Source organism: Camarhynchus parvulus, chromosome 2 (genome assembly GCF_901933205.1).
Source record: "Camarhynchus parvulus chromosome 2, STF_HiC, whole genome shotgun sequence".
Lineage (NCBI taxonomy): Eukaryota > Metazoa > Chordata > Aves > Passeriformes > Thraupidae > Camarhynchus > Camarhynchus parvulus.
Genome location: NC_044572.1, coordinates 31669329 through 31741417, shown reverse-complemented (window position 1 = coordinate 31741417; position 72089 = coordinate 31669329). Strand labels below are relative to the sequence as shown.

Sequence of the window (72089 nt, the reverse complement as noted above, 5' to 3'; positions counted from 1 at the left end):
TTCTTGTGACTGCTGGGGACCTTGGGTACTTTATTTTTCATTAGCTCTTGTGATGGAAATAGCTTTGACAATGCTACCAGGCTCTGTCACCCTGTGCCCTTGGTGACAGACCTGCCAGCCTCCACAGGCACATACCAGCTGTTTGCCCCTGGTTCTGTGGGAATGGGGTCTCCATGCAGCCCAACACATCCCAGGGTGCTCCTGGGTATACTGGTGGTATTTTGTCTAATTTAGAGAAGGAAAACCTGAGATTTGTGGATGTCTTGAGCTTTGGACAACTTCTGCAGAAACATATGATTTGTTATTCTGGCAGTTGTTGGATCGTGTGCCATCTGTAGCAGGGAAGGTTTGCTGATACTTTTGAATAGTACCTTGTAGGGGTTTTCAACAACTAAGTGTATTTTATGTGCGAAAATAAATGAGTTCAATAGATATAAAACTTCCTACCAGAAATAAGACTGACTTTTTCAGCAGCTGTGAATTATTTCCACCTTTTACTAGGCTTTTGCTATTTAGCCTTTGTAACAGGTATATTTAAAAGACAGTATTTCTCACACTTGTAGCGTTTCAGCAGTCCATTGTGGTCTATTCATGTTGAAATATTTTCCCTGAGCAAGCTTGCAATGTTCATCACATCTCTGCCTTCATGACTTTTTTAGGGGTTTAGTGGTGTAAAGATCCTCTGCTGGAGTGCCTGTGTTTTACAGATGTTTTAAATAAATTAACATTTTGACATTTCTGTTTAGACAAATATGTATTTTATTTCTTGGTGTGTAATAATTTGTTGACAAGAGTGAAAATCCTAGGCTCTGATGCTGATTGTAAATCAGTTTCAGAATGTATTTTAATTGAAAGTTGAAGATGGAAATGTCTGTGGCTTCCAGGACTGCACAATAAATGACAGTGAATGAACCCATCATGACAGAGATGTTTGCTGCAAGCTTGTCTTTTATGTCAGTGAACTTTTCTTGGAAATAAATTTGGCTTACAATTTCAGGTGCAGAAATAGATTCTAATAATTCCGCTAATCAAGATTCACCCTGAGGTTTCCCTTTCTAAACTTCTGGAGTATGTCCACCTTGTCAGTTGTCTGTTATTAATGTAAGCCCTTCTGGTAAAACAGGGACTCATCAGTGACCAAACTGAGATTCTTCCTACTCAGGCTGTGGGGAGCAAGTCACAAACTAAAAATCCTTGGAGCTCTACAGTAAGTTACTTAAATCAGTACCAGTACCATAGAATTTGGGAATGCAAAAAAATTAATTCTCCTACTGGGAAAGAATTTTTTTGTTGTTGTTCAAAATCAGTAAATAATGACTCCTCTGGTGCAGATGCAGAAGCAATACATGAAGAAGAAGAAATCAGGCATACAGTAATCACAGCAGTGGCTAACTCAGCTGTAGATTAGCACAAGAACTAATACAGTGGCTCCTGGAAGCAATTTATTCATAGCAGGAAGACTCTCAGCTCCTCGTATGTTTTTCCATTAAAATGCACAATCCTTCATTTTTAGCACTGCTCTGTACTAAGTAAATTCTGCCCCAGCAACGGGAGTGGGTTCTGGATGTTCACTGTAGGAGGTAGGAGTGAGGGAATATCCAAAGGGGTTTGGATATGGACAGCATGACTCTAGCAACTGTAGTTTGGATCATGCTATTACAGGCCTGAGAGGGTCAGTTTTTCAGAAGTGAATTCTACTCTTGCTCCAGCAACAGTAAGTTGGTTTTGCATCAGCCTACATCAGCTGTATAAGGTCAGAACAAGAATAAAATTAGGCCCATGTTCACCCTTTACTGTAGCTTATTTCAGAGAGTGATGCTTTGGTGAAGGTACTGCTTGCTGTTTTAATGGAAATGGAACTTTTGCAGCTACATTACTTCTGGAGAAATGAGCTTCCTTTGGGTCACTTGCCTTGCCACAAGTAAACTTTGAAAAAAAAGATATCATCATTATATGCCCTGTATGAGCAACCTTGGTTTTCTATGACAGTAGAAAAGGGCAGTCTGCTCTCAGTTCTGAACCTCATCTCTGAGATGTACTGGTGGATATTCAGGGCTGGAAAACAGCTCTTTGAGATGAGGAATTGGCCTCTGACCAGGCAATCATTGATCTCATGTTCCCGAGAGTTAATGAGAGTGTGGCTTTAGCAAAGAGCAGAGAGGCTTGTTTCAGGTTGGAGTGGTGTGTGTGAGCTGTGTATATGGTCTGGGGGATGTGGGGGATGAGTGTCTGGATGCTGGTGAGGAATGCATATGCTTTTCTCCCAGAGTGTTTGTGTGACTGGCAGAATGGTTTTATAGGTGATACTTGGATATGTGAAAATGTGTTCTGAAACTTGGCAAAATGCCTTCTACCTTGATTTTAAGGCTTGACTTATTCATGCCATCCTTACACACACCAGATCCTAAAGCAGCCCACATGGGAACTTTCTTACTGTCCTGGCACGTGCAGAGCCTTATCCAGAGTGTTTCCTGTGAAGTGTGTGGCCCAGTGGAATGGTTGGAGGTGGTGTTATGAGTCTCCTAGGCTGGGACTGGACTTCTTGAATGCTGAAGCTGTGACCGTGGTCACCTCAGGAAGGCTCCTGCCTGCCCTTGGCTGTGCTCCCCCCTCTCCTGGCGGGCCACAAATGGGCTTTTACCAGAGGAGAAATGTTCTTGGTTAGCACATTTTCACTCTCTTAGCAAGTATCACAGGAGAAGCTCTGTGACAGTACTGACCGAGAGGAGAACGAGTTGCCTTGGTTTTGTTTTAGGAGTTAGCCAAGTGTCTGCTAAAATCCATAATGGTACTGTGGGATCTAAAGGTCAGGTTCCTTTGTAGTTTAGCATTGTGTTGTGTTTGAGGTTGTGTTCTTCACCTCTGAGCCATCATTGCTCTGGGAAGAGCAGGAGGGGTGGTGGGTTTCCCCATGGGTAAGAGTGTCCTGAGCTCCTGCTTGCAAAGATGAGGCACACATGTATTTTTATGTCTCTGAAGTACTTTCCTGTGGAGCTGAACACCCTGTGTATTGCATCCCCTCCCAGTCCCAGATCCTGAGTCTGTATTCAGGTATTAAAACAGTCTATACAGACTTTTCCTGGAGTTTAGCTAAATAAGGTACAATTTACACATAGATATTTTGTGCTACAGACTCATGTTTGCGTAGGAATATAAACATAAGTTGTATGGTTGCAAATTTGAGTTTTCCTGTTAAGTTGGTGTGTGTGACTCGTATTTTGTGTCTTGTTTTGAATCAGAAGCAGGTACCCAAGGATGTGGCAAACATTTTTAATACCCCCAGTGACAGTGAAGATTTTCCAGGATTCCAAGATGATGCTTCCGAACAGAGCTTCTTGTCAGAGAACAACTGTGCTAGTTTTGATTCCCTGGAGTCTGGAAAAGAGGTAGGAACAGGTTGCCATAGTCCAGTTATTCTCTTGGGATGCAGTAATACTCTGAGCTTATGTCAAAACTGTGTGAATTATAACTCTAACCTTAACCTGTAATTTACAGTGCCCATATTAAACTTAAATGTAAACAAACTTAGTATTTAGGGTTTAGTGGTTGCTATTGAAAACTCCTTCATAATATAAAAAAGAAAATGTGTTTCATTGGAAGATGAGTTTAAATGAATTAGGTAAGTGTAGCAAACAGGAAAAAGGGAATTACCATCCTGGAAAGATGTGGCTGGTTATTAGATGGGCATTTGTGAGTATGTAGACTTCAAAGTATTTCTTCCAAAATATCTCCATGCTGTCTCTGCATTAAAATTATGTCTTGATAGTGGTAATCCAGAGAAAGCATCAGCTCCCGCTGCAGTAGTGCAGAGTCTTTGCTCTCTTGATGGAGTGGCTTGGATTAGCACAATCATTTGATATTTTTTCTTCTCTGGTAGCTGGAGATACCAGCTGAATTCACAGCTTTGTGAATTTGTCTTGTGTGACAAAAAATTTAGTTTTTAGTCTTTTGGAAACATATACTTACATGCTTGATAGTCATGGGCTAATGTGTTATATGGTACCTTTGTCATTTGTGCTCTTGCAAAGGTCCCTCTGTTTCATTAATGAGATAAATGAAATTTTTTTCTTTTATTTTCCTAGTTCATCAGGTCAGTGCCTGGTTAAGAGGTGCTGATGACAAGGAAGATGATTAGTGTTAGCCAAAGAAAGAGACAGAATAAGGCTTGTTACAAGTATGTACTGTTTCTCAGCCTTTATAGGCAACTTGACCCCAGGAGAGTGTGGAGACCTTTTGGGGGTAGAGCCACGGTCTGTGTTGTGGATAAAGATAGTCTAAAATGTAATTAAAGGGCTCTAAGTTGGTTTGTAATCTTGTTGCTAGAGAGCGGTACTGTCGGCTTCAGCAAACCGGGTGGTAGCTTGCTCTTGAATTTGTGTTTTTGTGCGGACTATCAAGAAGGTTCAGTGGGGACAGGTATTGGTGGTGGAGGGGAAACCTTGTGTGGGAGCTTCTGCTTTAGACTACTTTTTCCTCCCTTGATTTCCCAACTTGTGAAATAGAGTTTATGATAATGATCTCTTCTGCAAAGCAGTTTAAAATCCTCTGATGAAAAATGCTGTGGAAGAGATGGATAGTTAGTTTAACATGCATTGCTGAGAATCCCAGTGAGACTTGTTCCAGATTTATAGCTTGCATTGCAACCTTCCTTATCATTCCTGTGTTTCCCTTGGGATGAGAATTATTTTAAATCTTGATCAGTATTGAATTTAATTTCTTTACCACTAAATGGTACAATAAAAATACCCTGAGTTCCATCCAACTGCAGCATAATCTGCAGTCCTTGCACATCAGAGCCCTGCATCAGGTAGCTGCCCTGCTGGGGTGGTAAATGGGCTATTAGTGCATCAGGTGTTCCCTTGGATGCTGAGGTGCAAATGAGTTCGCAAGTAGTGACCTCTGTGTGCCTGCTTTTCCTCAGGGCTTTCTGCAGTCCTGCTCTGATCATCTCTGCGCTTCTGTGAGGTCCCACAATTGCTCCCACAATAGGTATCCCTGGCGTGTATTTTACCCGGTGTAGACTGTTCTTCATAGATGAACAGCATAGTTGTAGGTTTGTTATTTTTAGTTACTTTAGCTAACAAATAGCGTATTTCCCCCATCAACCTTCATTGTGGAATTTCATAAAACCACAGAATACATAAAATCTTCAGTTTCCTCCAAGAAGTGCAATTTAACTTTAAAGTAACTTCCCTATTGTGTTCATTCCTTTCTCAAGCAGCTGCACTGCAGCTATCAACAAAAGAATAAAGTAATTTTCCTCAGAGAAAACTCATTACAATTACCCATAATAATTTGTAGATGTTTAAGTGTAAAGAAACAGCATTTGCAGTGGCTCCCCCCTCCCATTCCCCTCTAAGTTTTTCCACTCATCTATTGTATCTTTTTTTCACCAGATATTATCTTAAAATAAAGAAATGTGTAATTAAAGTCAGGGAGGGGAGGGAATTGAAAGGAAGAATAAAGATATTTAGCAAATGCATTGTATTAAAGGTAATTTTTGTTTCTTGTGTGGGAGGAAGAAGTAACGGAGGAAAATTGGGGAAATAAACTTACATGTTGCTGACTTTCAAGAGGCAGGTGTGATGTGAACATGGATTATATTCCTACCAGGAACAAGTCTCTCAAGAGATTAGCAGGAACAGGTTGATTAAATGGTTTTCTACTAGTTCTTGTTGGAAGTATGGAAATACACTTCTATTTAGTAAAAGCCTTGTGTTTAATTGGGATGTAACGTACATACCATGAAGAATGTTTTAATGAGGTCTTTTTACTTCCTGGTCTATAGGCTGAAATTGAGGAGCTGTCTACCCTAGAACATAAGGGAATGATAAACTGCACCAAAAAATCAGTGAGCTGAGAAGTTGAAAGGTGGAAGGATATTGGTCAGGCTGTTTAAAGCTCTGATCATTTGTGTTGGTATCAGTCAGTTCAGTGATGGTGTAATAACATGAGGAGCAGACCCCATCTCTCATTTGTATTTTCTTCTATTCAAGGCCTGTTGAAGAAAATACATAAAACAGAAGAATATACATAAAACAACATGATAATTTACATACAAGAAAACTAATGGTTTATTTTTAATGAAGTAATGAAGAAGGGAAGAAGTGAAGGCAAAAGTTTCCCCCACAAGAAGTAGCTCAGTTAAAGCCCTGTCCTCAAAATGAGGAAAAAGAATCTTGCAATGTTAAAACAACTCAATATTGAAACGGAATGTTGTCTTCTTGTTGTTTGTTTCTTTTGACAGGCTTTGCCTGCAAAGTGCTTTCACAGTGTGCTATTTAGTTGGCACTGCTTTGACCCTCAAAGCCTGTTTATTGTGGCAGTGTGAATACTCTGTATCTGACTGCCTCCCACAGCTCCTGAGTGGTGTTTTTGCAGGGGCTCCAGTTTCAGTCCAGATACCTCACCGAAGAGCTGCGGAGGATTTTCACTGAGGACACTGACTCTGAAACAGAAGTGTTTGAGGGCTTCGCTTCAAGCGAGGTACATGTGAGCAAGAAAGAAGTTCTGGTAAAGGCAGTCACACCTACATGTGAATGTATATGTTGACTTCTTTTTTTTCTGTCTCTTCTGTGTAAACTTCATGTTCTTGTAGGAGTTTTTCTGATACACTATGATGCTCTTTTTTCATGCTGAATTAAAACATGTTTTCCTAAAAGAGAGAGAGAATGCTTTATTTAATGTAGCATCACATATTAGAAATGAGAACTACTTCCACTGCTTGTAGATGGTACTGGGCAAGATTGTTCCTCTGGAGGCAGTCATGTCTGTATCCCAGACAGCACTAATATGTAGATGTTTTGTTGATCTCTGCACAGGCATATGTTGCGTACTGTGAGCTTGTAAAAAGATGTTAATTTAGGTGAATTTATGGTGGTGCCTTTGGCTGGAAAGACTGCTGTCTAGAACTAGTGATTTAAAAATTAACTCTCTAATGTCAGAGCCAATAATGTAACATGGGATTTTTCTTACTTCCAGATGGTGGAGTCAGACTTGAGTGATGAAGAACACCATAATTTGTTGGGTAATGAGAAAGACGAGAAGGAAGAGATGAAGAAGAAGGTTTCCCCCAAGAGAAGAAGCTTTGGCCTTCGTGTTGCTTTACAGTTTCCCACCAGGAAGTCATCTGAGAAAAAAATGCCTGAACAGGCTTTGTCTGATTTAGCTCTAAAGGACAGTGAATCCCTCACACCTCTTTCCAAAGAAATAAGCCTCAAGCGTTCGGACAAAGTAGAGGGCTCTGCTTCAGAGTCTGAAGAAGACATTAAAGAAACACAGGAGGAAAGTTCCAGTGCACTGCTTAAGAGAGCCATAAATATTAAAGAAAATAAAGCCATGGTAAGACTTAAGAGCAATGTTTTTTTCTCTGACATTTACATCCAGTTACTTAGCTTTAGCATACTTGAATTTTAGGGTCCCTGCTGATGCTGTGCTGGAACTTTGGGAAAATGTTACAGTGAATTTTTCTACCTGGGAAAATCCTGGAGGACCCTCAGCACTCAGACATTTACCCCTAAAATAACCTCAAGTAGGGACTAGCCTGGGCAAGTTTAAAACCAGAGTAGAACTAAGAATTTTTAATGTGGATATGAACAAAGTTATAAATGACCAAGTTTTGCAGCCTTCAGAACATGTCAGAAAACCAGCTGGTCCTTTCAGGTGGTTTATGGTGTCGTTTGCACAATAGTGTTTCTACTTTTTGTTTGTGTGTGACAGATCTGCTGCAGTTCCTGATTGGAAAGCCAGCTAAAAGCTGCTGAGGATGAGAAATGTAATTTCTCAGCTGTGTGGGATGTGATTTTTACAGTATTGCTTTACTATATAACTGCTGAACATGTGTGTATGTGTTTGTAGGTCTGGAAAAGTGCAACTGATCATTTACGAATGCTTTTTCCTCTATTATCCAACATGCCACCAGCTCTCTTTAATTATCATCCTGCTATGTAATCCAAACTGATGTTCAGTCTTTAGTAGCTCCTTCAGATTTACTGTGTTTCAGGGAAAGTTGCAGCTTCCAAGCAGTCTTGGGGTTCAAGCAATACCTCTTGGCGTGGGCCTGCAGCTCCCGTGTAAAAACTTGCTTCAGCTTTGTACCTGCACTTCTAATCTGTCATGTGTTCCCACTGCTGTTGTGTTGGTCTTGCTGCTCCTTGGTCCTTCTCACCTTCCACTCTTCCTTGCAGTTCAACCACTGTGAAATTCACTGGCATCCTAGGAGCAGTACTGTAATCGCATTAAATAGCTCTTAATAAATGCCACACTGAAGTATTTACTGAGAAATACTGTATTCAGCTTTTAATGTCTTGATGGCTGTGGCAATCTCAGACAGCTAGCAGCTTGGCTCATCCCCACTACCTGTGGCTTTTCAGAAGTTAGCCTCATTCTGGGATTCCAGAACAGGTCAGTGCCTTTTTTGTACCTATCAGCCACTGCTTATGTGGAAATGTACTTCCAAGACATCTTGTGCACGGTGCAAGAAATCATCATCCTGCTAAAGTACTTCTGATGCTGTACATGATCAGAACATGCATGCGTTGGGGAAACTGCCAGTGGGGTTTAGTTGCTCTCTAACTTTGCAATGAGTGTGTACTAACTTTAGTTGCTCTCTAACTTTGCAAGTGTCTGCACTGCTTAAGGGGCTGCAGAGCTCTCTGGCAGAGAGCACAGATGTGTCTGCAGTCAGTAAAAGCTCACTGGGAACATCTTACTGTCTTTGGCACCCTGTCTTTTTTTCTCCCTCTTATCATATGAACTTAATTTCTTGTTATCAGTCATTGCTGTGTTGTAATGCACTCCTTTGGTGCTGTTTTGACAAGACACTATGTAAATCTGGCTAGTTCTAATTCCCAGTAAGAATTAGTGGGAGCTATAAAATTAGTATTGTTTGCTTATGGCAGAGTAAATAAACCCCTTTTATGAGCTCCAGTTTATTTAAGTGCTTCCATAAAGGTTCCTTGCACATGTTTAGCTGTAATTTGAAGTGCATGTGAGGAATGGATGGTAGGTGGTGTTGCTTGTTTTGTAAGTTGCAGTGAGTTTTCAATGTGATATTACTTGATTTCAGCTTGCCCAGCTGCTGGCAGAACTGAATTCCATACCGGACCTGTTCCCAGTGAAAACACCCTCCTCGACTCCTGCAGTAAGTTCCCAGTACTGGTTGGTGGTGACAGTAATTTTTGTTAGACTTAGATGTTGGACTTAATGTGTCTCATTAGAAACTTTCAGCAAGTTTGTTCTGGTTTTCTTTGGGTTTGGTCACTTCATTTGTATAAATTTACTATGGTTCGTGAAGTGACAGAGATTACGTGAGGAAATAAATTTTTTAAGATAATTTATGAAGAAAGAGAAAGACCAAGATAAGATGCTACTTCATCCTTTTTGCTCCAGAAATACTATTTGACATCTTAGACAAATGTCTGAGTACGTGGGAATAAGGGAGAGTAGTTGCTTTGCTTTGGATTTAGATTCTGTTAATTTCCCTCTTGTAGGCTTTTCTTCTAAAATCCACCCTTCCCAATAGAACTGTGCTCATGAAGTTGAACCATTCAACACAAACAGAAATTATACAGTAGTTATTTCAATTGATTTTTCTCAGCTTTAAGCAGCTGAGAAACTGAGCTTAGCAGCTTTCTCTGTAGAGTAGCATTTTTCCATGTATATTATAAACTGAAAAGATTTGAAGAAACCTTGAAGGGCCATGTCTTTGCTAGATGTCCATGCAGGACTTCTGTTGCATGAATTCAATCACACAATAATTGGGAGGTGTGACAGTGTGAAGAGGGTATCTTGTGCCTCCCAACAATCTCCAAAATTAGGAATCTTGAACTAAAGGAAGCAGCTTCTTAATACCCTTTCAGTTAAAAAAGTTTAAAAGAAAATTAATGAGAATTCAGCTTGTTCCTCAAACTGTGTATTCCTCAATGTTCCTCGATTGTATATTCAGATTGTGGGAAAATCAGAATATTTAGCTACCAAAGAGCAGTGAGAACTGGCTTCCACCCTAACATGCCATGTGTTAAATCTTGGTATAGTTCTGTCATAATAATTGGAACGGAATTTGACATTAAGCTGTGATTTAAAAGTAGCAAAAAGGTATAGTGTGTAGGGAGTATATTTGGTGGTGGGGTTTGGCTTAACAAGTAAGGAAGAGGAGAACAGTAGATCAATTCATGGTAGTACAAGTGTGGTACAGATATTTTCAGGTTGTTTCTAGTGTTTAACACTACAAACATAGCTGAAAAGACAGTTACTGGAATTTTCGTCTCTTTGTAGAAACAGAAGAAAACCCCAAGGAGGACATTCTCTGAAGGCCAGATAACACGCCGAATGAACCCAACCAGAACTGCTCGTCCACCAGAAAAATTTGCCTTGGAAAAATTTACTGTGTCAGCTGTCAAATTTGCAGAACACATCTGTAGCTACAGACAGCAAAACCTCTTGAAGAGACTCAGTGTGGTATTTGCCAGATTTTGATATTTCCAGTAGTCAGGAACTAGGAAACATTTAAATTGTTGGCCAGCACTTAGATCAGACATCGCATCCTATGCAAAGTTATTGAAAGTCTTTGGTTGGGATTAGCTACAGAAGAAGTTATTTCCAGGCCTTTCTGTCTCATCTTTTACCTGTTAAGTGGGCTCTATATGTGACCAGGGTTACTCAGGCATAACAAGGCAGTTAACTTCTGGTCTGTTATTAATTCTTCATCTGAAAATTACTAGAGCCCGTAATGTACAAAACCTTGGAGTGGCAAGGCAGCGGGGTGGTGGAGGTGGCAAAGCAAATCTACTCTGTTACCAGACTCAGAAAAAAAAGGGCAAAAATCCTCCTCTGGAAATAGCAGAAGGAAGATGGGAGTTATATGGCTGAACTGAGAACGAATTAAGGGAATCTGCACCAGCAAACTGTTAATATACAGACTAGTAATTGAAAAAGTTGCAGATTTTACTCTTTCCTATTCTTAAAAATACATTTTTTTCCTCCTCTAGCCTATGGTGGTCCTTTGTCTTGCTTATATTTTCTTTATAGCCCTTATGAGGAACACCCTTTAACTTTGAATCCTTACAGGCTGGATCCCAGGTCTCCTTGTAGGAACAAGTGCTGGGCATAGTTAAAGCATTATAGAGGGAACTCGGTTATTAGAAGAAGAGGAGTAGCACCAAATAAGAACCTGGGCTGGTAAATGACTGTTTTGGACAGAATAGAACTGATCTAGAGTGAAGGACAAATGAGGTTTTCAGAGACAGGTATGGGGAAGGCTAAAAATCTGATGAGATTTGTTCATGGATAGGGGTCAAAGAGAATGATTATTTGGGAGATAAAAAACATCACTTAATGGTGAGTGGAGTACTTTCTTCCAAATAACAGGTTAATAAGAAAGGGCTGGGATTGGCAGGACTAACCTAAAACTTCAGTAGAGTTTTTTTTTTGCAGGACATTAGAGATTGTCATTGGAGAAAGCAACTAGAGGACATAGAAGGAGATTGAAGGATGAAAGCCTGGGAAGGCAGATGATCACAGTTCTTGATTTTGAGAGTGAAGAAATAGAGTATGAAGAGTTACAGTGGAGGAGGAGAGGGAATGCAAAGAAAAGTCAGCAGTAAAACATGTGAAGGATTTGTGCAAATAGAAGTAGTAATAAAGGAAATGAATTAAATAAAATGAATGAAAAGTGTAGTAGAGCAAAGATTATGGAGGGAGAGGGAGGGAAAGAGGCAGGGATGATTTGGAAACTATTCCCTGTTCTTCCAGTGGTGCATCAGCCTGTAGTTTGCCAGCTATGGACTGCATACTCATTGTAAATGAAGGAATTTGTCACCAAGTGTGGTGACAGAGGCTTCATGACATCAGACAAAAGGTATTGAGATGAGTTTGTTTAGCAGGGGGATTGTGGAGTTCGCAAAAGAAGGAGATCATCCAAGTATTCGTCTCATCGCCCGGTAGAAGACATAACTGAGGAGGACTTGGACAACATTGCAATCACTGTTAGAGACAAAATCTATGACAAAGTTCTTGTAAGTGGTTGCCATATTCTTCAGTGTGTCTCTGTGCTTGAAAGTCTCTCACTATTTCACTGGGGTTTGCTAAAAGGTGCCCTTTCCTGAGACTCTGGGGAGTTCAGCTCATCATCATGTCACACAAGTACAGCTTTGAAAGCTTTGCCAGACTTTTCTGGGCTTGGCTGTGGTGGTTGATACTCCCCACTGGCTTTTTGCCTCTGAAAAGTGGTTTTGTGCCACAGAGCTATTAAGTCAAATTTGCTATAGCTATTGCTTGCCACTGGTAAGAGTTGGCATCCTTTTTGTGTTTCTCACTAATAAAAATGTTGTGTTAAATAATAGTGATCCCTGCTGTTCTTTGTACCTCTGGAGGTGATATTTCTGTACAGATTGTGTAGTGTCCAGTATTCTTAATGGAACTCCTCCTTCCTTGCTTTCACTGGATTTGGCTATTGATTATCATAAAGATCATCTTACCATGTATGTCAGGCTTCATGGTATTGGCAGGGATGAGTCACAAGATAATTTTCTCAATAGTTTTGGGTTTTTCCTAGAGAGAAGAAAGGATCAGAACTATGATTATGAGGTTCATGTAATTTGAGACTTCCAATGCAACTGAAACTTGGCACTGTCTCTGTAAAATTCCTAGCATCGTTATATGATTTATCATAGTAACAGAACTTGCTGTTCATTGTTTAATTTTACTTTGGTTTGAAGTTTGTGCTTATTATTATTAGAAGCTCATCAATGGGCATTTAAGATGTCCTTCATATGAATGTTTTTCTCTTCCATTCCACCTTTAGGGTAGTACTTGCCACCAGTGTCGACAGAAGACAACCGATACAAAGACAATCTGTCGCAAGCAGGGCTGCGGAGGCGTCAGGGGGCAGTTCTGTGGACCCTGTCTTCGAAATCGATACGGGGAAGATGTGAAGTCAGCTCTGCTTGATCCAGTAAGTATCATTCTTGAATCTGCAATGAAAGTGTAATGAATACAGTCTTGTTACTAATCTGTGATGCTAAGAATATGCTTATGGTAACGGGGTTCAAACCTTTTTGCCAAGAGCAGATCTGTAGTACTAACTAATGGCCTTGATGTGCTAGCCCAATGTGGCAGTGACTGCTCTATTAGCACGTGTGCTTTTATATGCAGCTGCTGGGCAGCTTGGGGGTGCCTGACTTCATGTACCAGCTGGTTAATTCAGTCCCAGGAATTGTCATGTACCAGCAGGCAGAGATAGGCAAAGGAACTTGTCACAGTGGATACCCATCTCTTTCTAGGGAGTTGACTACAGTCAGCCTAGCATGGAATGAATGTTAGGCATTACAGATTACTTCATTCTATTTGAAAATTAATACTAAGCACATCAGAAAACTTGAGGCTTCAGAGTAAGAAGTATTCAAGCACTTAATAATTTCTCTAATCCTGCAGAATATGGAAAATGTTAGTAAGGTTGGCTGGCTGATAGAGGCTTGTAAAACCTTGTCCTGAACAATCACATGGTGGGGAAGCCATACTCACATTTCTCTGAGCAACAGGAAGGCCAGTATAACATTTTTCATAACTTGCTTTTCCCCCTCTCCCACACTCACCCCCTGCAGGCCTGGATCTGTCCTCCTTGTCGTGGGGTGTGCAACTGCAGCTACTGCCGCCGGCGGGACGGGCGCTGTGCCACCGGCATGCTCATCCACCTGGCCAAGTTCTATGGCTACAACAATGTCAAGGAGTACCTGGAAAGGTGGGAGCTCTGCCCTCTGGTCATTCTTTTTTAAACTGTTACAGCCCTTTAAATAACATTTGGCTTCTTGTGCCCTGGGGCAAATTCTGTGCCTGTGCAAAAGAAGTTTCTTGGATTTCAGATTTTTTCCTTGGCTGAAATCAGCTTATTTGAAGTGATGTATATTGTCTGTGTAAGCAACTAATTTGATAAAAAAATGGAAAGACTTCTGCCTATTTTGAAATCCCTGTTGGTTGGCTGAAGTGTATAGAAGTGCTGTTTTGGAAATTATCATCTTCAGCAATGGAAATTTTATGGATAAGCTGAGTTTCCTAAAAAGCACTAACACTGTTTTCTCTTATCTTCTAGTTTACAAAAACAACTGGCGGATGACAATTGAGAGCACTGAACTCAAGCCATGCCTGAAACTGCTTAATATGTTAACAGTTTGACTTCAGAAGTTTATGACTATGTTTTACATAAAATAGAATTGTAGTATATAGCATATTCATTTCTTTATTGGAAACTTGTTGATTGATATGGTCTTATGCAAAAGGTCTCTCAGGAAAATGTTTTGGTAGAGAAATCTACATGCACAGACCTATATGTTAAGTGAAAAGGCACTCTTGAACCTTGAGTGGTTAATTTTTAATAGAGCTACACAACCACAGGATGGAGAGCTTGGTCAAAATGAGCAATATTTTTAATTATATAATTGTGCAAGTTTGCAGAAAGGGTGTTTAACAACTACCTTCAAAGCACCCCGTCTTCAAAGAAACAAAACACCCTTGTCTACCAGCTTGACCATAAAGATCCATTTTTCCAGCTCTGCTTTCTGAACCTGTTTCACCACCTGTAGTTTATAGAACTTGTCCTTGCAGAGAAGGAAAAGATACTTTCATCTGAATGCCATTATATTCCAGCGCCAAAGGTGATGCAATCAACCAGTGTGAGGATGGTTTTTGAAAGTTTTATTCCAAAGTGCAATTATTCACCGGAACATGAAAGTAGAAGAGTGTTTAAAAAGAATTTAAAAATATCCCAGTAAAAAAATCCAACAAAACTTCTCACCAGCAGTTTTTGTGTAAGGCACCTGCTGCCTGAAGCATCTACACGCCTGTTGTAACTGGTCTATATGAGAGTTCAGAGTTAATTTTTTTTACTTACAGTTCATACTTAGATATTTTTTCATTTGTACAACCAGGCTTTCAAACAACTTCATTTAAATGCAAGATATTTGTATTGCATGTTAAAGTATGTTAAAATCTTGTAATATACACATTTCTTTTTATGTAGAGAGAATAAAGACTGATCTAAAGAAGACTGTTTTGTGATTCAAACTACACTCTGATGCTGATGTTTCCCATTTACTTTCCCGTAGCAAGTGTAATGGTGCTTTGAGATCAATAATCAATATGTGGAGAAACACATGAGCACAACATTGATGGGTGAGGAAATAACAACATAGACCACGTAAGCGTTACATTAAGGATTGTGTTTTTGTGAGACAAAAACACAATCCTTAATGTGACACTTATGCTCTAGATTTGCTCTAGCTGACTGTGAAAAATCTCTCTTTTTAGTAACAGGGAGACTGAGAAAGCAGCATGTTTTATTGAAAGCTTAGTATGAAACTGACAGGAGTGACGCTATTTCTGCCAGAACCCATTTACCTGACTTGATTTTCAGCTTGAAAGTCAAAACACAAGTTGTCCTCCTGCTTTTGCTTTTATAAGCTGGACATTCATAAACATTCTTGTTTTCCCTTTGATCCACTGGAATAGCCTTTAAAAAAATGTCTGGCATTGCTGAAGTCAGCTCCTGAACCATGTTTCTGCTCCTGGCCTGTCCTGTGTGGTGCCTGCAGTAATAGTAGCACCTGCTTTACATGCTGTTCTGTAGTGCAAGACCAGAATCATTTGTGCTTAAACAGTTGCTAAATAGTTAAGGCTACATTTGAACACACAGATGTAGCGTGGACTTGACATTTGGTTGATTTAGATTGAGGTTTTGTTGGCCTGCTGTGCTTTGTTTGAATTCAGAGATGAGTCCATAGCATCTGTCTGGACTGTACTTGTGGATTCATTAACAAGCCCTTTTACTAAAAACAGAGACTGTAGTGATAGGAAATTTTATATATGTAAACACCAACACAAGCCCAAACTGCACACACAAGGTTCCTTGATGCTTTCCTCATCTCCAGAGGAGGAATGAACTGTATTGCCCTTGGACTGACAGATGGCTAAAAAAAACCTCTAAAAAGTTGATGCCCCCATTTCAAAAAGCAGCATTCAAATGACATCCTTTGTATTGCTCCATTCCCCCACCCTAACTTTCCTCTTGGGGTTTACCTGCTGTAGTAGCAACTCCTTTCCAAAAGAGTGGCTTTCTTTTTATTATATTCAGGTCTGGTGAAGAGTAAGGATGGTGTTTCTCTGATTGCCACTGGGAGTCACTCACCTTTCTCTAATGAGCTGTAGCTTTGTTGACAGCTTTTCTCAGTTAAAACTAAAATCTCATGTTGACAGCAGGCCAGAATTGTTGTTCCTGAACTAAATGCTTCAGTCTCAGGAAGATACAGATTAAAGAGAACAAAATACAATGTTTATCTTGTGAAGGTTGTTAAAAGATGAGTTGCAGCTCAAAAAGTGAACATGGTTTCCATTCAGGGACAGCCTACAACCCTACTACAGCTACTGCAATAACTGATTGCTTAAAAGTCCAGATGAAAAGAATATCTCTTAATTCTTACACTTTGCCCACCTAATTATACCTCATGCTAATCACAGAATCACTGAGTATTCTGAGTTGGAACGGACCCACAATACAGGTGTTCTCAAGTACTTCCCTTTATTCTTGGTATGTCTCCCCAAAAGCTTTATAAGCATTATGACCCAGCAAATAAAACATTCATAATTCTTTCTACTGTTTATTTAGAATTGGCAACTTTCAGTCAAGGTAGAAGAAAAAAACAGGATAAAGACAATTTTTGTGAGGTTTTATGTTTGTTTGGGGGTTTGGGGGTTTTGTTGGTAGGTTGGTTGATGTTTTTTTGTGGGGGTTAGGTTGTGGTTTTCTTTTTTTTAATTGCAGTTGTGTAGATTACTTGATCCAGGTTGCCAACATGTTCTAACTACTAACCCTATTCTGCACCTCTGAGAGCTGCAAAAAATGTCTAGAAGTTCATTTTTGTGAAATTTATAGTTTCTGGAATAGTCTTTAAGCTTCTGAACCTCAGTTGGATTAGAGCTGCTGCTTTACTACAATGCAGACCTTGTTCAGACATACATAACAGTTATTTAAATGCAGGAAGTGTATTTAATGATTAGAACACCAAGCTGGTATGAAATTTAAAGCCACAGTGACAAGTGCCAGCAATCTAGCATCGTGCCTAAGCTTCTTGGTGCTGGTCATAGGGTCACAATGCTTTAGTGCAACTCTTTATGCAACTTCACTGCCTAATAGAGTCCCTGAACTAGGAGATCAAGCAATTTAAGTTCATTTCTTACCTTGCACAGAAGGCATACAGATATAGTCTCCTTCTCTTGCTGGGTGGTCTCACTCCTCCTTGGTCTTTTTGGTTATATCTGCAATTGGGCACACCTTATCCAAAGGCCAGTTGTTCCTGCTCTGCATTACAGCTTTATAAAAAAAAAAAAAAAGTGCTTTCAGTAATTCTATATCCAGACAGTAAGTTTGATGTTAGAACTGTCAACCTCTTGAGCCATCATGCTCAAGCCTGAGACTGTGTGGGGTCTGCCCTTCTCCAGAGAATTATGGCAGCCCAGCCAGTGTCCTGTGAGGAGCTCCTGGCCACATTTCTGCTAGCCAAGTGAAGCATTTAGCTCAGTGCCATTGGTGACCATGCAGAATTTGAGTTACACTGTTACCAAGCACTCCTGTGGTGTTCAGAATAAATGCAAACATACATTCGCAAATTCACAGAATATTCTGAGGGAAGGGACCAACAAGAGTCATCAAGTCCAACTCCTAAATGAATGATCCGTGTGGAGTTTGAACCCACAAACCTTGGTGTTACTAGCACCATGCTCTAACAGACTGAGCTAATGTTCTGTGATTGTGACAAGAAATGAGATGTACTGCTTTATTCACTACACTGGTGAAAGTTTTCCATCCCCTACTGAGGCAACAACTACACAAAGAAGATTGGGAGGCTTGATTTATTTTTCTCCTTAGCCTCATAATTCTTTTATAGAAGAAAACAGATTGGTACCATGATATATGCACGGAATTAGTTAAATAACAATGGTAGAAAAACTTGCACTCTTAAACCTCTTTTTAACTATACAATCAAGCTCTTATTTCCTTAGCTGCTTTGTCCTCACACTTCTGAGTAGCCTGAAGACAAGTTTGGATTGTTCCCCTTGCTTTCAGGAAAGGATTATTTTAATGTTAAGGTGATTTTAATCTTTTTATTTAAGCTGTGATTAGCTCTCCAAGCAGCATCACAAACACAGCTAACACCAGTAGATGAAATGTCTGATATTGAAACCATTTGCTTAGTGCCCTACACCCATCACTGCTGACCTGTCAGAAAGCAGAGGATGGGACAAGCCAGAAAACCTCACCACGGCTGGCAGCACTAAGTCCTGTGTCCAGATGTCAAGTTCTTGGCACCTCATGAGAAAATCAGCAATGCTAAAAGAGAAGCATCAGTAGCTCCTGCCTTAACTATGTGTGAACTGCCTTTTTAGACAAAAAAAACTACAGATTTCAAGTGTAGAGTCCTTTTGTCTAAAGTACATTGCTGAAGTCACCAGAAATGTAAGCTTATGTAAGTCTAAGGTGATTGTTTCAGTGGAATTTGTTGTTTCCCTCATGTAAGTATGTCTGAAATCTGTTGTAGAAGGTGATCAGTATGGGATGGGTTGCTGGCAGCAGAGAATGTGAGTATGCTCAGTCCTGTTAAATTTGCTGTCTTGGGGAGAAACCTGAACATTACCATGAGAAGCTGCCAGGATTTGCTAAGAGCTGATGCCTTCTTAAATGCAAATTGCTAGCATCTTCATTGGTATTTAAAATTCATATTTAAACTTCCAATAAGCCAGAGCAAAGTGCAAAAATCAGGAACATAAGGGATTCTGACAGAGGTTCTGAATAATGGCATAATGCAGCATACATTGCCATGAGGTATCAGAAGAATTTCCAGAAACAATGCCTGTTTCATCCATGTCTAACCACTGCTGGTGGCAGGCTAGCAGAAAGGAATCCCACAGGATGCTGAGCACGTCTGGTACCTGGGACAAAGGGAGGTAACAGAGCCTTTGCTTTAGCAAAGTGTTTGGTGTTTCTACAAAACCCACTTCAAGAGAAAACTGACTTTCATTAGGATGAAATTTGGAAGAAATAAGAATGGAACAAGGCTGCTGGGCTTAAATCACTGGAATAGCTGCATAGTAGCTAAACCCTGTCACTGTGGGGTACTTACCAGTGGACAGAGCTGTGTGTGGATGGATATGCTGGTTTAGTCCATGTGTCTGGCACAACATCACAGAAAAGTGTATATTGTGTATATTGTGGCATGTCCATGTAAGCAGAAAACATCAGCTCCCCCTTTGGAGAAAAATAAAAGGCAAACATAAAGAATAACTATTCTTTCATTTCCAAAAGAGCCACAAAAATCCCTGAAATAAGTAATTTGCCTTCACACCGAGGTCCAGCTGTTTAGAAGACCTATGCATCTCTGAAAGGGAAAGGTTCATCACCTTATTCTTTGAGGCAAACAAGAGCATAGGGTCTCCAGGCAATAGTCTTCCTGCATGATTTCTGCTATGTTAAGTTTCTCAGAAAACATTTCCAGAATATCACCCAGGACATTCTTAACCTCTTCAGGACAATACAACAGATGCAATAGAAGTCCCAGCAAATCAACTCTTTCTGACTCTTCTACTTTCAAGTGTCTGATTTCTTCAGAAGAGCACAAATATCTCATTTTCTTAGATAAAAAACAGAGATGCTCCCTCCATCACCTTTGCTGTCTTCTTGGCAACAGTATTGAAAGGAATGACTGCAAACCAATTAACACTTAGCAGCTTCTATTTAGCTTTACATTTTCAGGTAACGTTGACCCTTGAAGCCTACTAATGCGTTGTCCTGGACTTGGGATGACTGCTGTTACTAGGATACACCCTGGAATTGTCTTGATTTTCAGTCAAGTGTGCCTTGATTTTTCAGTCAGTAGTTTGTATTTCTCTAGTACCTAATAGCTTCCATCACCCCCTCCACCACCCACAGTCCTTGCTGTCTCTGGCATTAGGCAAAACACAGCACAGGCACAGACATGCCTCACCCCCAGAAGGAGCCTCTCTCGCCGCAGGCTTGCTCTGGAACTGAGACAGAACATAAATGAAGAACAATTCATAACAGTGCTAATAAGCAGGAATTGAAATCACAGCATTAATGCAGCTCAGCCTCTGTTTCAGCCCTAGCTTTGGCAGACTTAATGATGAATGCCATATGTTATGGTCCAGACTCCCTGAAGTGGAGGGGGACTGAGCATAAAAAGCACAAGCTCCCACCAGGAGATGAAGCAGTGTTTGGCTACTTGCATGCAGAGCTGTCACATTTCCTCCTGCAAAACCTCCATGATCTGATAGTGATAAGAGGAAAAAAAAAGATTTTAAAAAAAGAGTGCTCAGAGGAAAGGGAGGAAATAAAGAAAGGGATGGAGAAATGCAGAACCAGAGTGGCAGTCATAGGGGACCTTAATTAACTCTGGTAAGGATAAGGAACTGAAGGCTCAGTCTCATCATGTGCCAGGCTTGGGGGCATCTGGACATAGCTTCTCAGACCTACACTCAGAAAGGAGGATGCAGAAGATGGCAAAATCTGAAAACAGAACTAGCTAAGATTTGTGATTACATTTTACTTCCCTGCTCCTTTATTAATTTAATCTCTTAAACACCAGTGATGTTCCATGCTTAAAACCCATCCTTTTAAATTTTTCTGGAAGGAGTTTGGCTATACTAATGTATCTGTGTGTCTGACATATCTTGACTATGAACAGAACTGCAATGTCCCATCCAACTCCATATGAAGTGACAAAGCTTATCCTGGTATTAGGGTTGGTCCTTTTAACCCAGCATCTGATAGTTTATCAGTATGAATGTTATTGTTCTGCTAGACTCCAGGTTCTGTGGTGAGGTGCTGAGGCTAAGAGATGGTGAGACACCCTCCTTGGCCAGGACTCACCTCTTCAGACTACCCAAAAACTAAAACTGCCTGAAAACCTCCTCTTCCTTTACTGCTTGCAAGGGAAGTCTTGGAACAGACACAAGGCTCCTGCTCAGAACAAGTTTCCAGGAAGGGAAGCAGTGAGAGAACATGTGCTTAGGCTGCTCTTCCTGGCATGGAAATCCTGCACACCACTGCTAGGCTGGGCTGTGAATGCAGCAGAAAAAGTCAGGAGTGCAGGCTAGGAGGGACTTCCTATGCTTGGCACAAGTGGGAAGGCATAGGAAAGCTACCCTAAGGAGTTTTATCATGCAGGAGATGGGAACAAAAGACAGAGGTCAAGACTAGACTCACCAATTCAACCAACCATGCCTTTTTTCTAGTAAGTTATTTTTGCTGTACTTGTTTATAAAAAGTATACAAAATAAAACAAACAAAAAAAAGTGGCATAGATCCATACCTTGTTTCGCACCCCAAATAAATTCAATGTGAAAAAGAAATTGGTCCAAATGTCTTCCTAGTGCATTACCTCTTGGCCAGGCTGATGCATTGTCACAACTATTAACACTCATTTGACCTTTTCTAATTTGATGCGTTCTCCCCCCTCCCCCCGCCAATCTTCCAGCCCCCAAAATTAAGTCTATTGCTGAAATAACACAGCAAGATGTGTATTCCACCTGTCATTAAAAGAACTGACAACACATTGGATGAAGAACTTCACCTCTTTCACTGTAGACTGTCCTGGTCCCTCTCCCATGGAGATATGGCTTGCTTTTCCAAAGGAGTTTTGAAGAGATTATCTGATGTTGACAAGAATCCCATCTCAGCATTGGGGTGCAGTCCATACAGTACAGGGCTTTCAGATGGAAGTATTTCATCTATGTATTCATGGTATCAATCATAATCCAGATTTGGAGAGGCCCAGAAACATGGTGCCAAGTTCCCCTCCAAGCTGTAGGAAAAGAATCAATAACTTTAGTGGTAATGCTGACACCAGGAAACATTCTTCTGTAGCTACAAAGTTTCAGGAATTTATTTGAAGTTTTTTAGACATGACAGCTGCATGTTCTGATACAAGGCAACAGGGTTACTAAAGGATTCCCCCCATAGTTACTATTTGCATAATTTCTGGACACTTCCATTTTCTGTGGGGTTGCTTCTTACTTCATGAGGATGCTTTGCATGTATTTTAAGGTCTGTCACTACTCAGGTGAGTGTATTTTAAGTACTGCAAGTCTGCATCACCTCAGCAGCCAAGCAAGGATTCTTATGCCATTTTGTTACTTCACTGCATCTCTCCAAGTGCAGGAGTGTTGCATGGGGTTTTGTACTGCTGCTTTGGCCTCAGTGAGATAGACAGTGGTGATAATTTTAACAGGATTAAAAATTAAGGTCTTAATCAGCTCAGTATTGAGCCAAGTACTGTTAACTGCACTGTTCCTATAGAGCAGGAAGACCCTAACTCTGTCAGGATATTTAAGATAAGACTTGGGACTTTGGAGCAGATCAAGATTTATGTAGACAGGACTTGGGTGAGATATACGCCCGGTGGGCTAAATAAAATAAAAAGTAATAAATAAAATAAGAATAAAAGCTGTAGCTGTCAAATTTATTTTTCTAGACCTCCCCATCTCCTGTGCTGTAAGAACTTCACTGAATTCAAAGAATTTCTCTGAACTTATTGTCATAAAGCTGCCTGCAATTTAAAAGAGGCTTGAAGTTGTTTTTGCTGAAAAATATTTCTAGCTCTAAATGGTACTTTTCACAAAAGCTATTTCTTCCTAATGCAGGGTCCACTTCACAAAATCACAATAACATTTAACAGCTTCTGGCATTTAGAACAGTCTACAACAAGCTACTGCTCAAAATAACACCAGTAAGCACTTATTTCTGAAGTCATTTTGGTTCTGCAACCAGCCATTTACCTGTGCCTGAACTTGCACCACTAACCTCACCCACAATAAGCTGTATCTTAAGATGCCACTTTGAAGTAGTGCTGAGGTTTTGAAAAAAGCCCTGTTATTTACCTCGAGTGGAAGATCAATTCTGTCAGACAATCTGTACTTACCAGTCTCTCTCTGCTGGCACTTAAATCAGGTTTTACTGCATCTGTGGGAGTCATGTGCACAGAGGGAGGCTGTGGGTTACTGGGGTATGAAGCAGGAGCTTGCCGCCCTTCTGTCTTTATGGCTGTTCCTGGGTGAGGTCTATCAAAGCTGACACACAGTGGGTTATTCTAATGGACCCTGTGGAATGAATTTGTAGCTAAAAGAGCTCATCATAAAGCAAGAAGTTAAAAAGAGAAGGTAATCTCCCCAGTGAATACAAAGCCCCACTGCTGATGAAGGACCATCCATTCATTTGGCTGCTAGTCACTGAATGATTTTCTGGTTTTGCTGGTAATTCTGGACTTTACTTTTTCCAATTACAGCAAGAAACTAAGAAAGAATTCTCACTGATTAAAATGCCAGTGGATCCACACTAAGAGTTGGGTGCCTAAACTTTCCAAAGGGCATACAAATAGCAGTGATTCTGTTCAGGTTTCACCACCTATACTTATTTTGCAATTATTTGAATGAAAGTTCAGGCTTGTGAAGGTTAATGGACTACCTAAAGTAGTAAAGCAGTAATTCTTTACTTATCCATAGGCTAGAGGCAGAGCTGGAGCCAGCAGGATGAGCTTCCCACCATGCCCCCACGACCTCAGCTGTCATGTGGAGAAATCAACCTCTTTGGAGGTCAGGAGCACAGTGGTGTTTAGCCTTTCCATCTCCATGGCAACTTACTCTTGGGCATCTTCTTCTGAGCAGTTACTTCCAATTGCCTTCATCTGAGTGTGGCTCTTTGACATATGAAATTCTGTTTCTTCGGGACCAGGGAGACACCAGCCCGCTCCTCTCGCTCACTGCCGAAAGGCAGGCTTCAACCCACTGCCAGGGGTGAAAGGGGCACTTTTCCCAGCTTATCCTGGCTCCACAAATGGCCTGTTCACACCTAACATGATAATTTTTTTTTTTTCCCTCATAAATGAGCTTTTTACCTTTGGACAATGAAAAACAACAAGTCTAGAAAGGGCGCTTGAAAAATCTCTTGGCTGTTTTTAGCAAATTGTATACAAACAGTTCTCCAAAGTGGCCTCCTCAGCAGCTGAGGAGAAGCAGACAGCATTTTAAATATTTATATACATATTAAAAAGTACATACTATATAATACATATAATATATATCTATATTGTATATGTATGTACATATATATACACACCCCTGTATAAACATCCACATTTGTTATTTGTGTATATGAAAACAGATTAAAGCAGTTTCCAGGCAAAACTTCTTAGAACTAAACTTAAAGCAACATTTTCTTTTTGTAGCCTCAAAAATTTTAGCATTTGCTGCTGATTAGAAGCAACTTTGGCAATGTGGCCCTTTGGAGTCATGGATGTTCCACATACACTGCTGTCCAGGATGAAAACTCAATAATGAAATTTGAATAATTCAGTATATGTCAGCTGGTGATAACCTGACAAAGCTACAGAAACAGATGTGTGAGAGGGTAGTGGAAAATTAGAAACAGTCTTACAAGCTATTTTTCCTATTTTAGAAAGAGTGAGATGCAAGGAAATGTATAACATTTCCATTATTTTCAGAGGAAGAAAATGTGCAAAGAGTAAGTTTGAGTTCTGAGGATAGTGCCATTCTGGACTTCTGAAACTGGTGAGTTTATCAGTTACATTGGTTAAAGTGCGGTTCCATAAGAGATACTTTCCCATGCCTACCCAAAACTTTCTAAATGGAAGCACCTTAAAATAATTTTCCTAGGAAAATGGAGACCTAAGTGTTTCCAATGTCATTAAGCTCGCTGTACAAGCAGTGTTACAAAGTACTGAATTCAATTAATTGTACTTGGAAAGGTAGACAAGCAGTAGGACAACTCACAAACCCTTTCAGCCAAAATCTGCTCAGGATAAATCATTGACAAAATTGATTCCCCCACAGCCAGACAAGACCTTGCTGCAGGATGGATGAGACAATGTGTGGTCTTCTCTTTCCCTTAGGTTAAACATACTGTGTTCCGGAGTTTTTTAGGTTACATATGAAGGTTCTCACTGGGACTGGGCTGAGGAATTCTTGCAGACAGATCCAGCAGAGCCTGCGGTCCCAGGCACCCGTGATGTGGCCACCTTACATGATCTCACCAAGGGTTCCTGTGGAACCCACCTGAGGAGCGGAATGCCTCACTGAATAAAACAAGTCAGCTGCTTAAAGGAAAAATCAAAGCTGTTCTGAATAAACACTATTAAGAGACATAAAAGAAATCCAACTAATTCCTTTCAGAAAGCTTCATGGTTATACATTTGCATTGCTGGGTTTAGTTTTTTCAGCAAATAATATTAAAACCAGATTTATTTCAATCCAATGAGAGGTATCTGAGCAAAAAATAGCAAATTTGTGACTAAAATTCAGTAGTGGTATAAAATGCATTATCCAAGCTTTATGTTTCCTACCTTAGCCCTTATAAAAAACTTTAGAGAAAACCACATTTTCAAAACGCTACATTATATGAGAGAACATAACTTCATCAACAAATGCATATATTTTCCCATACAGATCTTTAAAAACATAATCCTCATGAGTGACAGGAAGGTAACCTACTGTGCCTTTCTTGGAGGAGAAATAAAAAACCTGTATCTGATTGCAGTCTTTTATATCTCCTCACCAGGGAATGTTTAGTTACTGAAATTCTACATTATTTGAAATTTGGAAGTATTCAAAAACTTTGGTAAAAATTGAAGTAATATTAATCCCATTACTGCGCCATCATATAAGCATTAAGTTTATTGTAGAATTCTAGTCATAATGCCACAGAGAAAGCATGTGGTTAAGGGTGGTAAAACATTTTATTCAAGCAACCACTGTCTTTCTCTTTTATTTGGCTTCACACCATTTGAAGCTTCTTTTTGCTCCCCTTTGGTTTGCAAAATATGCCAGTTTGTGATGAAACCTTTGCAGACAGGAACCTTTATGCCCTTGGGGGCAGTATTTGCCTCCCAACAGTTCGAGTAAAAACTTAATTACAGGCTTTAAATATTACATGATGTGACAGAACAGAACAAGTGAAATAGCTGCAGCTATTCCAGCCTGCTTGCTACATAAACTTGTATGCAGCAATTTGATTATGTGAAATGCTAATCCATCTTTATTTTAAACTGGTTCAAAGAACAAATGAAAAAAAAATTTAAAAAAAGCCACTGGAATATAATATGCAGTTCTGCATGCTTGTGATGAGAAGGCTGAACAGAGAATCCCTGTGAAAAATGCCAGCAACTTGGATTTAGAATGGAACGTTCTTGTAGTCAGAATAAACCTGCTTTTCTCTTTGTCAGCAACAAAAACTCATTTAACGTTTTTCTAATTTCATATATATTTATCTCAAGAAATTGCTTTTTCCTTTGTCTTTTGGAAGAGTATATCAATATTCTAATGCAGTACAAGCTCATTCAGCTGCACACTTGTGGGACATTGATTATACGGGGATAATCAAAGTTGGTGATATAAAAGGGTCATTTTTGCGAGTGTGAGAAAGCTGCGGAGTTTGCATTAGAAATATTTTGGGCTGTCAGGTTCACATAATTGCCATTGTACCCCAAAAAAACCCCAGAGCCATTGCTGGGTGGGTGGATAATGGGGAGGACAGAATCTACTTCCCCCCACAACAACATCCAGTGACAAGTCCTTGAACACGTGTGTGGGGATCAGAAGGTGGAGGGCATGAGTGGGACAATGAGGCAGGACCAGGCATTCTGTACTTCACATGAAGAGACCTTAACTATTGCAAATTGGTGTGTTGGAGTTTGTCTTAGAAGCAGGAAAAACTGAGATACAAGATTAAATATTCTTGGGAAAACACTATAAACTGGTGGCAGTTATAACAGAGTAGTGGCAATTTCCACTGGCTGATGAGTTAGCTCAAGTTGCCCAGTTTATGCTTTCTGGTCAATGCTTAATTGCCTTCAGGAAGTTCTTCCCAAAGGACAATAAATTATATACATATGATTTATATATATATTTATATATATATATATATAGATATATATATGCACAAGGTCACAGACATGCATATATACATAGGAACTGGCATTTTAAAAAACCTGCTGTCTCTGCTGTCTTATTTCTCTCTCCAATATCTACGTTAAAAAAAATCCTTGTGAAACCACAGGGTAACGAATCACTAAGCAGTACAATGAGAAAGGCCAATAAGCAGTATTACCAAGAGGAGAGAAATAATTCTTGCTCTTACAGACCTTTCTGGTATTCCCTGCCATCAGAATACTCCCTCTCATTAATTAGCAAAATGAATTATCCAGCTTATGAATTGTGGTTTGAAAAGAACAGCTTAAAGCAGCAAGATTTATTAGCAAAGAAAACTAAGGGTTGGAATAAGCTGATTTCATAGACTTGTTTTCTAAATGGGAAGCATTATTAAATCATCATAATAAAATTAAGCAATTATTTCACTATGACACCAAGTACCACAAAAAGGAAAAACAGCTTGATGTCCTACTAACTAAATAAAGACTAGTAGGGGTATGAAGACAAAAACAAAATTAATTTCTCTGAGTAAATACAAGCTGGGAGATAGGGAGAAAACCATATCATCAAGGGGTGACATTTCTGTCTCTTTTATTTCTTTATAAATATCTCTGAAATTTATTTAGATTACTCAAATGGGAGGATCTATTCAATAATATCCTATATCATTCAGTAACAAATAATTACTGTCTTTTATTTAGACATTTCACATTTTCACATACCGAACTTACACAAATGACCTCAACTCGGTATTTAAACTATACAAGTCTGAAATATGTGGTAGCTCAGAAAAAAAAAATCACTCTCGTATCCTTAACTTTGACTCAAGGGGAACATTACAGAGAAAGTCACAACAAGGTGGCATCCTTAATACATAATAATGACACATTCAGGAAATGCACCATTATTTATACATGTGACGTGCTGTAAATTGCTTCCATCATCAGAACTAATTGTAGTGATTATTAATGCAGTGTTATGAACTGTCAGAATTGCTGTTTGTAATTACATTTGTGCAAATGCTTCATTACCTGCCTAATGAATTTGGCATATATGCACATGTAAACCCCTGTTTTTGTTAACATAATGAAGGACATTTTTTTCCCCTTAGCTACTGATGTGGAACTGGTTTTACCTACATTACAAAGTTCAACCATCCACTGCCAGAAAAAAACCCACAACCCCCTTTGATATGGTTTATTTTCATACTCACCAGCAGTATCACATAATGCCAGCTACTTAAATAACAGATTCAGGGAAGGAAGTATCCTCCTTATTCAGTATAAACATATGACTGAGTGGAAATTACCTTGATGTGTGGTTACCTGACCACTTCCTACCTTCTTGTGGGCCTCTGAGCCCACAAGACGCTGAGGATGGCGACGCAGACTGAGATCTCAGGTGCTGATCTGGAACCTTCCATTCCAGCCCCGAGGGCCAAACTTCAGTCTCCCAGGAACAGAAGTGTGAAAATTGCACAGAGGAAAATGGATGCTTTTAAACTCCCCTTCTCTGGCATGCAGGTCAGGGGACCCCTGTCAAAAAAAAAGGAGCAACTTCTGCACTAGCAACAGGGAGTGTTGCTGAGAGCTGTGCCAGCCTCGGCTGCCAAAAGGGAGCACTCACAAGGCTGGAGCTGGAAGCAGAGTGAGAAACAGGTTTCTAAAGAATCAGAGGCTATTACACAGTATTTTTTTCAGTAATTCCCAGATGCAAAATTGTTGATAGTGACATTTTAGTTCCCAAATGTCCCTTAGGAAAGGAGAACTGTTTTGTTTGCTACTGAAACCAAGAAAAACAGAGTCTTTACCTAGAAGTCTATAAATATTACTCAGATAACCGCTATAGCTTCTTAGCTAAGTCATCCACAGACTTTATCCCAAGCAGAAAATTTACTAGTTTAACATTTATTAGAAAGCCTTCAAACTCCTTGAAATTTTACACCATTTACCAAAGAGTCATGTTTGAAATTGAAGTTTAATATTTTTGGTTTTGCCTCCATTATTTATCGTGTTAATAGAGAATTTCAGCAAGATGATATTCAGCACAGGGATTCATCTGGTTTTTAAATTATTCGTCATTTTCCTGTAAAACCTGCAGAAATTAATCCTTATGTCTCTGACATTTTTCTATATTTTATCTTTTAGCTTAAGAAGTAATAAACATAACAAAATTAATTTTGTTACCCTTGAAAATAACGATGTGTGGAGGGAACATCAGAGGGATCAACTCTTGTCTTTCAAAAGGAAATAGATCATCCTGAGCTGAACAACATGTAGTAGAATCTGGGCAAAGGTGAAAGATTTTATGTCTGACAAAAAAACTTCCTTAAATCAGAATACTGAGTTCGACCATGAAAAAATACAACACAAGTTTCTACCCTGAATAAAACCGCAAACCCATGACATCTATTCCATCTGGATTAGGCATACTTTGATTTTCTTATTGTAATTTAAAAAAAACCCAACCCCTTAACCAGAAATATATTAAAGACAGTGTCTGCACAGGAATTTGTGGTAAGCCACAAACACCTATGGCTGAGAATAGTGGGTGAGAAAAGAGAGTTCTCTAAAGTGTAAAGCTTAGAAATTGGTTATTTCAAATATATACATATGTATTCTTTCACTAAACACAGACTGAAGCAGGACAACAATGTATATGAACCACCTTTATTAAAAACTTAGTCTAAATTTTTCAGCTTCCCATTAAAAGTATTATAACAGTAAGTTATAAAAAATGGAAAAAATAACAAAATGCTGTATTAATAGTGAGCTGCTCAGCCACAAAACTGCAGTTATTCTTCTTTTCTCACAAATATCTTTCCAAATCATTCCACACCATCAAAATCAATCCATTTGTAGCTCTGACACAACTTTTTTTTTTTAATTTCTTTTCTCCTTTTTTTTCTTTTATTTTCCCCCTGGCATTGGCTAGTATTTCTTTCTGAAGGAGCTCTTACCCTTTTCACATCCCAGCTCTGCCCTCACGTGTGCTGTGCTCCACCAGCTCCATGAGAATACCCTGCTGGAAGGCGAAATGTGCAGTTACAGCTGCCTTCATCATGGCCTGCTTTGCTGATGAGAACAAGCTGACTGCTCCAGCACTGCCACTGCTGCAGGGAAGCTGACTCACAGTGGGCTTGAAGATCTTTCTGCAAGTTCCTGGGGTAGCACACAGGGATAACCAGGGATCTGGAGGGAAGGAGACTGCACACTACCTGTGACGTGCCTGTTCTACACATTCTCATGTCTTCTTTCTCCTCCTTCTTCTTTCCACCCACCAAGAAGAACTTTACACAGGGAAAGAGCAAAAGACAAAACAAACAGCACATAATCCTTACTTTTTAATTCCTTTCTTTATGCCTGACTGCAGGAACCCATACAGAGGATACTGAGCCATTGCCTGAACACCCAGGTATGTAAATCCACTCTGTGGGAGAATGGTCATGACCATGCATTTAGGCAAACTTAGAGCAGAGCAAAATGTGTGAGTACCATTGAATGAAAGAGCTCTGGCTTTAGAGCATGTATAGTTTTTTTTCCGTAAGTGCACCACTGGCTAAAGCTGGTGCAATAAATGCTCTTTCTGTCTTTGTATGCATACCTGTGCATGTCTATATTGAACAGTACAAATGTTTGTGTTATTGCCACATCTTTCCTCCTGCCCAACACTGATGGGAAACACAGAGGTGGTGCAGGGCACAGAGGGCTGGCACCCTGCAGCTGTTGGGTTAGTTTGGAATCACAACAGCCCCAAGTCTTGGCCTCCCACAGAATGGTCATCAATGCTACCACTTGTCCCCACAGGGGAAGGAGTAATTAAAGCAAATAAAAGGTAAAAAATAGCTTACTTTTACCTGGTCAAAACTATAAAGAGCGGCATGAAAATTAGCCAGCATCCTTATAGGGGGTAATTTTAATTGAATTTCTAGTATTCCTTGGGGAATTATGCACTCTTCTGTGGTTGGAGCTGGCTTAGCACTGATAAAGATGCAGAAATCAGGATGACATATTGTATTGCTCAAGGAGTTTGTCCAAGGTTTTGAACCACTCAGCTACTTAGATGAATATTCCATTGAAGAACAGCCAATATGATTATTTTACAAAACTAAATAAATTTGTTTTCCTTAAGGCATTGTCATCGTGACTTTTTAATGGGGTAACAGTTAAGTCATTGTCATTTCTTGGTATGTATTGAGGTTTCACCATTAGCTTTTAAGATTTGATTCTGAAGCTAATGAAAATATTATAAACTCAGGTTTAAGTGATCTGTGGGTGTTATCACATACAAAGAAAAGCATAGCTCAGAAGACATCTGGACTCTCATTAATTCTCTGTAGAACTGGGACCTAGGACAAAACATTTTCAAGACATACCAGGAGCAAGACAGTAGTGCTAGACAGAAAAATGGTTCCAGCTATCCTGCTCCTTAGGAAATACGTCTTAGACTGCTTCAGAGTGTAGCTGTCTTTAAAGTTCTAAATACATGAAAACAGTGGAAAGACACTGATAGATCAGAGAAGAGCGTGATAATGGAAAAGTATCTGCCTCCAAAGCACCTCCTGGTGAAAAACAGGAATATTGAGAAAGATTTAAAATGTGGCTGGGCTAAAGATGTTTTAAACACACCATCAGCCCACACTCCACATTTCTTTGTTACAGTACTAACATTTCAACCCAAATTGCAGCTCATCCACGAGCTTTTCTTTGGCCCTTCACTGATGTGCCAGAACCTCCTGATTGTGCTGGCAATCTCCATGCAGCGCAGGAGGAATTACAGCCAAAGAACACAACACGTCACTCACACCCTGGCTGCTGCATCACTTTATCATGAGGTCTGCTGGGGAGATATTCCCAAACTGTCCCTCACCACATGGAAAAAGGAATAGAGGAATGGAAAGAGAGGGAGACTTTCATATCACATGACGTGATTGCATTCTGGCAGCACCTGAATTGTCATATAGGCTGCATCCATTGAATGCAAAGTGGAAGTGATTAAAGCCTTAATATAATAAAAAAATAAACATTCAATGTATCAGATATCTGAATTTGAGATATTAACTATGACTGGCATAAGAGTGCAACCTGACACCAAAAAAACTGAAGTCAGTCTGTCTTCTGCCAGTTTGCCAACCACTGTGCCAACTGCTTTTGCAAGATCTGAAGCCAAAATAATTTTAAAAGTATTTCCCAGGTCAGTCAGAATAGCAGATGTAGGTTGGTTTGTTTTTTTCTTTTTAATATTTAATTATATACTCTCTAGCCTCCAATAAAATCCATAGTAAAGTATCTCATCTTTTTGCTCCAAATTTTTTTTGAAATATAAGCTTACAGGGTTTCTGGGCCCAAATGCAGAAGACTAAATCTTGAGAAACACTGAGTGCATCCAAATCCCAATAGCTCTAGCTAGCTTAGAGTCATTTGGCCCAACATCTTCATGAAGTTTCCTTTCAGACTTCCCACAATCCTTCACTATCAAAAACCTTTACAGCAAAAATGCTGCCTCTCTCCTCCCTCAAAAACCAGGCATAACAGGCTGGAAAATGGAGCAGGTCTGTAACACCAGAAGCTTCTCAGAAGTTCCCCATCCATCCCTGAAGCTTCAGGCACATCACTGCCTCTGCCATCTCCCATTTTTTCATTCTGCCCCCAGAGCAGCTGAGAACCCTGACATTCCCTGAAAACCAGCTTGACTCTTCCCTTCACAACATTTCTATGCAGGGTTGTTCTCAGGCTGGCATGATCAGCTCGCTCACATGAAATATGGTTCAGCACACTTCCAGTTTCATTGCTGACGAAGGGGGCAGTTTGTGCATGCCCCCACAGTGCCTAGCACACCAGGGCCGCTCATTAATCCCATGGTGGTTTTGTTTCATCTGGCAGAAAACACTGACTCTAACCCATCTCTTCATTTGTTGCAGGCAACCTGGTTGGCAGACAAAGCAGGCTGCTGAGGTTAAACCAGGAGAGGAGAGAACCATCCCATTCCCATAACCACCTTAATGTCAAGGCCTGGAACATGCACTGTCGTTTGGCTTCAGGGCTGACAGGCTGTCACTTACAAACATTGGCTATTGAGCAGAAAACACTGGGGAGGGAGCATCTTTTTTCAGTGGCATTTATGGTTGCTGCGCTCCCGTTCACTCTGTTACTGTGCTGGGAAACCACGGCTTGCCAGGGCATCCCACGGATCTCTTTGTCCACTGCAGGGCAGGTTCTTGGTCCATACAAAGCTGGCCAAAGCCGTGGCTGCTATCTCAGGAAAGCAGCACTCCAGGACTAATTATACAGCTTCCTCAGGGACAGCCAGACCCATTTCATTAAAGTCTCCATTATGGCCTGCTGAATGGAATAGGAGCTCTTAATTAGGCGGGGGAAGGGTGTGCCTGAGGGCAGTCCTACCCACCCACCAGGGCCTTCTGTGTTATCTCTCCTGCTCCTCCTGGGAGAGTGCACTGTTCAGCAAAAAGTGACATAGACCCTATTAATACGATGTTTATCCTGTTACAACCAAAAGCAAAAGCAAACGGAACAAGATTATTAGCTTAGAACTATTATTGTTTAGAACTTTTGATATAATCCACCACATATTTTGTGTTCTGGGAACATCCCCCCCAGCTGAGGAAGTATTCCCCATGAGAAAGGCAGTTTGACACTCACTTGGAAAAGAACCCAATGGCCATGTGGGGCAGCTTTCTTGAGTGCCTCCTTTGCAACCATCTCCTGCTTTTGTCCTAGAGACATGTTATGAAATCTTCCAGAGTCTATAGTGCACCCAAGCTTTTTGCCTGCAATAGAAATAATTGGGGAAGGGTGAGTGATGGAGGGGGAGGAGATGGGAAAATTAGCAGAGCAGAAAGGAAAAAGAATGATAATGCCCCCATTAATTTCACTATCACTTGTGCAATGCATATTACTTCCTCTGAAGCACTTCACTAAACCCTTACAATTTCAACAAGCAAAATTGCGAGCTCTCAACAGTGGCCTTATTGCTGGTATTCGAAAAAGCCTGCAGAAATCTGTTCCCTTGGTTTTAAGATAATGAACCTTTTGACATTTTGATAGATGCTCAGCATTGTTACTGAGCTTTAGAAACTCTTATGGGGGGTACAGAGCAATTCCCTCATGAAAAAGGGAGCAACATGTGGTAGATATCACATCAGTTTTTTAACTGATTGGTTCAGTGGGTAAATGCACAAGCCTCTCACCTTGTGGGGCCTGAGCTTAAATTGAGCACAGTGAGGTCACAGCTGTATTAACCTGGTATTCTCACTATTGTCTGTGGGGAATAGTAATCCTACATATAAAGCTACAGAGCCCTATACAATTGAATATAGTTTGTATAATGACCATTATTTAGTCACAGGGGGCACAAGATTACATGAGCATGGAGAAAATTGCCCTCTGGCCCTCATCTAGTCAAAAGGTAGAAAACAGTACAAAGGAAACCTGCATTATGGCAAGCAGAGGAATGCTCTAAAAATTTCTTTATACTGTAGTGCTTATGGCCTTACACTTTTCATCCACCCCATTGCCATGAATATGGTGGGGGTGGGAGAAACTTCGGAACTTGAATCTTCTGCTGAAAACAAACGGTGTCCAATTTCCCCACAGTAATGCATATCCCATCCCAATGACAGATGAATCCAGAAGGTTTTGTTCTGTTCAGTAAAGAAAATATAACTACACATACACTTCTAGAAGCACATACACACAAGCATATAATCATACATCAGTTTATACACGTTTCTAGCCCTGCATGCCCCATTTCACTTTTGAGCTCAATTGTTGTTTCTTTAATGGGAGACAGTTAAGTGGTCCTTGAACCACAAGCAAATAAGAGGCTTATGTAGGGTCTCATGATTTTCAAGTGGGTCTAGTCCTGAAGACAGGATGAAAAACACAGGAGTGGTTGGACTGCTCTCTTCTTAGCGTTTTGCTAAATCCATCGTTGTGCTTTTCATGTACCTTGAAACGAGATTTTTTTCCACACAATTTCTATACATGACCAAACATCTGCTAAACACAAAAGATGTGCCTTGATAAGTACTTCAGGTCTGCATCATTCTCAGACTTGAGTGTATCTGAGACTGATGGTCATTTCATCAGAGAAATCATCAGGAGAGAGAACTGAAGGCAAGAAGGGAAGCAGGTGGGGAAGCAAGAGAGAAAATGATTTTTCCCATTTCCCTGCAGGATAGTGACCATATGACAGAAGAGAGAAACTTCTGAATAAAAAGGACCTCATTACATGCAAGCAATACTGTCACGTAAAGCTGGGGCAGTTGGCCAAATAAATATCTAGGACTAAGCTTGCATTCTCACAAGTCATGTAAAAATGGTGACTATGGGATGTGGAGCAACAGGTCTATAGGACCATCACTTGGGACTGAAAGACAAAAACAGTACAACTGGAAAACCAATGTGTCAGTATTCACAGCTGAAGACATACAGAATCTTTCTTGGCATCACAGAACTTTCAAAAGGGATATCTGAAAAATTGTCATCCTGTGGGGTTACCTACCAGCTCTAATACCATAATGAGAACTAACACTGAAAAATACATTTATAGTTGTTAAGAGGATAGCTTACTGTATGTCTATTTATCAATGACTATTCTCCTCAGGCATCTATATTCAGTCTAAAAGAAATCACAATCACAGCTCTTCAAATATGCTGTGACTCATGTTTTACCACACTACATTTTCATAAACTTTTCATCAGGAGAACGGGCTGTGAAGGACCACAGTAATGGATCTCAAATTCTGGTTGACTACCCAGTTCTAGAAGTTATTTACTTTCTTCTTAAGATCTGAATTTGTCATGCAAGGCATTACTCTCCCACACACTTTCCCTGAAAAATGAACCCTCAGATTTCCTACCTCAGAGCATACAACATTCTGTCCTGGACAGTATTACTAGTTTCTGAAAAGAGTTTTTGAGGTATGTAAAAACCCCTGGTGCAACCAAGGGAATCAGGACTTGTCTAAAAATACTAAATCACATAAATAATACACAATTACATAAACAAAATACTAAATACATACACACAAGTACGCATACATAAAATTAATATTATTGGTAAGAATTTACTTTGATTAGTATTGCCATTGTCTGCTTACTGTTAAACATCTAGATATGACAAACTGGAAACCCTCTATGGGACGTTTACTAAAGTAAGGAGTGGCAGGGAGTTAAAATTCTAATTTTAGGGAAGTGGACAAATTATGGTAGAACAGAATTTCCTCACAAGATACAGTATATGATGTTTAAGGAAAAAGGCACTCAAATAGCGAAGAAAACTCCACTTTGAAAACATCACTATTTCTACTAAAAAAATTATGATAGAATGCATGACTTTATCTGAAAGTGTCTAGGTGAGGCACGTGTCCAGAAATAATAACAAAAAAGATATAGAACTGAAAAGCAATTTTCCCAAACTACTCTAATGATACTCCATGGCTGTGTAGTTTAAATGTCAACAGGATTCTTTTGTGTTCAACTCTGAACTGAAAAAGGAAATCCAATTCAAGGAGTCCTGTCTCTTTACTACTTAGAAGAATCATGATGGCACACAAAATTGAAAAAGGTCATCAGAGCTGCTTCAGAGACACCTCTGACTCCCAGTACACCTGAGCCCTTTTTCTAGGGCATACAGTTACTAAAATAAAAAGGAAAAACAATGTCCTGAATGTGATTTGTATATGTATTATTTACTTCTTACTTATATAGCAGATCAATTTAAACTCTAATTATCCAAATGCGAGCAGCTAAGTCATGCTGTTTATCCTGAAACTAGCTTTATGAAGATATTGCAGCATTTTAAATGAAAATAATTACATCATAGCATCTCTGGAACTTCTGCAATTTTTGTTGATACTGAAGTCGCAGTCACTCTGTATAAGAAACTACACAACCACAGGGTTTGGGCACAGGCATGAGCTTCCAGAGGAGAAACAGTAAATCCAGTAAATGTCATCATCACCAATATGAAAATTTCTCCTCACCTGAAAAGCCATTTGGGCCAGGAAAATGAGCTCATAATTTTCAAAAATCCTTGGCTTGTGAAAAGAAAGGTCCAATATGTGACAGCTTCTTTTAGGTTAGAGATACAACACTGAATATCTCCTGATTTTTCAACCTGTTTTATTGCTTTGTGCAAGATGCATTGAAGGCCTGAGAGTTAGTACAATTATTTTTATTTATTTGAATTTTGCTTTTTTTGCTTTACTACCCATAAGATAATTGGTTTCCTACTGTAGGCTCCCATAAAGAGCTGACCCAAGCAGTGTAAAATGCAAGAGGCTGAAAAGAGGCTTTTAAAGGAAATTTTCAGCAAACCAGGGGTGAGGGCTGCAAACAGCAATACTCTTCTGCTTCCTTATTTATCTCAGCATGGAGACTTTCTCACTTGAACTAGCTGGTAATTTTAGAGTGGGTGATCTCCCTTACTCACTGCATTCGATTATTTGGTAGGTTTACAACGGGGAATTGTTTACACAGAATTCGTCCAAAGTCTTCCTTCCTGGCCCTGTGGGATGGCTTAACAGAGGAAGGTAAACTTTTGCAAGCACAGTCAGAAAGCACTGTCAGAATGGAGGCAGCCAACAAAGAGACCCATGGGGACTCACTGTGGTACAGAGCAGCAGGGGATCACATCGCGTTCTCTTCCCTCTGACACGCAGCCCTGCCGATGTAAACATCTGGTACAAGCAATAACTAATGTATCAGGCATCACTGCTGGAGGCAGAATTCTGTTTCTTGCACTTTGAAAAAAAGAGTTGAGAGACACTTTTACCTTCAGTGGAAGCTGGTAGATGGGGTTGACACTGCCCAGGCTGACACTCCCGGAGTAAGGAGCGGATGCTCTTCCAGCTGTCAGTCTGTAATGCTCTCTTGTTGTGTCATCCTGACATGACATCTTGTCATTATTTTCTTTGGCTTCAGCTACCTGAATGGTGACAGCTGTCCTGTTTATTTTTAATGTGTCATAATTATCCTGCACAATTACCAAAATATTCCTATATATACAGAAAAGAATATGGATATACTCTAGAAAACTGACTTTTTTCAGGCAGTAGCAAATATTTGAAGTAAGTAAGGTTCTTATCTTAGACAATCATTAGGCAATAACTGTCCTCTGCAGAAATATGCCTGTTTACCTGGGAAAACATGGCAATCATATATTAATACATTTGTCCAAATTTCATGTTGGTATTTATTAATTTTATGAGAACTCATTAAAACACCTAAAAAAATAAAAGTCAAACATGTGACAACTACATATTATATGTATGAAAATATGAATACGGGGAGGACAGCCCTTTCTGGAAAGGCAGCAATTTGACTGTTCCTATTCTAGCTCATAGAAATGTTACACTTAAAATAATAATAATAGAATAATAAGAATAGACATTTTACAGGTGACTTTAAGTTGTTAGAAACAGTTCAATTGTTACTGCCTTGTGTTGTATTTCTGCTGCAGTTGACTTTGCTGATTTGATTTTCTTTACAAGTTCACTGTGGTCTAGGAGACTGCCCTGGGCAGCTGACAGCCTGTCATCCTCCAGCTGCCTGAGCTCAGTCATGAAACTGTTCTGGCTTCTTGGTCAGGACTGACTAACAGAGGGAAAAAAACCACTGTGTTTAAACAACCACAGCAAGAAATAATGTTTTATGGCACTTGTGAGTTATATTTTCTGTTTCATTACATCAGTTGATTTGATTTAATTTCTGAAAGGCCAGTTTACTTTCTGTCCCAGTATACTAGATCTGAGGTTCTGTGCACCCAAAGTGAGCAGGTTTAGGCTGTCGTGCACTAGAACTTTATCTCTCTCCTAGTGCCCCTCCTCCTGACACTACACAGAAGGACTGTTGTCTTGACACTACACAAAAGGACTGTGGTCATGTCAGGGATGGCAACTTGTAATGTATGTGGCAGCTGAGAAAACCAGAGAATAGCACAAGGGTGAAGAACCTCTCTTTGGCAGCGAACAGAGTGGGAAAATGTTGTCATGGTCTGCTCTGCTGGACCGACCTTCTGACAGTGCAAGAGCTTGACTGGTCTTGTGGGGAGCCCTCAGTCAGATTCACACCAAAACCCTGGGTGATACAGGCCTTGTAAGCATGCAGTCCCAGTTGGAACAAAGTGCAGATGCAGAGGTAAATGTACAGCTGTTTTCAGATCTCATTCCCAGGTATATGGCTTTTGTTCATCAAGGGGTAATTAAACTCCCTGACCCAGTTTGCCCTTGCATGAAGCAGGAGTACATCAAACAGGTGGAGCAAATCTTTGAGGGTGAAGTTAGTTAATTAAGTGAGATAACTGGAAAGACACACTAGAGAAATAGGAGGTATTCTTGTTATTCATTTCACACCCCCAAGTATTTTCTATTCATGTTTTATCTCATAGATTACATCCTGTCCAAAGTCCTTCCTATAACCACTTATAAAAGCATTTCTCCTCATACTATATATTGGTGTGACTGCAGCAGCCACTGAACTGCATCCCTGCAGGAATAAATTGTGATTTATTAACCAAATGCCCTAACAGTGCCATTATATCCTTGTACAGACTGGCATGGAATTTTATTTACACTTATTGGCTCAAGATCACTGAAGCACAAAGCACTGCAGAGGGCTTTAAACCTGCTCTGTAAATCAAATCCAATGCACAGAACAAACCAAGTGGTAGAGAGAAGTGTGGGAATAATATCACAATAAATTTAATTTCTAGCAGAGCTTTAGGTCGAGACAAGCCCTTTAGGAGTGCAGATTTGAATGAATCAGTGAAAGAACCTTCTACACTTTCCAGACTCTTAAAATCTTCCTAATATGGCTTCTAACAATTACAGTACAGTGGATTCAAACAGGCATATTAATTCTTGACTTAAAATTCCAGAGCAGGCAACAGACAAATCAAAATATAGTCCTTACCTTATATTTTTTGTGAGTCTTGCATTAAAAACCTCAGGCAACAGCTGGTCTTCCAGCCTGTCCCTGGTGACAGTGAAATTAATGAAGGTGTTCTGAGCCTGCAGTTGTGGCTTGTAAGTGAGGGTTAGCCACTTCAGTGTGAAGGATGAGATGAAAATTCTTTTTGAATTCACATTTTTTGTCTTCAATCTTGGTGCGTCTGGAAAAGAATAAAATGCACAAGAATGGGAATCTCACTAAATTGAAACCTCATAGGTATGTCAGATTGCAAACAATGTGTACTGTATGATCTTAGCAGCATAGCAAATGCACACAAACCAAACTTTAGGTGCCTGCAACTTAAGAAACAAAATGAGGATGATTGAACACACCAAAAGTATAAGACAAATACATGGAGTATTTCTGAATTCTTGTAGTTTCATTTGTATATATAGCAGACACAGGGAGATTATTCAATGCTGTACTGAAGAGTCTGTGGCTTAGGCATAAATGTCTAGCATCATAGCTTACCAGAAACTTAGGAAAGTTTTCAAACAAATGTCAATGAGATAGTTTTTCTTAAATATAAAGCCTAAAAAACTAAGCAGGAACATGTACTTATAACAAATGGATAGAGGAGAGGGAATGGCTGGCAACTGAAACAACAAAATTAATGATTTTAAGGTAATTTACTAAATGTTTAATTCTGAATTAATTATTTGTTGGATGAAAGAATGAGTTATCTGAGGTTCACCTTTTATTTACTGAAATCCTTTACTGAAGAGCTGCCATTTCCTGATCCCTTATCTTCAGTGAGGGGTGAAGCCTGTCCCTGCCACTCTGTGCCATTTTGAGGTCCAGCAGGGTGGCAACATGAAGTTCACTTATTTCTGTGGACAACAAAAAAATTGAAAATAACTTGCAGACTACAGTGTGTGCCATGAGCCTGGTCTGGTGTGACCCAGTGACACAATTCTTTGTCATTGACTTGCCCAGAGAACAGTGTGTCATTTTTCAGGATTCACTTGCCACATGAGCCTAAAATCAGTATTTTCTGTACAGCAATGGTTTTAAATGTTCTCTGCCAAGAAAGGAGATTCAAATACTAGTAATAAAACTGTTTAAAAAAGGGCTAATAGAACATTTAGAACATGAACTCTTTATAAAATTCAAATTGGCATTTGTTAACTCAATTTTCAAAGTGATTGCATTAACATAGATACTAAACACTTAAATGAGATTTATGAAAGTCACATCAGGACATGAATAAAACAAGTACTTTCTGTAGAAATTTTAACATTGCTTTGTTTCTAGGCTATCACAGGGCATTTCCAGAGCCAGGAACACAGTTTCAGCTCTTAAGACCCTTCCTTGCCAGCTTCTGACATGCCCTTAGCTATATGACATAGGCTAAACATAATGGTGTGCTGAGACCCTTCTGCATTTCACCAGGGAGAAGGAAGAAAAGAGAGCTGCTTATGATAGACTTTAAGTGAATTCCTTAAGGAAACCTACTATGTCTAGTGCTGGGGAACCCATGATTCTACAAAACTCAACATCAGATCTATATATTGTATAATACTGCCGTGCAAACTACTGGAGATGGGTTTTCCAGGCTTATGCTTGTATAACACTGCAATAATTTAGCCACATGACCATATGTCCTTCAGATTATACAGCCTCTCTCAGGTGGACATGAATTCACTGTCCAGTTCTGCAACATGGTCTCTCCACAGCCTTCAGAGGGAAAAAAAACTGTGGAGCTTGACATGGAGAACACAATTTTTCTTTGCTTTCAAGACACACACACACACTGATGAAACAAGAGATCTGACAAAAGACATGTTCTTCAGTTTGCTTTATCAGGAGAAAAACCTTTGCTAAGGGAGTCATGCTATATTTCAGAACATCTAGAGGAAATATAACAAGTTTTAGAGTTCTGGATTAAAATATTTCCTTTAGGAGTTCTCAATTCACAGAAGCAATAAATAACCAATTTCTGTGATTATCACCTATGAAAGGCAAAACCTACATAATGACTTGGTGGGTTTTATTACTGCAGCTGTTGTAGGTTTTCTGTTAATTACAGATTTGGGAAAAAGAAATGTTTTGTTATTGCTCTCCACTGTTCAAGAGTATAAGCAACAATGATAAACAGAGAGGTGGGAAACCCAGTAGGATGACTTAATTTTTTTTCAGTAAAATATATCTGTTTAGAGTTTAATTCTGGATTATGAAGAAATGCAGCAAAATAGGCATGAATAATGAAAGTCCATGATAGAAGGAATATAAAAAAATAGTCACTAAAGGAATTTCTAAAGACAACTTCTACTTTTGGCAATGTTTTCTTCATAATGTTCTATTCCCTCACCTGAGGCAGATAGAACAGATGGAACTAAAGCACCACTCTACCCAGAAATAGACACAGCATCTTTCATGTGAGTCCCAGCTCCCTGGTATTTAAGAACAAACAAAGTAAATTAAAAAGAGATTGTTCCCCACTAGTTTATTTTCCTGTTGAAATTCTCATCGATTTTGAAGTAAAGTAGATTAAGGGATTCAAAAAGGACTTTAAAAGCTTTAAAAAACCTGTATATGCCTTGAGTATAAACTATATTTAGCCAAAGCAAATATAAAAACAAATAAATTCCAGGAGGTAACATGAGCACTCACAGCTATGAGAAGTCTGGGACATGTGTAACATCTTGTCTGACCTGCCAAACTTGATTGATTGACACAAAGACCTGCTATTCCCTTGTGTATGTTCTGGCTTAGGTAACAATGCCTAGGTCTTTCAAAGACAGGAACTCATCAAGGTGAGAAATTTTGAATACAGGAACATGACTTCATATAATGAAATGGCTTGAGAGTTTACGCAACATCTTTTCTTATGGGACACTTTCATGCAACACAAAATTAAAGCATTTTTTTGCCCTTTCAGGGCAGATGTTCTCCAAAACAGACCATAACACTACATGGTAGAATGGTGGGATAGCTTCCTGTAGCGAGATGTTTTAGATCAGCTCAGCAAGAATGAAATAACTGATAAATTTTTGGACCGGAAAGTAGGGGGAAACAATATTTTTCAGTGGGAAGAAAGAGGGATAAACACATTTTCCAGAGGAGCTTTCATTCAGTTCCTGCTGTTTAAAATTAAAAGCTTCTGGAACTGATTTGCAAACCCCAACAAGTAATGTAGAGAAGGAAGCTGAATAAATCAGGTGAAAACAAGTGTAGAACAGAGCTGTTACCAGGCAATCTCAGTAGGCAAACTGTGCAAGTTGGTCAAACTAGTTCAGTGGGAAAAGCACTGCCTTGAAGTGCACAGCTGACAAGATGTTCAAGGCAAGGAAAGCTTCTCCCTGTGGAGAAACAGCGAATTTTCTTGCTGTTTCATGAATAATAGTCATGCGTCATAAGAATGGAAACTTGTTCATACAAGCTATATTTGCACATAAATCGAACTTCAAGAAATCTTAAAAAAACCTCTTAATAACCTAATCTTGCAGCTGAAGAGACATGACTACCTCTTTGTGACTGTGCAAAGGAGTTCAGCAAGGGTAACACCTCGTTCAAATGCAAATAGGAGCCTTATGAACAATGAATTTATTCCTCTATCTTCTCTCCTATGAGCCAAAATAACATTGATCTCTTATAGGTAATGCTCCTAGCCAGTGATTCCCAAAAGAGAGGTGCTGGGAAAGCAGGATAGGACACACACAGGTAAAAATTCAGATATTAAGGGCCATTCATACCAAACCTTTTCAAGCCACAGTTTCTTTTATAGCAGGTGAAGGCCGAAACCCAACACCACATAGAGTTGGTACCTGTTTACTTTTATGCCTTGGTTTTTCTGCTCCAAAAAAATCTAAGTATTGCATCTTGAATATTTTTTGCCTACATTGCTAATTCTTTGCACCCAAATTTTACTTATTTTTTGACTTGTGGCTGTCATGCTTACATAAAGCTTTGTACTACAACTGATATTTTCTTAAATTGCTTTATTATTTTTTTCCTTTTTTCCTCCTTCTCAAAGCAAATATCATGAAATATTTTAACAAAAATCTGAGCATTTAAAAGCAATTTTGAACATACAGCCACAGTCTAAAGCACATTAGAAACAACTGAGCAGCTTTACAGTTCCAAAATTAAAAATAAAAATGTATCCAAGTATGAACACCCAAAATTTGTTAGGCTTCTAAATATGTACTAAGGCACTTAAGCATGAAGTCTGCTTTTCAGAGATAACAAGTACTTTAGTTCACCCTATTGTGATCTGGTTTTGAGGAAAATATAAATTTATTCATTTGAAGTTCTCCAAGGCTGAGAATTTCTTTTGCAGGCTTCATTCAGAAACCAAGAGCTGGTGTTGCAGAATATCCAGGAATGCAACATAAGAACCATCTTGCAAAGAAGGAAGGGGAGAGGTACTCTTCTGATGTGGTTCACAGATCAGCAAGTTCTCTAATAAACAGGCTAGTAAATTTGCTTCGCAAGGAACACAAGTTGATAAATCTCCCTTGCTATGCTTTCTGTCGATTGATATGATAAGATATATTTTACTTAAAATTAGGATTGTCTGAAGCTCAGTGGATTTAATTATTTGTAATTATCCAGTTGTTGTCAGTATGTGGCCATTTTATGACAGTGGTATCTACTGTGTGGGTCAGGTTCAACTGTACATCTTTTCAAACACAGAATTAATGTACTATTGATGAAACCATTACTAGAACCAAATTAAAGTCTGGGCTGATGTATTGGTCCATGGGGTGCTGTCAGACATGAAAGGAGTAATTAGTATTCATTACTTCATACTCTGCAACATTCCAATTATTAATGAACTTCAACTGCTGGACTGCACCATATCTATCACAAATACCTTTCTAGTCTTTCTTTATTAGGAATAAAAAATTCAAAGTACCTGACAGAACTACTAAAATGAAAAATAACAGAAATTAATCAAGAATGAGGCAAAATCTGCTTATTTGGAAATAAATGGGGTATGTATTGTGTGGGTACATATTTATTGTGGTGTGTATATATATATATATATATATATATACACACACACACAGGCACATATGCCCCTCAAAGGTGACTTGTGCATCTTCAATCAGGCACAGAATGCTGCGTAAATATTCAGCAGAATAACCTATTTCTGAATAATTTCATATGTTTACTTTTGTGTCCACATACACAGCTTCATTGTGCTATGTGGAAGCCTTTGTTAAACACATGCAAAGCTATGTTGCTGTGACCCTTGTCCTTTTCAATCCAACTTCTTTCTGTTGTTTCACATCCCTTCACACCCTCCCATTCCTTAGATGTCTGTTACCTTGTGAAGATTCTGATCTCTCTTTTAGACCAGTATAATGCTAATTTTCAGTAAAGTTTCTTCACTATGGATTCTGGAAAGCAAGCTGTATGCTCTTACTCTGAAGTACTTCAAATACAGCTACAGAAAAATGCAACAAAGGGGGATCATTCCAAGGTCTCACAGTGTAGGGCAAGAGTGCATCTTCCAGGAGATCCATGTATACAAGGAGATTTGAGCTGTTTTTTACTGCTTGGATTTAATGTACAGGCACCAATGCCTGAAATATAGGATGGGAAGGAGGGAGAAAAATCTTGGGTAATCTGTGAAAAATAAGATAACTTTATTTATAATTTTTTTTTCATATTTTCACTTTCAACAAGGTGAAGCTGTGCAAGCGCTGTAACCACTCTTTGACTAACGTGTGAGATCCATCCAGAAATGCCCCAGGAGTATGTCTGGCTTTATATCAGAATAAAGATTACGTTCTCCAACATGAAAAATCTAGCTTGTTGATGTGTTGCTTGCAAACAAAAATAGAAGAGAGGAACACTTTCAGGCTTAAATTCATATTTGAGCAGAAACATGGCATTTCAGTTCATCAGATGAAATATTCAATGAGGTTTAATAAGTTTACTCTTGAGCAACCATAAATCAACATTGTTCTTTAGGCTGACATCTGCATTAAGGGCTCAACAATTTAATCCGAAATTTTTGTGAGAAGTTATGGAAGACATCACAGACTGAAATTCTCTTGCACCTAGTACAAACTCCTTTATTTTCCTTATTATCACCCTGAAAATGTGTATCTAAAAGGCACCTAAATAAGATCTTAAGAAATATTTTTAATGGTATTTTTTAAGTTTAGAGAGAAAACTGAACAGGCATTAACACCTCTGTGACATCTGCCATGATGAATTCATGACCAGGATCAGCTGCACTGGTTTGATGCATGGGAGGCTGGCAGCAATAACAACAGAAACAGTCCCCACCTCTGGCTTATGTATTTCTGCCCTGTGTCCTACCATATCAGTTTTTCCTCATTTGTGTTACTTTCCAAGGTTCTTGTTTTTTTTTTTTTTTTTTGGTTGTTGTTGTGTGGTGGTTTTTTTTTTTAAACTGCTTCATGAGGTGGCCAAAAAACCAATTATGGCATAGTGAAGGCACAGTTTTCTTAAGCTGATATTGCATCTGGAAAACCCTTTATTGTTAAATCCAAATCCCCCTTAATTTCCAATGTCTTCTCCCTTGCTGTAGATGCCTAACATGGAAAGGAAATACTTTCCTTCCTTTTAAGCTGAATTATGATGTATGCTACTCCTTGTTTTACTAATTTTTTGTTGAAGTAATAAAGAATTCCACTCAAGTTTGAGAAACACACATCTATACAGTATTTTGAGTTCAATTTGGAAACTGAGGACATAATTTTGCTACCTAATCAGATGCAGATACTAACATTTTAATATCCACTCATCTCCAGATTTTAGCCATTGCTATTTAAAAATAAATCATTTGTTACATGAGGAGTTGAAGCACTAAGCAAAATGTGGCAATTAAAGTAATATAGATCTAGTTGTCATGAAAAAATTCTGATTACTCAAGCATACATACCTTCCCTTTTAACTGTATATCTTCCAAGCAGAGGATCAAGTATGGGATCAATAGAGTCACACATGCTTTCAATTTGTACAGTCTTATCAAAAGCCAGAGCTCTTTCAATGGTCTTCAGAAAACTTTACCTGAAAAATATCATTTCCCCGCCTCCAATATTAGATAAATACTGATTGTAGAAAGATTTCCTTTATATAATATAAATGATAGGGTTTTTCTAAAAACACGTGGTTAAACCATGGAAAACTGTTCACAAAGAATTTCCCAGTGTTTAAGAGTTTGGCAGTTTTGAGTTCAACATCTTTCTACCTATGCTCTTGCTATTCCTCATATTAAAAATTATATATATATATATATATATAGCTGTGGTTTTCCTTATAAGCAAATATGGAAATAGGGAACTGAAATAGAAATGTGGGGGAGCACATATCTCTATCTCTATATCCTTATATATATTATTGTGTGACAGTTTTTGGTATATCCTCATTTAAAAAATAAACACTTCCTTGAAGGACTTCAAGAACAATTAGAATCCGAATGACTTGGGAGAAATCTATTTCAATGGGCATGGGAAAAGGAGTAAATAATAACGGAAAGATAAGTAATCAGACAATAGATCTTCACAGAGCAGGGTACTACTGAGTGTGAATGAAAAATCATGATTATTTGTGAGGGTTGGAAAAAGAAGAAAAAAAAAAACCAGGACAGATAAGGGAAAAGAGTTGATTCAAATGAACAGACAGGCTAGGTGGTTAAGATCTATTTTAAAACTCAGGTATTACTATGACCATTTCATGTGTTGTGTAATTGTGTGTTATATCTGGAATTCAGAAGAAAAAACTCTGAACACCCTTTGAAATGGAGCATTATGTCCCAAAATCTAAGTAAAGATAAGAAAATACATGAAAAGATCAGTTACATGCCAGTGCTATCAGCTAGCGTATAATTCAGTCATAAGTATAAGAATTACAAATATGTTTGTTTACTAGGAAATGACCCAATATTGGCTTTTGCCTTGAATGCTGCACATGCATGTGAGGTGCACATGCTGTGGTCTGCTGACCAAACTGTAGAGTATAAGTAAGGTTTTACCATCAGGCTTTGCACTTTACCTGGTGAAAAAATGGTTTGACCCACACAAGAAGTGCACATCAACCTGCACTTAATTTCCTCCTCCTCACTTGAAAACAGCGTAAGAAGGGTGCTTTTTCAAGCACAATTTTAAAAGGAAAATGACGCTATGAATAAATGAGCAGAATTGTTGCAATATTTCAATTCTTTGAGTAAGTGCATTTCAACAAAAAATCCCTTATGAAAATTAGGGGAACTCGAAGGCAGTAAACGCAAAAGCCAATTCTTCAGCATGCACGTATTCTTTCTGTCCTAGACATACGACTTTAAGGTCAGCCCCATATTTATTCTTTACCCGTTTAATTCCCTGTTGCTGGGGATCTATCATCAGAGGTCAGCACTCACAGTTTGTTAGAACAGTGGTGTTTTCCATGCCACAGCCGTAGCATCATCCCTGAACGTGGCAACTGGGTCCAGGCCTTCTGTCTCAGGAAAAGGAGCCTTAGAATCAGAGTGGAATATTATCATCCAGCAAGGTTAGCAAGCAGCAGCACTAAGACATGACTCAGTGCACTGCACAAGACAACTGGGGGGATATAAATTAAAGTAAGGCAGAAAAGTAAGGAGGATCCCTGTGGAGTTTCAGATGAAAGGAAAGTGACGAGAAGCAGCTTATCATATTTATAACAGACTTTACAAAAGTGTTTTCTCTTAAGACATTTACTTCATAAAAATATTTATAGTTCAATAAAGTTAAAAATGCATCATATATAATAAAAGTCATTGTATTCTGATATTGCAAATTCAATGCTTCTGCATGCTCTGAGCACCTATTTCTGGAACATAAATCAGTATTTATCTGTTAAAAAAATTATTAAAGCAGGATTCCCATGGCATCTTATTAATATAGTTCAGCTGCCCTCAAAAGCCAGAGAATGGGGCCATCTCCAGGGGCAGAGGCAGCCACGGAGCTCCCAGTGGGGCTGCAGCTGCAGCAAAGCTCTCGTGTGAGTGCCCCTTCACTAAAGGGGGTCTGTCACAGAGCAGCCATCTCACAGCCACACCTCCTGGGTGCCAGCCCCTCACAGGCGCTTGCAAGGAGATGAAATAAAATAGAAATGGAATGTCTGAAATCAGTGCTTACCAAACAGGTTTGGGTAGGAAAAGAAATGCCTAATGCAGCACAACAGAATAAGAGAGAGTGAATAAGTATGTTGTTTGGAACAAACATGAAGGGCTGGTGGAAGTGTGATAGAGGAGCTATACCAGATGTTTGGAATTAATTTTTTTCCTTACTGAAATAAAGGGCAAACGCCCACCAAGTCCTTCATGGTATTATTGCAGGCTTCCTGATTAGTGATTTTTGGATTGAATTCAAGAGCCATAAATAAAGGAAAGCACTGCATCATCAGTATTACCTTCCCCCCTCATTCAGAAGTATCCTAAAAAGTCTTCCATCAAAATTTTCTTTCTCCCTGGACATGTCTAGTCCTCATTGCTGGCTTTTAGACTGAAGCTTCTTTTAAAAGTGCACACTGAAAAAAAAAACAACCCCCATATATGTCTGACAGTTCTTTATAATGAAAAAGATTACATATATTTAAGTTGAGCTAAATTTGCACAATTATTAATAATAAGAGTGGCACCATACCTCTAGTGCAGCTTCTGTGGCACAGTGTCATAATTACCATAGTATTAGAGAACACATACCACCTTAAATTGTCTAACTCTTGGTTCTAATGTCTGACCCCAAAATAAACCTAAATTTTGATGAGTGTGCTGAAAATACAAGCACAGAGGTCCCAGCAGGCATACACTCCCTTCTGCAAGCATGCAATATATCTATCTCCCATGTGTAACACGTTCATCTAAATATATCAAAAGACCGAATACATGACTTGTTTTATCTCTGGACTGTAAGACAACCAATACAATAATTTTCATGAGCTGAAATACTTCCTTGTGAAAAACAATAGCACTGAGGTATTAACAGGATTCCTAATATTAATTATGCACGAAAAATATCTGAATATATAGCTACATCTATTGTCACCATCTCTGCCCAAAACTGATACTTAATGACATAGAACTACTTGGTGGTCCTTCTGTAGAGAACTATTAATAAACTTCTATTTTAACATAACTGGGGTATTTGTCTCTTATTTTCCACTCTTCCTCAGTTGCAGGCAATCAAAACTGAAATGTGGTATTTTATCTTACTGCTGTTCAGTGAGAGCATCTTTAAAAGTAAAACATCACAGTATGGTTTATTTTTATTCATAAAAATGTTCAATCAATTTCAGAAAAGTTTTAAAAGACTTAAGAATGACATTAATTTCCAGAGTCCTACTATTGAAAATATACAGGGTAGTTTTTTCTACCCACCTGCAAGGCTGCAAGATAGAAGGAGGTTTCTGAGAAAGGTTTTTATCTGCAAGCAAGTTTTGGTGGAGAAGGACAGAGAGAGGTTCCAGGTAAAGCAAAGCTCTAGACAAATTAGCAACTGTTTAACTCTAGCACAAAGCAAATGTCTACAAAGAGATGTCCCCGCTGTTCCGAGTGCTGACCTTGGAAACTCGAATTTGGATTTAACTCTGTTTCCAGAGGGTCCTCATAACTCAGCTCACCTGCTGTGTCATAGACCTGGGATTGAAAATGAGGTAAGTGCTGCCCATTCCACATATTTCTGAGAATAAAAGACATTCATCACGATATGATGCATATAAGAAATAGGAAACAAATACAAAGGGGAGAGGTGCATTTGCACTAAGGAAGAAAAAATGGTCCAAAGCTTCAAAAGTAAGGAGGGAGAAAGCTTTGCAGAGACAACTGCAAGGATTTGAACTTCTGTGCATTTACTGAGTACTATCATGATTTCCTCCATGCGCAGAAAAATGAGGATTATCATAACTACATGGTCTTCCTGGAGCGGAGCAGAATAGGAATCTCTGTATCATTTTTACAGCTTTTGCTGTTACAAAGGTGTCAAAAAGAGCAGACTTTGGCATTGAGAATTGAAAAGGGAAGGGATATTCTTCTGCTAGAAAACCTCTCTCTTTCATTTCCCTCAAAAGATACCTGTAATCTGAGGAAAGTATGCCTCTGTGCACACACAGACCATATATATATATATATGTAACTGTACATATGGACATATCCTGGAAAACAAATACCTTCAGTTAGGCCCTTGCATATACAGATCTGTACTTTAAATTTTACTTTTTGTACCTTTAGAGGAGGAATCCAGAAATGTCCCTTTGGGTCCTGGTGATGTTGTTGTATGAAGATTCCAAAGTAAGACACAAATCCTGCTGTCAATAAGATGTCACCCCATGAAATTTTTCTTCTGTGCCTTGAGGTTTTCAATGGACTGGCTCCAACAAGTTTTTTGGACTGCAAAGCAAAATTAGAAGATGTTATCTCCTGAGCACCGTGGAAGTGACAGAATGTTTAATCTCCATATTATTAACCAGAGGCACACAAAAGTACAACTGGAGAAGTACTCCATCAGCAAGAGATGCACTTCCAAAGACTGCAAAGGTTGGAAACAATCCAGAATTTCTGACTTGGTGACTTGAAACCTTTGAGGCTGAAAACAATGGGATAGAATTCTTTGTCAAACGTTCTCTCTACTGATTTTTTCAGTAATTGGTGCTTTTGTCTAGATCAGATAAATCATGGTGGACAAACTTCAATATTGGCAGCGCCTGGTGTCCTGCTGCCGGAGCAGGCATTTCCAGCTACATTCAGATAAGGTAAGGAAACAAGAATATTAGAAGACAAAAAAGAAGAAGATAAAGCTGTTTCAACCTAAATAAAGACGTCACTTCTACTTTTTTTTGTACATTTTTTTTTCCGAGGGGAGGAGAAAAGCAGCAGAGTAAGTATTCCTGCCCATGGCAGGGGGTTTAGAACTTAGATGGTCTTCAAGGTCCTTTCAAACCCCAAATGTTCTACGATTCTGTGAAGACCTGCAGGGATTTATTTATCTTTCTTCTTTTACCCACTAACTACAAACACCTTACTCAGCTAAGGCGGCAACGGTTTGGAATTTTGACAGGAGAAAATCTGAGGGTGGCCAAACACACAGGCTGCCCAGAGAGGTTGTGGAATTTTCATGGTCCTGGACAATCTGGTCTAACCAATCCTGTTTGATCAATGAGGATGGATTAGAATATATCAGAAGGTTCCCTCCAGCTGCAATGATTTTGTCAAAGTTTAACTCAAAGTTTAGAATAATTTTTTTTTTTTTTTTTTTTCCTACAGAGAGCCCTGGTTTCCCTTGCTATTTTGTTCTTTTGCAGAGTTCATTTTAACCATGTTTACCCTGGGATCTTTAGGATGAATAGTCAGGGATGGTCTCAGATGTCAATAATTTATTATAAGCAGCTATGTGGAAAGCTGTTATTTTATTCCAGTTGTGTGATAAAGACAGCCCACCATCTATTTGAAATTTAAGCTGGTTTCTAAAGATTTTCAAAAAATTAAAGCATCTTCTTTAAAGAAAATTGACATTGAAGATATGCATCCTCTCTTTTTCAGGCAGGATTTGTGACAAGGCATGAATCCCAAACTAGCAGGTTTGGCACATTATGCTTTGATTGTTCTGTGTGTACAGTTCCCAGCAAAGGAATGAACCTATGCAGGAATGCATGCTCAAATAACTTGGACATGGAGAGGATGGTAAAAATTGACCACCCATGAGAGTAATCTTGAAATGGATAAAATTCTTGGTGTAAAATAGGAATAAACTGCCATAACCTTTCCTCTTTGTACTGTTTGAAATACTGAAGGTAAAATAAAGTTGTCTTCACTTGCATTAGGGAAACCTCAGGAAATCATTTGCCAGTGACAGAAGCAGAGAAAGGATCAGGATGAAAGAAGGAAAGCACCCAAGAACTACTTTTAGGACAGCCATTTATGCTCTGCCCATACAGACATTTGCTTTTCCAGAGAAATTATAGTAATCAAGTAATACTTTTCCAGTCCTTTACGTGATGTAATTTAAATCAATGAAAATTTCTGAATGGAAAGAATACTCTATACTTCATGTAATTTGATACTAAATGCTTGTTTTTTTGCTGGTGTCATCTGCTTCAGGGCTTAAAAGAAAACTTTTACATGTACTCGTTTCTGAAAGCTTATAAAAGATTGTACAGATTATAAAATCAATCTCAAATAACAACTCATTCTCATCTAAAACACAATTTTCTATGTGTACAAAACCAAAGTAATAAAAGAATTGTTGAATTTGATATTCATGAAGTATTTTCCACTGATGTTTTTCAGAAAACTCAGAAATACTGAAAATGTTAAACATTCAGTGTTGGGAAGGCAGATGCAGAATTCAATGATAACAGAGAACTCAAATGTTTTGTTATAAAAGAGGAATATAGAAGGTCCTATAAGAAGATAGAAGAAAATAGAAGTATCTTTAATCTAATCTTTAATACTAAGAAAATAGAAGTATCTTTAATCAAAGTACGCTGCTTTAAAGAGCTAGCATGTATGTGCTTCGCAGTGTAAACACAGGCATTTGGTGTGTCAAGGCCTCCTAAACCCCAGTTCCACCCATGAGAGATGCCCAATGAGTGGCAAGTAAAGAACCATTCCTGATAAAGGTTCTAACAGCAATCTTTGCAATGTAGCAGTTTTGCTTTGAGGTATTTTAGACATCAATTTTTGCCTAGAGAAGTCATTGGATTTTTCTTTAAATCATTAACTGAGGGCAACAAGACAATAAATCCATTAATTTACAAGAGGGCTTTTTGATTTATCCATTCTTTCTTCTTGTTGTCACTGATGGGTAAGTCATAAACAATAAAGAATATCCACCTCATTCTCCAAAATAGCTTTGAAATTTGAAGATTTGCTAAACATAGAATGATTGTCTATTTAAATCTTCAGTAATTTTACCATACCAGCCAAGCACCATAAATCACTAGTGACATTGGCTAACAAGGGTTTAAGAGTTGGAACATGCAGTGTAATAAATTTCCAGACAGTTAAAAATCACTATAATTTTATTCTAATGCATTATAGATTGCCTGTAATGTCATCCTGGCCGGGGTGACCCATTTCTAATTTTGAACAGCTGTTCAGCTCGGGAGTTAGTTAATGATTAAATATAAATTGCCTGATTTATTAGTCTGAATGGCTGAGCTTCCAGGTCAATGCTATATAGAAAAAATCATCAGTCTTGATGCTTTTCAGAAGTTAACTGTCTCCTGTTCTAGTCAAAAAGAATTTATTCTCAGAGGAAAAGGCTTGACATTCTCAATTAATCCTTTCTAATATTTTCCACGTTAACTTACACAATAAGATCACTAATAAAACCTCAAATTTTGGAGATAAAAAATTCTTTTAACTATGTGTAACTCTTCAAGACCTGGAGCCTAACCATGGGCTAAGGCCATTGACTTGCACAAGAGTCAAAGGCTTCCAAAGGCTTTGGAGGGCTGCAAGGCCAGGCCAATAGGGACCATCTCAGGTGTCTTGGGACAAACAAAATTTTCATATGCAGATAGTAACATCAACTTCACAGTTTTTCTACCAAAGGAAAGATTATTTACATATTTTACATTTCTAGCATAGTAACTACAGAATCAGAAAAAAACCCCCATATATTCTATTTTAATTGCGCTGGGGTATTTTGGTTAGTTTTATGCTCTTACAATAATTTTTTTCAAAACTGATTTAATAGTGATTGCTGGCCTGTGCTGAGATATTTGCAGAAACAAAAGTATCCACACTGTGATCTTAGAAAGTGAGGTCACAGGGATTTTAAGAAATCCAAATGAAAATATTTATTCAGATTGCCTTGGGAACTCATGTCATAGTATAAATATTCCTTGTACCTTCTATTTCCTGTCATATACACGCATTTGTCAACAAAAGGAATTGTTAAAATTCTAGATGATGAATTGAGACAGAACAGTTTCTGTAAAGACCAAGGAGAGATTGCTCAGCAATGCTGTGGCTGACTCCCATGGTTCTGTTAAATAGGCATGCAGTAGCTTTAATGAAGTTTTTCTGCAAATAAAGCTAATAATCACACTGAAAAACATATAATTTTAACATAAATACATTTCATTCTTATTTAAAAATTATTAGTTTCTGTAAAAAACCAAAAGCAAATAGCAAATATCTGATGGGTGCCTTCCACTTATTTGCAATCTAAAGTGCAACAAGGGCAGATGCAGGGCGGCTCCATCCTGACCTAGAGGATTATTCAGTCTTTCTGCTCATTAACCAGAGGCTGCCCAGGCTGTCACAATGTGTTCACAGTTGTGTATAAACGTGGTGACTTTGTTATTGAGATTTCTCTCGAGCAATCATGCCAATATCAGTTTCTCAGCAATATTTGATTTTTAGGAAATAAAATTGTGGCAGAGCACATTTTACTTCACACAATTTTATTGAGACTTTATTTGTGGTTTGGGGTTGTTTGGTTGGGTCTTTTTCTTAGTTTAAAGGATTTTTAATAACTGTTATCTTGCCACCTTAGTCCTCCCCTGCACTTCCCCCACCTATTTTCCCCACACAATCTTCAAAAATGTAGGTTTAGCCTCCTGATCAACAAAAAATTTCAGCTATTTAAAAACTCACACTAAGATGAACATTCAAGGAAAACCTTCTTTCCTCAGGTCACTTAACCAACCAGTTGGCTAGCCCAGTAATTTTGTTTATTCTGTTAATCATCTTGACATAGGACTATTTCTTCAGCTGCTTTCTCAAGTGAAGACGTGAGCTTATACAGAAAAAGCATGGGTAAATAGTGTAGCTAAGGTTTGCTTTTTGGGTGTTTTCTTTGTTTTTTAAAAGCATTATTACGTTTATTTCAAATAATATATTTTAATAACAATAATTTTAGGCAGTACCTTTAACTTTGAGGGACACAAACTTCAGAGGAAATGTTTTGCTAAATACTGTGGGTTTTTTCCTGCAGCTCCTGGACCACCATAAGTACATTAACTAACAACAATTTAAATAAAAAAAATGCAAGACAGCATTATTATTTCCATTTTGCATATGAGCCTGGAGACACAAAAACATTCAGTAGTTTGCTCATGGGCAGCTTTGCATGCTGAGCTGCACCTTTAACCACACTTCTCTGCACTCTGCTCAGAAGGCAGCAAACGTCCCTGGCTTTGCTTTCAGGGGCTTCATACTGCATGTGCCTCAAAACAAGTTACCTCAAACCAATTTGTTTCTCTAGAGTAACATAGACAGCTAACAACAGTGAGTTCCACTTCAGGGCAAAATTTTCCTCTGTGGGGTTTAATGAAAAAACAGCAGCAGGAACACATTGTGCCTACCTCCACAAAAGCTGTCTTTACCATTTTTGCAAGATCAGACATTTGGCTCTTTTCAGTCAGGTTTAATGCTTGAATTGGTGGTGTGCAACCAGGAAATGTAGAAATTATTTATAAATTTAAAATAGGAAATTTATTGGCAAAGGGGGAAAGATGCATCTTATAGATTAATAAAGATGGTTGATTTCTTTAGGGATAATGAGGCAGCCAATCGACTTTTTATGGCAATAAATCTTAATTGAGAGACTACTGAGGACTTACACTCAGTAAATATGAGGATCATCCTCAGTAAGGGATCTAACAGAAATGGGCTATAAAACTTCATTAATCTAGCATTCAAGGCAAAAGAAGGAGGAGCACAGTAACAACTCTCTACTCTTTTTTAGGTGAGACTTATTTCTAGACACCTCAAGTTTGCCTGCATGATAACACAGAGCTGGCTATAGCTCAAGTACAATCATCCATCAAAGGCCCAGGTAGTAAAGATGAGAGAGTGAGACAAACAGTAAGCAATGCCTCAATACCTGTGGGATTTGATTTTTTTTTTGTATATAATAGTCTCCTTTATCACAGCAGTTCTTATCCTATGATTTCTGAATAGGAAAGTTGTCACTACAAAACACACCATTCCCTTTTGTCATCTTTTCATAGCATGCAACATAAATAAAGCCTAGCATCAGCAGAAATACATATTGCATTTTGTACCCCAGCACCCTAAATCCAACACCCTATGGGAAAAACCATGTATTTTAAATACACTTGTTTTCAAGGAAGTGTTTTACACTTCCTTTGAAGGAAGCTAGGCCAGGAAACTCTGCTCCACAAATCACAGCAGAGAGCCATTACATCCATAGCAAGCCTGCTGGACTGTGCCCTTGGATAATCCTTGTCAGGCACAGAGTACATTTTAAGTGCTCTCATTTATTAATAACAATGATTGTAATGATAAATAATACAAATTGTACCAGTTCTGCAAAAAAGATCAGCTTGGCCCAACTTCCTTGCTTTTGCAATACTAAACTTTACTTCTCTTTTTTTTTCTTGAATAGTATAGGCATACTTTCTGTGAAATATATATGAATGTAAAAATCATAATTTTCACAAATATTTTTAGCAGATAACTAGTCTCATGAAGGATGGAAATCTGATTTATTTCCACTCAAAATACTTATAAAATAATTTTGCTTGCGAAGAAACAATCTTTTTTGATATTTCCTAACTACCTTTTCATTCAATTTACTGTAATCAATTTACTATACAGAAATTGTTGGACTTGATGGGATATTAAAAATTTAGCATACAAGAAAGGATTCATAGCCATCATCCTCCACAGAATATTTTTTAATCATCTTCAGAACATTTAAAATGTTTGAATTACACAGTATATTTCTATTATTAATTCCAGCCTGTGTATATTTACCATCAAAAATATTACTGTAACAATATTTATTACAATGTTGCCCATAGATCATAAAATAATTTTGATCAGCAATTACTTTTAAGATCATTGAGTCCAACTGTTAACCCAGCACTACCTTCCAAGCCCACCACTAAAACAAGTCCCCAAATGCCACACCTACAAATCTTTGAAATACCTTCAGGGATGGTGACTCTACCAGGCAACCATTATGGTGAAGAAATTTTTCCTAATATGCAAAATAATAATTTTCTGACACAACCTGGGGCTATTTTCTCTTGTCCTTGCTGCCTGGGAGGAGAGCCTGCCCATCTGACTCTGCAGAGCCTCCCTACCCTCCAGCAGATCAACACTCCTGCCCAACTTGGTGTTGTCTGTGAACTGACTGCGGGGGCAGCCCATCCCCTCATCATTTCTCATTTAAAGATGTATTCTGGAGCCCATGGAAAGTGAAAGGAGGTCAGTAACTGTGCTGCCTAGACTGAAGGTGTGCTATTGATTACTAACAGCTGCACTGGTTTTCATTGCTGAGAATTGCTGGCCACAAAAACTTCCATATGAAAAATATGTACATCTCTCCTTGCCGCTCTCTCTCTGCCAAGAGAAAGAAGCTGAATTATGAGTCAGGGAGCACAGAATATCCATGAGTGCAGAAGCAGAGATCACTAGCATCTGATGCTCTGCCTTCAAGTTTATTCTTCAGAAAATTGATAGAGGAAGATGGAAAAGAGACAGGCAAATAAATGGCTGAAAGGGAAAAGGGCAAGAAAAGAACTGAAGAATAGGGGGCAGTCCTGCTGACTGGATGCAGTTGACTGATAGCCCAGAGAAACAGGCACAGAAAAATGTCCATATATAGAGAGTGATCTTCCTTTAATATCAGAAAAATTCTTGTTTTTATGGACACAACTCTGAGTTGTTTACTCAACTCAGTCAAGCACTAAGAGCTTTTTACAGGCTGATGGGCTACACAGGTTTATCAGCTGCTAAGGTAAATAAAATCTAAGTACCTGTTGCTAAGAAGTGCCTGCATGGTTCATTGTTTCTTCTCCCAGAAAAATATACAAGTTTGCCTTCCCTTTATACTAATTTCACAGACTTCATTCCACAGTGAATCTTACCTTTTAAAAGCCTGACATGAACTAGCTGGAACAGGTTGCATAGGCCAGGGGTCCACATTGCATAATACTGAATGAAGAATGAAATCAAGCAGATCAAGAACTACTATGGGTGGAGAAATGGAACTGTTGAAACTTTGCTATGTGTAAAACTCTCTAGAAAAGACAAAGAACACTGCCTGATATATCTGCAGCCTTTTATTCGAACACTAAGATGGGTGACAGTAAAATGTCAATGTTTCGTGCTGAATTTGCATCTCTTCATCAGCTAATTCTGGTTAATGCTCCTGCTGTACATAACAGTCATCCCCATGAACAGCACACTGCACACCATGTCCTTCAGCATACGGATTAATGCAAGTTTCCAGCTGAGGAAGCCGAGCTGATTTTAAATGTAACATTGAACAGTGCAGTTCAGGATCATTGAATAGGGATGAAAATCTGCAGAGAAATTTATTCACTGTTGACCATGTTGTACATGTTTACATGGAGAAAAAGGATGAACCCAGAGAGCAAAGTGCAAAGACCGGAAGGGAACCTGTACTTGCCAATCTGCAGACTTCATTCCATCTGCTGAACTTTTCTAATGAACAGTCTCTCATCATCCTCTAACATTTCACAGGTAGGAAACCATCAGAAGAAATACATCTCTCAGCCATATAATTTCCTATAGGTAAAACTTTTTGAATTAACACTTCATAAAGTGGGTGTCACAATCCCAGCTTGTTATAATTCTGGAAAAAAATTCCTTCTAACCTTCATAGATTGTTTGGAGTTCTGGTGCATGCTGACTTACAATTTTTTTTTTCCTTCTAGTCACCGGTCCTCAGGAAGCTATCAATGTCATTTATATGTGTCTTAATGTTATACACTACTCAAGGACATTGTGATAACTTCCAGTCTGCCACACAGCTATTAGATAAAATTAGACATGTAATTAAAACTAGGTTACTTCAATCACTTTCAAATATTTTCTTTAAATAACATTTTAACATTTTCTCTCCATTAACGAGAAATTATGTGGTTTAATACAATAGATAGAGAAATCATTGCTAGTGCAAGTGTATGGAAGCTGTTTGGATATAACATATATATAGTTAACCAGTTTGTAGAATTCAGTAACTTCAATCACCTCACAAATGGAAAAAAATGATGATACATTAGATGAGAATCCTACTCTTATCTGGAATTTGTAAGACATTTGAATGCACAATATTTTGCCCTGGCCTGTGCGAAGGATTGCACTGTAATGGAGCTTTTGAAGTGAAGTGATTGGAGACTGTATAGGAGAGCACCTAAAAATGGTGACTGGACATTCTTCCCAAGATGAATGCAACATGTGGACCACAAGAGGCAAATACAGAAATGCTCAAGAAGAATAATTTGCCTTAAAAAAAAGGAAAAAATTGCCAATAATCTTCAGTACAGAAGTGGTAGATTAAGACATGAATTATGTAAGGATACATTTTTTAAGGTTTTTCATAAAACTGAATTTCTTCTTGGCATCTTCAAATTCCTGGAGTAATCACAAGTCAGTTATGAGAAACAAGTCAAAACCAAGTTTTCCTGAGTGATGTGTGCAGGAATTTTTACTATATAATACTTACTTAAATGTTAGAAATAGATCTTAGCATATAAAGGAGACACACTGCCTAGACAGGTATTTCCTATTCATTCTTCTGCTGAATTTAATCTTATAAAATATTACTGGATGAACTAAATTTCAATTTTATTTTTGGAATCATAAAATGATATAGTTTAGAAGGACCTTTGGGGGTTATTCACTCCCACTCTCAACTCAATACAGGAATAACTTCAAAGTTGTCTTTGAATTCTTCATGATCAGCCCCCATGTCTTCTTTCCTAAGCTATGAATCAATTAACAGCAATCAAGAAGTACTCATAAAAAGTTCAAATATGTTATTTTGCATTTGTTAACAATTAATTTGTCCAACTGTAGAGTTATTCATTCAACAACCCCACGAGCTCTGGAGCTTATTATCATTATGAGTAATACCTGCTGGAGAATTAAAAATTAAAGCTACAATTCCTTAGAGAAGTTCATCAGGTGGATCAGCAAGGGTATGAATCAGTTATAAAAATAACAGTGTTAATGGGATCCCCCCAGCATGTAAAGGGAATCTTGGTTGAATATGCAGTATGGCTTTTAAAAAGTGGTTAGTAAAAATATTCATAGTAAATGACAGTATGACAGGTGTTGACCTAACACAGGAAACAGACAAATGCAAAGGAATCATAACTTCACCTGTAGTGCAGAATTCTCCCTATTAGGAACTAAGCACAGCTGAGAGAAATACTGCTGCTAACAACCCCCAGAAAAACACATGAAGAAAGGAAAGGGGAAGTAAATAAATGTAAGAAAAGGTAAAGTAAACAAATGTAAAAAAAATGGGAAGTAAAAAAATGCAAAAAAGGGATGATTTGGATTTGGAGGCTGATTGAATGCAAGGTCACCTAAACCAGGAAAAGGTTATTTGAGATACTGTTAGGCAAGGAAAAGAGATGTATTAGTAGTTTTTTTCAGAGGAACACATTAAAACAATAAAAGATTCTATGAGTTTCAGGAGTGACTGCTGTGTATTTAAAAAAAAGCAAAAAATAGAAAATCTCCCCAAAACAACACTAGAAGGCTATTTTTGTCCAAAAGTGTTTGTACTTAATGGACATATATCAGCATAGATGTGTGAAATAAAAAATGTGATGCTTCCATAAAACTGTCTTTTAGTGCAGATAGAGGCTTCCTTAGGGTAGATTTTGATTTAAATGGGCAACTCCAAGGTCATAAGGCTAAGGCTGTTTCACATGGAAGAAAAATACCTGCTGTAACAGCTGATGGGATTTTTGGGGTGGGGGTCAGAGGCACCAGAAGATAAAGCCAGATGGTACAATCTGTCTTTGTTTAGCCATTAAAACTGTATCTCCTTCAGAACAACAAAAAAATGGATATTAAAATAGCAGGAAGGAAACCAGGAAATTCCTGAAATAAAGAATTAAATTCTAAAATACCATAACTCCCAGGCTTGCAAGAGTTTCCATAAAAGTGAATGTCATTCTTTTAAAATGCCAGTTCAAGAGAAAGCAATGAGAATAAATGCCACATTACAGATTTGTTCAGCCTTTATTGCTTGATATCTTAAACTGTGAGATTACAGATCTAAATATTACCAACAAAAAGGTCTAAGGCAAAGTCAAAGTCTTTTAAACCTAATTAATGTCACAGCTTTCAAAGCATTTGAAGATTTCTTTGCTTAGTAAGGTTGATTAGCTTGCAGCAGAAACTCCTTCCACCCACCATCTCCCAAGATACCATGAGATGTCTTTGTATCAAGAGTGCTTTGTGCTGCAGTTGCTCCATTAAATGCGTACTTACACAACAAATAATCCCTCTCAAAAGTTCAATAGATACTTGATGACAAGTGGGGTCTTCAATTACATCATTAACTCACAAGACACTTGTCAGTAAAAGACTAAACAAAGTTTCCTCTTCTATGTGCATGTGAGCACACGTGTACCCATGTTTGTGGGTCTTTCAGAAAATCAGAGGAGATTTGATGCTGCTTTTATCATGTGTTTAATGACAAATCTTAACGCAAATGAGCGTGAGCTTCTGAAGCCCTTTCTGGATGTTATTGCTATACTGAAGGAGGCCATTACTGGTGTAAAAACTTGGCATATATTCCTCGGAAAATGCACAGCCAGTTACTTCTATCAACCACCATTCCAACTATTAGCCTGTGGTTATAGTGTGCCTAGATGGCTTTGAGGAAATTCAGTCAGTCATTTTGGGTAAACAGCTTCATGGGCTGCCACCCAAATGGCAGAATGTTCTTCAGTACACTTGTGGGGAAAATAGTGATAATCCCTAATGAGAGCATGCCTTTAATATTTGAACTAGGTAGTAATAAAATCAATAAAAATAAACCACATTAAAAGAAATAAATAAGTAAAAGTTAATGAAATTAAGAGGGCTCGAGGTGTTAGAGAATTAAGTTTATTAATCAAGCCATACTTACAAGAAGTTTTTCCCTGATGACTTCTAGTTTTTCTGTAGCTGCTGATTCAGTGTTAGCCTGAGCCAGTGCACAATATTTTGGTTCTCTCTCACAATACACCTTGAAAAAGACATATCACATTGGTACATTAGAGAAGAAATTGGTCTCACTTTATCACAAAAATTATGAACTACTCCTGATGAAAGACTTTAAGATAATCCCAGTAGTCTTTCATTACATATCTTTGTTTTAGACCCATTTTTCTACACAACAGTGAGTCAAGTAAAGATTTCTTCCATTACTGACTACAGCAGATTTTATGATAATCTATAGAAGGACATTTTAAGCAGAACTAAATGCAACCTTAGTGGGCCTACTCTCCAACTAGAATTAATTTATAAGTATCACTTTTATGATTTTAGAATACAGGTGGAAATGAGACAGGCATTACACTTGAGTAGATTTTCTCTACAATTGATAAGTTTTTACTGTTCAGTAATTAAATGAGCATGTTATAATGCTAGGATGAATGGAGAAATCCTGCTGCCAGGTGCTCCAGGGAATCACAATTGATAAGCCCTGTCTCATACTCCAGACAGAAAGAGCCAGGATTAATGTTTCAAATGAAACTTGTACATCTGGAGAATATTTTCCAACTGTTGCATTGTAATGACAGCTGAAAAGTCCTGGACAGCTACATATCTTTTACCACGTTTTTACCACTAGGAAATACATGCATACATACTGCCCAGTACTGAACACTTCCCACTTGATCTCTGGTAGTTGTTACATGCTCCCCAGAATACTAAGCTGAGCCTAATAAAATAATAAAAAAATCATTAACTGAAATTCCCCCATCAGGGCTAGTTCAAGAGCTGATATATACATACCTCACTGATTTTTACTATATTGATGGTCCAGGAACAGAGACCAGCTGCTACAAAGGAATTTGTGTGAACATAATTTGGGTTGAAATCTGGATCCTTCAAGTAATGTTCCTTGGCGACCTTCAGACAATGCTGAGAAATATGTTCCTTATCATAGATGATTAAATCTTGCAGAGTCATCAACCTATGAGAAGTTCCAGTGTATATAATGTGCAATTTTTTTGAGAAGCAGAAGCTAAATCCTACTTTTACCTCAAAGGTAAAACTGGAACCCTGCACTAGCTGATTGATTTAGAAATGTTGTTCAGTACAAGGCAAAAATATTTTCCCCAAAATACAGAAGTATTCACTGCCACAAATACAGTCTGTGATTCATGTCTTGCTTGAGAAATTAGGGGAAAATTTGATAAATATAATGAAATGCTCTCCCTTTCATTTTTTCCTGTTTTTGCATCCAATAAATCCCAGTAGTGCTCAGGCTGGCTTGAGTTTGTCACCAAAGGTACACAGAAAAGAGTGATGTATTGTCAAATCTTCTCCCTCTAAATTCAAGCTGCAAGAAAACGAAGATGTGATTTATTTTCTTTGACTCTCTTTTTTAACTCTTAGTTTCTTCTTTCATCTCAATATCGTCTGATGTTCATTTGATATTTACCTCCCCTATAAAGAGTTTTGTGGCTTTCCAGCTTCTGTCCTTAGTCCCTTTCCCTTACTGTGACAGGATGTTGGTTTTGGCTAGGGTAGAGTTAATTTTCTTCGCAGTGGCTGGTATGGGGCTGTGTTTTGGGTTTGTGCTGAACACAGGGTTGATAATACCGAGATGTTTTTGTTATTGCTGAGCAGGGCTTACACAGAGCCAAGGCCTTTTCTGCCTTTTGTACTGCCATGCTGCTGAGGCTGGGACGAGACACAGAAGAGTTTCAAATCTTAATCAGTGACGCAGACAGTGGGATCAAGTTCACCCTCAGCAAATTTGTAGATGATACCAAAGTGAGTGGTGTGACTGCCATGCCTGAGGGATGGGGTGTTACCTAGTGATGCAGGGCAGGAGAGCAGGTGTCTGTACAAAAAGCTGGAGGATATTAGGGCAGTGTGTTACTCCTGAGGAGTTACTGAGCACTGGGGGGAACTCAGTAGCCCATGCCATTGCAGTAGGAAGCTGCAAGCCTATCATGATCTAGGTTCAAATGCAAAAGCTGGAGCTAAACAAGAGAGTGAACACTTTTTGCTAAGATACTGAGACCCATGAACTTTTTTCCTTTGCTGCCCCTTCTTCCCCTTCAAAGGCTTTTCTTTTAGATAATTAGAGGATATACTAAAAAGGTAATGACTGGTTCAGTGTTGCACTGGAGCTTTCCCTAAATAGCAAAATATTCACTCCAGTTTTGAGGTATAGGAAAACATATAAAATTTGTCAAACCAACCTCCATCTTTTGCCAAATTTTCCTTCTTTTTATTCCTCAAGTCTGAAACCATGGGTCACAACTAGGGAAGGAATGGGAGAAATGGAAATATCCTATATGGAAACATTGTACTTAATTTCAGGTTTGGAAATTGAATAATCATCTGTTCAAGCAGCTTTGTCAAGACACTTATTATGGCTTAACAGCGGCTTAGATCAGCGACTTTACATCAGTTAGCATCAGTCTTACATGAAATCTAAGTGCCTCCACCACTTTCTGCAACAATTAAATTACCTATTTAAAAGCAGATTATGATTTCTTTGGTGCAAATTTATGCGGGAGAGTAAACCTGGGGGGCATTCTGTATCATCAGCAATTGTGTATTTGGAAGATTACCATACACACTTTTAAAGATACATTGCCTGAGGCTGAAGTCAGTTATACTTGGTTCATCCTTATCCTTGTACCTCATGCTCATCTCACAGACTCATTTCCTGTCAGGTCTTGCTTAAACCTAGTTTAATTACAGAGAAGAAAGATATTACAGTGATCAAGATGTTAAGACTTGGATCAAGCGTTCTGCATTGGCAGTAACAAGCCTCTGTAAGAATTTAATACCCTTACAAAACTTGTTTCTACAGTTGTTGGGGACATTTTCCATGTACACATTTATTAGATAGGACGCACACAGCTACTGTCTGTGGGAATAAGAAATATTAAAAATCAATTTGCATTACATTATAAATGACAAGTTACTAATCAAGTTAAATATGTCTCTCATCTCCTGTGATGCAACTTTTATGGTTTGTTCCTAATCCTCAGCTAGTGTCACTGTCACACATATACCTACACCATGATCTAGATGGTTTTTGTCTTTAAAAGGGTAGGTCTTGTTTTAAAAGGCTATGGCATATGCACCTTCCCGTGTAAGCTGCTCTGGCTGACAACATTCAGAGCACAATAATGGCCACCAAAATGACAGCAGTGTTACTGCCCACTATTATAAAACCTTACCAGTGTCATTTTCGTGGTAAAACCCTTGTTTATTACTATACAGGTGTGCAGCCCTGCCACAGTTATGTGGAATGCAGACTGACCTCACTTTCCCTAATAAGTCAGATCTAAAGTGATTTCCATTCTTCACCTATTCTTTCTTAAGTAATACTTCACTCCAAGTCAATACCTCCAAGGTATTTATATTTGCTTAAGGCAGTAAAACTCAAAAAGCCCTTGTAAGCTCCAATTTAAAATCTATAGAACAGGAGAGCAAAAATAATTTTTTAAAGAGTGACATATTTTAATCAATTAGGAAGAAATTCACAAATTACTTAGCTAGAGATGTATTCTCATTTGCTGGGCTTTTTTTGGTAACAAATGAGAGAAGATTAGTGTTTAGAAACTATCGTTAGCCTTATGAAACAGTTTTAGATTAATGTAGCACAAAATGACACTTTCATTTCCAATGAAAACATTTCAGAAGTGCAATAAAGCAATGAACAGTGGAGTACAGTAATCATTAGTGTCAGGCGCTGAACTTCATCCCTGAAACAAAGTGGCCCAAAGATGTGATTATCTCACAATAATCACTCTATGTGTTTCACCTAGCTGCTTAATGAAGTAATTAAAATTGTGTTAAGGGTGTATTTTGAACATCCAAATTTATCAGAAGCATATGGAACTAATAAAGGAAAAGCATCACATGAAAAGTGTTTGGTAAGATGTTGAGCTGTTGGATCCCATTTGTACAAGTTTAATTAATTGCACCATTTGGACTTGAAACTTCATGGCCATTTTTAAGTCCTATGTGAGATATGGATCAGCAAAAGGCTGAAGTTAGCATAATCCAGAGAAATATAAAGGTCTTGATAACGTCTTCATTTATCTCAGGTTCAAAAATTACTTTTCTCTCAGTAAAATTATGATTAGACACAAGGTTTTTGGAAAGGTATTAAATATCATCTGGTGGTAAGTATTTAAGAAACAAAATAGAAGAAAATGAGAGGCCATTTTAAATGTTTAGACAGGACAGTCTTCCCTACTGGTCAATATCTGGAAACTATAGTCTTTGGAAACTTTTTTCCAAGTTTCTATGTCTCAAAATCAGGCATTAACAACTATTACAAGTCAGTTAAGAACTCCTTTCTGCACTATTGGTCAATGACACTACATACGTGAGATTTTGTAGCCAAATCCCAGACTTGAATGAGCCTTCCAGACTCTAAAGGCAGAGGAACTTCACTTTCCATACTACTGGTGCTTTATTTCAAAAGCCATGCTTGCAACTGTAGATGGAAACTCTAGATTCCTGATGAAATAATGCATTTCTGTTCATTCTATGGTGAACAGTAAAGCACGTGAGCCTCTGAGTTTCCAACACAGATGTTGACAACTAATGCTAATAGGCTGAACTGAGAGCAAAAAGGAGAGTCAACGCTGAAGACATATATTGTCAGGAATGCTATTATAATCTTAAGATTCAAGGTTTATGCCTTGTAAAATGGTGGAATGGACTGTATCAATTGAGTTGTTTAATTTACCTAGACCCTCAAAGCCTTTAGAAACCTGAAGTGTTAAGATACGACTCTGACATTTACTGTATTACAAATAGGTCTGATTCTCAAGATCCACATCCATTAAATGCTTGAATGAGTTCAGTATTTATTGTTCTTTCATCTCATTAAAACAGCTAAAAGGTTAGGAAAAGGCATAATGCAAAGAAAGGTCAAGTGGTAATCATGGTGTGAAATGCTGTTACACGTGTAAGTATAATAATTCTTTAGACTTTATGCTCCCTGGAGAGGAAGTTGTTCAAAACTGTTCACCTAAAAAGGTTTATTTTGTGTTAAATATAGCTCAACATCAGTAAATAGGAGAATTAGACTGACCTTTAGCTCCTCTGCATCTGCAATGGCCTTTTCTTGGCTCAGTTTCTCAGTCTGAAACCCTATCTTAGCAATCAAAGCTTTAGTATCTTGGTTTTTCAGTTGCAGTTCTGCCTCTTGAGTAGCAAGTTTGGATTTTAGATCTTCTACCTACAGGGCAAAAGGTAATGCATTATTCAGAACATTAGGCATGGTTCTGAGATCCAAAACCTGAACTGAAAACAAAACTCATGTTTTGTGGGTCTCTAACAAGAAGCATTGTCTTTTCATTTTTAAATTTTTTTTTCCATTTGTACCTGACAGAATTTTGTGGACATAAATAATTTAATAATGGCAGCCTAAGTGCACCCACCACAGACCCCAGAGCTGACCTGAGATGCTCAGATGTCTGTCCTGCTGCTGAAGCTGGGGCTGCAGTCAGGTGTCTCAGTGGTGCAAAGGAGGCGCAGCTGCTGCACACAGCAAAGGCACCAACACATGATCAGAAGGATGCCCTGAAAAGTGCTTGGTATTCAATCTGAGCAGATAACTCCAGCAGAGCCTTGCTGAAAGGATGAGGCACACTCAGAGACTGCTGAACAAAAACTACCTGTTATTGTGCTGAAATAGCAATTCATTGCCTACCAGTTGAGAAACTCATATAAAAATATCCAGGAACAATATCTCTTCACATATAAAGAAATATTTTGAAATAACTGTGAGTTTGGCATGGTTTGGTTTTTTTTTTTTTTTTTGTTTTGTTTTGTTTTGTTTTGTTTTGTTTTTTTTTGCTAACCTACCAATCATTTTGTCTAGCAGCTAATGAAAATATATTTTGACCAGAGCGGTCTTGGTAATCTGATCCAGATAGGGTTGATAAAACAAAGTGGAAGACAAATTTTAGAGGGTTTAAACTTTAATCATACAGAAGGTGTTGAGGACTCCTGATTTGGTAGGCTCCTGAAATCCTACAAAACGAACCAAATTTACCTTTTCAAAATTTGACCATTTCATTTGACAGAGCTGTAATACTGAATTTTACCAGATGACTGTAGAGATCCCAAATCTCTCCACTCATTTATTTTTCAATTTGTTTGAGCTGACTTTATGTCTTTTTCTTTAAGGAAAACACTAAACAGTGCTTCAATTGATATTCTTCTGTAAAGCTCCAGAGTGCAGGGTAAAAATGGCTCAATGTTCAAGTGCCTGGCTAGATAGTGCCTGGAGCTGTGGGTCTGTCAGCCAGCACAGCATGCAGCACATGAAATTGTCCAATTACCATTTGGTCCTCATCAAATTAGAAATCAGAGAAAAAAGAGCATGTTAATAATTTACTACCAGGGGCTACTTTATTAAAAACAGACTTTAACAACTCAGCCACTCTTTTCTGTTGACCATTTTTTGGAAGGCCTTCAGCTGACAAAGTGGGAATAAGCCAGCCAGCTCCCATTATTAACCTCACGCAGCAGCATCAAGATGCAATGTTATGCAAAGCCTGAAGCTGAGCATTTCATTTGCATAAAAGCACACAGAATTTTAGTTTTGAATAAAGAAATCGCTGGTTTATGGTTTGTCTTCAGAATTTGCAAAGGGGATTAGGGAACACGTGTGTGGGTGAGATGGGGTAAAGGTTTCTAAGCAGTTTCCCCTTCTTTCTGTCTTTGTGGGCTGGTCAACCACCAATGAACTGTAAGCAGAAGCACTGACTGGGGCTAAGTGGCACTAGCCTCACAAGCAGGTGACAGCACCTCATGGAAAGGCTTCACAGATGTTCCTCCTGCTTTCATTACCCCTCAAAATTCACATGTATGGAGTTGCTTCTTCTCTTTCCTTGGATTTAGCTTTTACTGAGACACTTGCTTCCCTCCCACCATTTTACAGTAGCCCCACTACATTCCCCCTCCCTCCAAATTTGTCCTTGCTTAAATGGATTGTCTCCTCTCTCCAAAAGCAGCTAAAGAGCTCAAAGATCTTCTATTAAAAAACAATAAAATATATCTATCTATATATATATAAACCCCAGCTTCAAAAATCTGGTAGTCTCAATGAAACACAAATGCCGCTCCACAACTAATCAGTCCAATGAAAAGGTGATGCAGATTTGCAATAAAACAAAGATTATTTATAAAAATGAAAGAAAAGGATGAGACTTTCACAGCTTACCTGGAAAGCTGCTGGTTTCCCTCTTTCTGAAGAAAACTTCTGCATGCCATTTACCAAGTGTTCCATGTGTCATGACAGCCTCTTGTTTTGTTTTTTGTCTAGGAGGACATTATAAAGCATGATTTACTCCAGAAAACTGTTTGGTGTGGTGTAGTTGTAGTGCCTATTGTACTTGGCGCTTAGGACATTCACACTGGTGTGGGCAGAAGCCATAAAATCCCCATAAACCATGGAGTTCTGGATGAGTGGCCGTACATACCCAAGGAAAAAGAACAAATGGAAACACAGGAACAAAGAAATGCTTCCAAAATTAAGTGTATCTATATAAGTAAAGTATGTCCATCTATGTTTCTAAGGATGTCTCATTCACAAAACTCTCCTTCAATCTACCCTAAATATAATGCTGTCAACATGGAAAAAACATTAAAGCAAAATGAGCCTTCCCCAGCTGTTTTGCATATAAATTAATTAATTTTGCACTGGCATTCATCAAGTCATCACCACAGAAGCTCAGCGCTTCAACATACTTTATTATTTTTTTAATAAACACTCCTAAAAACTTGGAACAGAGATTAAACCAGTTCACTATACTGCTACATGCAGAGTTAATATTCTATGAATTTTCTACTTCACCTCTGGAACTCGTGCTGAAGAGAAATCCTCTGTATGTTAAAGAAATACAGTAGAGTGGTTGCTCTTATCACACTGGTCCTCCACACTTCATATATCATCAAATTCCTCTTTGGAGTGAAGTGCATTTTTGCCACCCACTTCAGTTTGAACAGAACTGGACACCACAATTTATATTTCCAAAGTTGTGCCACCCCTGCTTATCTGTGCTTCTGAAAGATAGACTAACAAACTCTAATGAGGGCAGGATTTAGACCACTGTGGAGTTCTCCTCCTAAAGCTGAGCCTCTAGACACCATAAGCTGTCAGAAAATCAGCAGCATTTCTGTGCTAAAATTACCTTCTATCAACTTCAAGGGGTATTAAGCAGAAAAGTAGCTATCTCTCATGGGGTTCAGATTCACTCCCAGCTGTGACAGTGGAGGCTCTTCCCTATGTGCCAGCCAGGCATCAAACCACCAATAGATAACCACCATATAACTCCAGCTGCAAGCAAATCTCAGCACACTGCAGAAGGGAGCCCCGAGCTCTGGTGTGACCCTGTGGTGGGTCCCACACAGCACCACGTGGAGTTTCTCTCTCATCACAGATACCAAAATGCAGCTGGAGGCTGGAAATTTCTCTTCACGTGCTATGTAAAAATCCAAACAGGCCAGGCACATTTAAAACAGCTCCAGATGGCCATTAAGTCATGTGTTTCTGAGGAAAATGAAGAGATAAAATGCCTGTCTTTATTCACCTCTGACAGCAAGAAGAGGGATTCAGGATCAAAGTTCAAAGGTCCACTTTCTAAATTTGTTGAAAACTGAACTAGTAAATATACAAGATATCACTCCAGTCCTTTGAATTAGAGTATACTTTCCCAGGATAAACAAGATATAGGAAATCTCCAGAATTAATTTTTGTTTGTTTCAGAGGACCCTATCCACATATGCTAATAGTATAAATTCACGTACATGTCTAAACAAGAGTACTGTATGCAAAATTAAAAGGGAAATACTAAGAAAACCCATTTAACTCCATCACTGTAACTAACCTTCGTTTTGTCCTTCATGACTTCTAGCACACTTAAACTTTATCATTTGTGGAGTCACATCTCCCTCATTTTAATGATTATTTATTGCATTCTCTACAAGATGAACCCAGTTCAATTAATCAAGGGAAGCCTAAAAATCAATTAATATGAATTAAATGAGCTACACCAACTCTTAGGAAAGTCACACATAATTTACCAAAGCATTGTCAATAATGCTTAGGGAACTTTGGGAAAATTGCTCATGAGTGGCTGTTGATGCAGTCAAATGTTTTAAGCCTACATCATTAATATTACAATCAGGTTCATGCAGAAAGGGTTGCCATTTTTCTCAGTAAG

At 38.5% G+C, this 72089-nt stretch overlaps 1 protein-coding gene and 3 long non-coding RNA genes across 6 annotated transcripts; 1 reads left to right on the top strand and 3 right to left on the bottom strand.

Annotated features, from left to right (window-relative positions):
• The first annotated feature begins 3143 nt into the window (after positions 1-3143).
• CDCA7L (cell division cycle associated 7 like) lies at positions 3144-15038 on the top strand. Of its 3 annotated transcripts, none has more exons than XM_030970588.1 (9): positions 3144-3386; positions 6382-6486; positions 6982-7341; positions 9068-9142; positions 10276-10458; positions 11880-12014; positions 12803-12952; positions 13602-13738; positions 14087-15038. In XM_030970588.1, exons 1-9 carry the CDS (start codon positions 3168-3170, stop codon positions 14115-14117), a joined length of 1395 nt encoding a protein of 464 aa, XP_030826448.1. In that variant the 5' UTR covers positions 3144-3167; the 3' UTR covers positions 14118-15038. The 3 variants fall into 3 exon arrangements, with proteins under 3 accessions (XP_030826448.1, XP_030826441.1, XP_030826434.1); XM_030970581.1 differs by having other exon boundaries at positions 6382-6513; positions 11883-12014; XM_030970574.1 differs by having other exon boundaries at positions 6382-6513.
• Positions 15039-37723: 22685 nt separating this feature from the next.
• On the bottom strand, positions 37724-40777 carry LOC115916858. The gene is made up of 3 exons (XR_004061635.1): positions 40669-40777; positions 39936-40134; positions 37724-37950 (listed from the first exon to the last, which is right to left on the bottom strand). It is a non-coding gene; the product is annotated as an uncharacterized LOC115916858 (long non-coding RNA).
• A 6064-nt stretch (positions 40778-46841) lies between these two features.
• Positions 46842-62887, bottom strand: LOC115916862. Its single transcript, XR_004061636.1, has 3 exons — positions 62795-62887; positions 51139-51303; positions 46842-46967 (listed from the first exon to the last, which is right to left on the bottom strand). It is a non-coding gene; the product is annotated as an uncharacterized LOC115916862 (long non-coding RNA).
• Positions 62888-67795: 4908 nt separating this feature from the next.
• On the bottom strand, positions 67796-70167 carry LOC115916869. The gene is made up of 3 exons (XR_004061637.1): positions 70088-70167; positions 68317-68490; positions 67796-68095 (listed from the first exon to the last, which is right to left on the bottom strand). It is a non-coding gene; the product is annotated as an uncharacterized LOC115916869 (long non-coding RNA).
• Positions 70168-72089: the final 1922 nt, after the last annotated feature.

What these genes read in the sequence shown, in the direction of transcription:
- CDCA7L (XM_030970574.1), top strand. Translation starts at nt 3,168, where the DNA reads ATGGTTGCAAATTTGAGTTTTCCTGTTAAGTTGGTGTGTGTGACTCGT. An exon ending in TGAGCAAGAAAGAAGTTCTG is followed by an intron (nt 6,514 to 6,981) that starts GTAAAGGCAGTC and finishes TCTTACTTCCAG; the next exon opens with ATGGTGGAGTCAGACTTGAG. An exon ending in AAATCTATGACAAAGTTCTT is followed by an intron (nt 12,015 to 12,802) that starts GTAAGTGGTTGC and finishes TTCCACCTTTAG; the next exon opens with GGTAGTACTTGCCACCAGTG.